Consider the following 72089-nt stretch of genomic DNA (forward strand, 5'->3'; position numbering starts at 1 on the left):
TAATTGAATCTAATACTTACAAGGGAATACTAAAAATGACATTCTTATGAATGCTACTTGTAAAATCATACTGATAACATAATTTAATGCATCTGATGCAAAATTGCTAGCTGTTTCACTGGGAAATCCCTGTACACTGCAGACCACTCATAATTGTCAGCCCATTTACTTCTCATCCCAGCTTTGTCAAGCCAGAAGTACTCTACAAATTGAAATATTCCTTTCACACATCTGATGTAATCAAAGTTTGAAACCCTACATAACCAGTGTTCTCCCCAGAGGGTTTTAGCGTATCGGGGCCGATACGCTTTAATTTTGGCCGATACGCTTTCACACCGGCCGATACGCTATCCGATACCCTATTTGAACCAACCGCCGTGTACAAATGACCTGCTAATGGGTAGCTGATTACCGTGCACCAGCACGTTTTTTTGTCAGTGACGGACAAAAAGTGTACTTCACAAGTTTATTTTTAAATAATTCACAACAAAAAAGGTGTCAAACGTGATTTGATGTTGCATATGGGAAAAAGAGATCGACATTTGGTAATAGACAGACGATCGTCGGTAACTTATCAAGAATGTTGACAGCTGCGTCCAGGCAGCTAGGTTTGAATTACGGTCAACACAAACCATCGACCGTTGACAAGTTAGTTTCCTGTGGCAGACATGCTAAAATAAACTCTAGGGCCTACAGTCACTATTATTTGTAACTGAAGAAGTAAATCAAGGTTGTAGGGCCTCGGAAATTCAGTGGTAAAGCATAACGACATCTCTGAAGTGTCAGTGTCTCTTGTCTGTCAATTACTATGTATTACACGCGTAAGCTTACGCTGTACTCTCAATTGAGCGATACGTGCACACCGTCTTTCCGTCAATTATAATATACAAACCGGCCATTTACAAACCTTTTGTTCAAAGAATTCATCGTTTTTGGTCCAAAACAACATAAAATGGATAATATGGCATTTTAAGTCTCAAAGTTTGACAAGAAATAGCGACGGCATCCAAACAACCACACTGCACCCGACATATTGACAGGCCATTTTGCTGTGTCACAAAGGTAGGCACCCTAAGATGCCGGTTTGTGATTAGACTCCCCAAGTCCTTCGGAATACATACAGTTCAATATGAACACAGAGTAAATGACACTATACAAAATATCATCTCCAGGTTTAAATTTTTTTCATAAATTTGAACGAAAATAATTAATTAAAATATTCATAAATTATTGTTGTGTAAATTTATGCTAATTAGCCGATACTCTATGATTTTTTTCTGGGGAGAACACTGCATAACTAAGCAAACCTAGCACAACATTGTCTCTTTCCATGCTGCAGAATATAACACCTTCAAGAAACAACACAAACTGTTTCCTCCTTTATAGACGAGCACACCTAAACAGGGCTGCTGCTTTGCATCTCGTCCACAGAATGTGAGTTTCCAGCATCCTGCAATATAAAAGATGCAAACATTCAAACTCTGCGGTCCAAGATGAGCTCCTGGTAAAACACTCAGTGCCCAGCTACTTGTACAATGAGGGCAAGGCCTAGAAACTGGTATGTTTCTAGGGAATTTGTACAAGTATATAACAGTCATGTTCTTAAACACATATTTGACTGCAGGAACACAATTTTCAAGTCTTTCTTGGTGCATCAATAATCTGACATGACTGCTCAGGGCAAGTCTCTCAGTATGACAAAGATAGCTCTTACAAGTTACTGTCAATGTCATAGGCTTGCTGCAACAGTGCACTGGCAAAAAGTGTGTGAAACTACGGAGTGAATTTCACGATAATGAATTTCAATTCAAGAATATCAAAATGATTATTACAAGACAAGATATATCAGAGTCACAGTGCAATGTCCTTTTGAGACTTGCAAAGAAGTTAGTAGACCTTTGAGAAAGCATTTTATCACTCTGGCTATGCAACCCTCATCATTGATGATATACTTCACATGTATGTAGTTTGAAATAAGTAAATGAGGCTCCATTAACTGTAACTTTTGTCTACTTCTTCAGTATTTCAGTACATTTTATTGTTACGTGCAGAGAAAACGAACAAAAGGGTGAACTCAGCAGTTAACGTTTAAACAAAATTTATTACGAAAATAAAACTAATTGCTAAGTCAGGGATAGAGTACAAGCTTTAAAAGTGTACAGACTACTTATCTCAGCTGGGACGGCAAAGCTCCAGTCTCAGAGTTGTAACAGTCAGTTGGATGAATGAACAGTCCTTTGGCTTGCAGGCTTGAAGCTGCACAAAGTCCACAGTATAAATCCAGCGTTGGCAGTGAAGGTCTTGAAAAGTCTTGAGAATGACTACTGCTGGAGTTTAGTAACACACAAGAGACACGATCCCAAAAGTCTGACTGGAAGCTGTGCACGTCCCTTTTATAAAGGCATATAAGAACAATCTAGAACTTTTATTGACATGCTAATTACTGTTCTAAAATTATCTCCCTTACACAACTAATCAACTTTCCAGAACATTCCAAACATGACTAATTGAATTCAAGGTTGTGAGGTCATCAAGGGCAGTGACCTTGAGAATGTTCTAGACTAATTGAACTCAGGTCATGATGAGTGTGGGGGAATGACCTACATAACACACCCCCTCTTCAAAAAAGAAAATTTTTCAAAGAAAAATCTTTCTTTTACAAATGTAATCTTGAAAAGGATTTAAGTACTCAAATTTTGTTTTACTCTAAAGTAAAGTTTCTTGAAAGTGAACAACAATAAAATTTCTTGAAAGTGAACAACAATAAACTCTAAATACGAGAGAGACAGTCTGCAATTAAATTGTCTCTGCCTTTGATATGTCTAATGTCAAGATTAAACTCCTGTAACATTAAACTCCATCTTAGCAATCTCTGATTTTTGCCTTTAAATTTCTGCAGAAAAACAAGAGGGTTGTGATCAATATAAACCACTATTGGCTGATTTGAAGAAGTAACATAAACTTCAAAATGCTGTAAAGCTAATATCAAAGATAAACACTCTTTTTCAATTGTAGAGTAGTTTCTCTGGGATTTGTTAAATTTGCGTGAAAAATAGCAAACAGGATGATCTACACCATGACTATCCTCTTGCAATAAAACAGCACCAGCAGCCGTATCACTAGCATCTACAGCTAATTTGAATGGCAAAGTGAAATCTGGTGCAGACAACACTGGGGCACTTTGCAGTATGGCTTTAAGTGTATCAAATGCCTGTTGGCATTGCTCTGACCAAACAAACTTTACTTTCTTTTTAAGTAAGTTAGTCAAAGGCTTAGTAATTGTGGAGAAATTGGACAGAATTTCTGTAGTAACCAGCCATACCGAGAAAGCGCATCAGTTGTCGTTTGCAGTTTGGTATGGGAAAACTTGAAATGGCACTGATTTTGGCATCAACAGGTTTTACCTCACCCTGTCCTACAGTATGTCCGAGGTAAGTTACCCTAGCCCAACCAAACTCAGATTTGGCAAGGTTGACAGTCAACATTGCTTTGCTCAGTCTCTCAAAGAACTTCCGCATGAGCTTGATGTGTTCCTCCCAGGTGTCACTATACAGGACGACGTCGTCAACGTAAGCTACACATCCGTCTAGCCCGGATATGACGTGTTGATCATCCGTTGGAACGTTGCCGGAGAGTTCTTCATTCCGAATGGCATCACCTTGTACTGGAACAATCCGTCTGGTGTAACAAAGGCGGATATTTCACGAGCACGATCCGTCAGAGGGACTTGCCAAAATCCCTTCAGTAGGTCAAATTTCGTCACATACTTGGCTTTTCCCACTCGGTCGATGCAGTCATCAATCCTCGGGATTGGGAAAGTGTCTGTCTTTGTTAAAGTGTTGACCTTCCTAAAGTCCGTGCACATACGATAACTGTGATCTGATTTGGGAACAAGTATGCACGGCGAACTCCAGTTACTTTTACTGGGTTCAATAAAGTCATTGTCCAGCAGGTATTTGACTTCTTCCTGGAGATATTTCGCTTTTGTTGGATTCAGTCTGTATGGATGTTGTTTTACAGGCTTACTGTCCCCAAAATCAACGTCGTGATAGATGACGTTCGTCCTCGTTGGAACATCTTTAAACAGGTGTTTATATTCGTGGAGCAGTTCTTTCACCTGTTGTTGTTGTTCTGGCTGGAGGTGTGCCAACTTTGTAGACTCCAGCTTCTCCAGGATTTCTGAGTTCTGAAGCTTGACCGAGCCCAGCTTTGAGTTTAGAGTATTTTCACTTAAGTCAGTTTCAGTATCACTATCTTCATAATGGTTTAAACTGACTGCACTGACAGGCTTTGTCTTAGTAGGATTATCCCTATCTAAATATGGCTTAAGCATATTTATGTGACATAGCTGTTTTTGTTTTCGCCTGTCAGGTGTTATTATGATGTAATTTAAGTCACTCAATTTCTTATCAATTAGATATGGCCCAAAGTAACGAGCATGGAGTGGTTTGCCAGGAATTGGAAGTAGAACAAGAACCTTTTGACCTGGTTCAAACTTCCGTTTTGAGGTGCTTTTATCATATTTGGTTTTCATTGACTGCTGAGATGACTCAAGATTTTCTCTGGCTAATTCACATGCTTTAGAGAGTTTCGTACGAAAATCTGACACATATTGCAAAATATTCAGACAATCATCATCGTCTGATAGGAATTTCTCTTTAACGAGCTTAAGTGGGCCACGGACTGTATGTCCAAATACAAGCTCAAATGGGCTAAAACCAAGAGACTCCTGAATTGACTCTCTAACAGCAAAGAGCAGAAAATGAATTCCTTCATCCCACTGCTTCTCTGTGTCAAAACAGTAGGTCCTAATCATGTTTTTCAAAGTTTGATGAAATCGCTCAAGAGCACCCTGACTTTCTGGATGATAGGCAGATGACCTATACTGTTTAATGCCTAGCTTATCCATTACTTGTTGAAAAATACCAGACATAAAGTTGGAGCCTTGATCGGACTGGACACATTTAGGGAGGCCAAATAAAGTGAAAAATTTGACTAAAGCTCTCACTATAGTCTTTGCCTTTATATTTCTCAGTGGTATGGCTTCTGGGAACCGAGTAGATGTACACATTATTGTCAACATGTACTCATTTCCTGATCTTGTTTTTGGTAGGGGCCCAACACAGTCTATTAGTATCCTACTAAATAGTTCTTGAAATGCAGGAATTGGCTGTAAAGGGGCCTTTGGAATGGTCTGATTTGGCTTTCCTACCATTTGACATGTGTGACAAGTTTTACAGAAATGTGCTACATCCTGCCTGAGATTAGGCCAATAAAAGTGACTGAGAATTTTATGATAAGTTTTCCTGACTCCTAAGTGACCAGCCCAGGGGGTTTCATGGGCCAGGCGCAATATTTCAGCACGGTAGGGCTTTGGAACCACAATCTGATGTTTTATAGCCCAATCGTCATCAACCAAAACGTCTGGTCTCCATTTACGCATGAGAATACCAGATTTTGTATAATAGGAAACAGAGCTATCTGAAGTTTTACCTTCATCATCTACCCTGTCAAACAAAGACAAAATATCTGGGTCTTTGTGTTGTTCTGCAATGAGATTTGATCTAGAAAATGTCTGACTTCAGTCAGCAGACGTTTTACTTGAAGTTTCAAATCCACGAGGGATAACGGAATGATCCGTGTCAAACACCTGACTGAGAAAGGTGTCATTTAAGTCAACATCTGTGACATTATTTTTGAGAGTATTTTGATTCTCGGAAGTTTTCTTGACATGGCTCGAGTAATAGCACATGAAGGAAATAAATCGGGTATTTGTTGTTCAATTGGCTCTGGATTCTGATCTAAAGTAGGATTATCAGTCACAAGTGGATTAGTAATGACCTTGTCCCCAGCAAGGTCGTTTCCGAGAAGAAGGTGAATCCCTTCAAAAGGCAAAAAAGGCCTAATACCTAAAGCCACAGGTCCAGAAACAAAGTCCGAAGACAAATAGACATTATGGAGAGGAACAGGAATGTAGTCATTACAATCTACCCCCTTAATAAGAACTTTAGAACCTGAAAATGACTTTTCAGAAAACGCCAGAGTATCTGCCAACAAAAGAGACTGGAAGCCCGGTATCTCTTAAAATTTTGACAGGGGTAGCGGAAGAAAAATCACTAGAAAGTGATAAAAACCATCATGAATAAATGGTTCGAAAATACCCATAATGCTATCTTGAGAAGAATTGACCTTGACCTCATTAATTGGGGATAAGAGGGGTTTAACCTCAGAAAATGTGTTGCACACATTATTAGACTCTAATTGAGTTGATGAAGAAATAAAGCCGGTGGGCTTAGATCCACTTTGACCACTTTGACCTTCACGTTTCTTTTCAATTTGAAACAATCTGACATTAAATGGCCGTCTTTCTTACAATAATTACAAGAAAGTGTACCGAACTGTTTGTCAGAAGGAGATTGAGACTTGGAATCTGATGATGTGGGAGTGTTACTTGAACTCTGTGAACTGTTGTCATTTGATTTCTACTGTCCTTTGAAAAATTCTTCGATGAAAAGGACGAGTTAAATTTACCTGCATTGTTTCTGTATGAAAAGGACTGGGATGGTTTGCTGAGAAATGAAGATTTGTGAGTCAATGAATAATCATCGGCCAAACGTGCAGCAACCTCTAATGTATCTGCCTTTTGTTCATTGATAAACGTCTTGATGTCACTCCGGATGCACCTTTTAAATTCCTCAATCTAAACGAGCTGTCGTAATTTGTCATAATTCTGACTGACCTTTTCAGAAGAGCACCAACGGTCAAACAGTTGTTCTTTTGTTCGAGCAAATTCAACATAAGTTTGATCCTTCACCTTCTCACAATCCCTAAATTTCTGACGGTAAGCTTCAGGCACCAACTCATAGCCCTTGAGAATTAATTCCTTCACAGAATCATAATCTGAAGCCTGCTCTACTGACAACTGAATGTAAATTTCTCTGGCTTTACCCACCAAAGCACTCTGCAAAAGCATTAGACCAGGACTCCTTAGGCCAATTCAGACTCTGAGCAATTTTCTCAAAATGAAGGAAATATTTATCAACATCCTTTTCTTGGAAAGGGGGAACTAACCTGAAATGCTTAGTGATGTCAAACTTGTCTGAAGGGAAGAATTTTCCTGACTGTCCAAGCTCTAAACGTTTTATTTCCAACTGTAATCGCTGTTCTTCTAATCGCAATTCTTTTTCTCTCTGTCTTTCTTCCATTTCTAATCTTTCCTGCCTTTCTTTTTCTTTCATTTGTAATTTTTCCTTTTCTAATTCCAATTTCTTAAGCTCCAAATCTGCCTGTATTTCTAATTCTAATTTTTTGAGTTCGAAGGAGGACTCAGGCTCATAATCTTTTAAGGCAGACTCCTCAAAATGGCCAGAATTAACTAAATGTTTTGCAATCTTGAACTGTATTTCTCGCTTGTGCATAGATCTTTTGACATCTACTTTAAGGAAATTTGCCAGTGCTATGAGGTTGTCTTTTCTGAGGGAATTAAATGTGTCCTGATCGAGGTCATCCATAAATTCGTCTGGCTTGAATTCCGCCATGATTGAATTTCGCTGAGTTCACAGTGTAAAGTAGTTTTGAAAAGGTAGGCAAAATGTTGTCAAACGGCTCAAAATATTCGTCTCCCGGACGAGCCCCCAATTTTGTTACGTGCAGAGAAAACGAACAAAAGGGTGAACTCAGCAGTTAACGTTTAAACAAAATTTATTACGAAAATAAAACTAATTGCTAAGTCAGGGATAGAGTACGTAAGCTTTAAAAGTGTACAGACTACTTATCTCAGCTGGGACGGCAAAGCTCCAGTCTCAGAGTTGTAACAGTCAGTTGGATGAATTAACAGTCCTTTGGCTTGCAGGCTTGAAGCTGCACAAAGTCCACAGTATAAATCCAGCGTTGGCAGTGAAGGTCTTGAAAAGTCTTGAGAATGACTACTGCTGGAGTTTAGTAACACACAAGAGACACGATCCCAAAAGTCTGACTGGAAGCTGGTGCACGTCCCTTTTATAAAGGCATATAAGAACAATCTAGAACTTTTATTGACATGCTAATTACTGTTCTAAAATTATCTCCCTTACACAACTAATCAACTTTCCAGAACATTCCAAACATGACTAATTGAATTCAAGGTTGTGAGGTCATCAAGGGCAGTGACCTTGAGAATGTTCTAGACTAATTGAACTCAGGTCATGATGAGTGTGGGGGGAATGACCTACATAACATTATCAACTAAAATTTCTTGGTCTACTTTCCACAGCAACTAAAATGCCAAGTTTTATAGCCTGTACATTTGATCATTTTTATAATTGACTAATGAAGTCTTGTACGGCCCTAAATGAAATTTTCAACAATAACAATGCCACATGTACATACTGTATTGAGTAGCTAAACATTGGGGATTTCATCATGCTTCAATGACTTGAATGGGAAACTGCAGTTGATAAGCAGAACAATTGTACTGGACTGTTTACACACTAGGTACATGGATGTAAATGCAGCTGTGCTAGTTATTTTTCTGACTATGCTATACTGGGGATATTTTTAATAGCTGGTAGTCTCTGTTGCTTCTCAGGGCTGGTACAGCTGTGTGTACATCCCTGAACCAGCCCTCTGAAGGTAACAGGGTTGTATGAATTTTCAAGTGTAGTGTTACACAATGTCCATGCACTGAATCTGACAGTAATCATATCCAGCATGTTGAAAGCTCAATCAGCTGTAACTTTTAGCAATTTCCAAGTAATTTTATTTTGTGCAAAAAAACTGCAGTTTCTTGTTCTGCTTCTTAAGGCATGATGAGTGTCAAACATACATTATCAACCCAGTTCATATGTCATATTTAGCATTGTTACTGTTGAAAATCAAATTTCAGTCTGGAATACACCCTTTGTGCCTGTCCTGAGGGGACATGGAACTATGGGAAAATACTAACCGGACGTGAGGTAAAACATACGACCTATACTTTAACATGGAAAGGTGCAATTTTCGAGTGAAAAAAGTGAAATACGAAGTGAATATTTATGCTACAACAAGAAAACACCTAGTGGTGCATTGGACTAGCTTAGGTAAGTGTTTGTGTGCATTGTTTAGCAAGGTAATATTTTATAACTGTAGATATCGGTGATTTTTGGCACACGAAGCGGGCGAGTTGTAGACTTTAATTTCACTATGTACAATGTATGACGGCGTAACATGGCCAGTATGTCAAAATCTTCAGAATTATGGGTAAAAATTCAAAGTTTTTAACAAATTCATACTTTGTTGACTTATGTTTTCATTGCTGTGTTTTTATTTTTGAAATATTTGAAAAAAATTGAACATTCACGTAAATTGTTTCCGCTAAGCTACTACAGGTCCCTTAGGTTCGGGAAGCGCACAGTCATCATACTGGCGCTACTGTCAGCAGGGCCATGTGACACAGTTTGCGTCACCCACTCTCGTATCGAGTCTACAACTTGGCCGCATCGCAGGCTGAAAATCGCCGATATCTACAGTTATAAAATAATACGGAGCTAAACAATGCACATGAACACTTACCAGAGCTAGTCCCATGCACCATTAGGTGTTTTCTTGTTGTAGCATAAATATGCATTTCATATTTCACTCACTTTTTCCGCTCGAAAATTGCACCATTCTGTGTTAAAGTATAGAAGTCGTCATATGTTTTACCACACTTCCGTTTAGTATTTTCCCATAGTTCCATGCCCCCTGGCGACAGGCGCAAAGGCTATATAGAACTCATTTGTCAACAACAACAATGGTTGTTAAACATGTACACAGCACACTGTCAAGCAGAATATTGGTATTCATGAGACTGTTATATAGCTATCAAAACTGCAGTTTGTACACACAATGAAGATTCAAAATTGCTAAAATTTACAGCCAATGTGCCTTTACTAATTTGCACAGAATTATGGTAACAAATTTTTTCAACAAGCAATACTTACGTCAAAACCATAACCATTTGTCCAACTGCAGTTTTTCCACAAAAGACACTCTTGAGAACCGAGAAGTTTGATGCCTGTTTAACAATCAGGAAAATGGTAAATTATGTCAATTCTATTCTACTTCTATACATCAGACTAAGATTCAATATCATAAACTAGGTGCATGCAAGTGCCTCCCCTCATGTGATTGATTATTATACACCTGCTTCTGTAACCTATTGAGTTTCGTTGTACAGTAAGTTTCAGTATCAGAGGATGCAGAGTCAAATAACTTTGTGGCGCAGTACAATAACATTTGGTGTCATTGGACGATATTTGACATTTGCCCTCAAAAAACCTTTACGTCAGTGCAGGGAAAAAGGAGAGATGATTTTAAATTTTTATCAAAAAGTATACTTCTAACATTCAGTACTTCACAACGTTACTAGTGGTGAATCAAAACCCTGTGAATTAGAGTTAAATTATGATGCTGCCTTACAATTTCTATCATGTACACTGTGCTGAACAGGTTTGAGTTTAGTTGACACGCTGAATGTGTTCTCAGTTTGCTTGCAATCGCCTGGTGAAGTATGTGACGGGCATCCCAAAAACACTTTGACTTTTTTGCGGAAAAATTGGACCAAAAAAGGTGTATAATAATAATGCTATTCACAAAATACCGAGATTTATGTCCTTGTACATCATACGCTTTAGCATTGTCCGAGAGGCGTAGCATCGAGGACAATACCTCCACTGCACTATGTAATCAGACATAAATCCCAGAATTTTGTGAACAACCTTAAATTACAATAATAAGTGTAGTGCTTATCATGTATGTTGTGTGACTACGAAAAGATATGTCACAGATATGTAATAACAGCTGAAATTTGAACAAAACCCACATTGTTAGAGTAATATGTGGAAATATGAGGAACATTCACGCCTAATATGATTATTATCACTGCACACAACGATATTTGATCACCTTTTATATTTCCACTTTCTCAGTTCCACCATATCTGAGGGCAGAAGTCTTCATTCTGTTTCCACATTGTGCTCAGAGAATCCATTGTTAATTTGTGGAGCTGAAGGCATTTTCTGTATCAAGTATATCATGCCCTGGACCATCTGTTGAAAAAGAAACAAATAAGTATCTATTACCAGTAAGTGGAAGTCAATGGTCAACATTTGTACGTGAAGTTATTTGCTGGAAATGAATCACTTTAGTATGTACCTGTCTTGAATGACAAGATGGCTCACAGGATTTGTGTAAACAATCACGTTGAAGGACCCAAGTTAAAATCAAGCTGTGGAAACATAAAGTTGCCTTGAATAAACAGAATCAACCATTACGTCATTTCGGACAAATGATTTGTGAGGTATGTTTGTCTGTATTAAATCATCTAAGTTGCCAGGTCGAGGTTATTATCAACATAACCAAGAAATATCATTCATGAAACAGTCTAGTTTTGTTATTGAAAGAATGGTATGAGGATACCTGCATCTACACCATGGCAAGTCAGTTTGCCGTCATGAAAGCCATACAAACACCGTATAAAAGGGACACACACACATCAGGCCCATTTGTTACATCCTTGGCAATCATCATTGATATGAATATATGCACTAGCTGCAAAATTTGAAGCGCTACGGTGAGGCGGTTGGGGAGTTTTGGTTTTTGCGACCTCACTCACCAGTAGCACTACAATGCCGACGGCCGTGTAGAGTTCCACCACATACATGAAATAAGCACATCCCACTGGACGAGGCGTGTTGATGTGAAATGCTACATATTTGCTGAATTTGGTCGTACCGATTTATCACTACTGAAGACAAACACTACACAACACTAACCTTGTCGTTTATGGGGTTTGGAATTTGTTCAAACATGTCGATCGCGTTCCATAAACCATGGATGTAATTTTTTTTTACATCCATGCATAAACATTGACTGAGCGTAGGGCATCCGTGTTTCACTGAGCCGCCTGTACCAGGACCGGAAGTTGAATGGCGGCTCCCAGAAATGTTTTCGGAACGCGATCGAAGTGTTTGAACAAATTCAAGCCCGGTTTAAATTAATGACTTTGCACATCTTACACGGAATATAACACGGAATAAAGCTTACTTGCCTCAAATTCCAAAGACGTCGGTTCTTTCTTTCTACCTCCATGCACAGATCTAGCGGGACTGTGCTCCATCGAGTGACTCGATGCATGGTTGAACGAATGAACACAAATACATGTAGTTTCGCTGTACATAACATGTTCTTCCAAAGTCATATTTCGTCGGTGATGGAAGCCATTGCTGTCGACTGTTATATGGGAAATTTTGGAGGTAAACTGACGGGGACTGCCGTAGTTCGGAAAGGACTTCGGAAAGGTTGGACGATCGTAGACTGCGTAGAGTACTGTACTGTCTCGGCTGCACTGCATCTCGGCTGTGGCTTGGCGCGCAGACAGAGGAATTCATACGCCACTCCCTTTGAAGTGAAGGGGTGAGGATTCCACTAGCCAGCGGTCACTTTAAGAGTACGATCAATCAGCAAGTACAATAATTCTTACATATGTCACGGTGATATAATATCTATAACGAAGTTCACATTGACTCGGGGAATCATTGTGTAAAATTGAACTATGTTAAAGCGTAATGTTACAAAGGGTGAACCGTGGGTCAAAGGTTACGTAATGACCGCGACCGTTGACTTTATTGAAACACGTCACGCGTGGACACACGTACACGTAACGCTCTAAATTATCATCAGCGGTGATCTGGCTTGCATATTTTTGGCACGTCATGAGCCATAAATTATTGTGGTTTTTACTTTCGTTGTTCTCGCGGGAAATGCAGACAATCCGACCTATAGGCCCAACATTTATTTTTGCATGTTAATGAAAGAAAAATGACGTCATTTGCGATCAACACTATTTCAGTATTGTCAATTAATTCCTTCAAATTATTGTTTTGATATTTATGTACCCGCATACTTGAAGCAAGTTCATATCTTATGTTCAATTGAAAACATCCCAAAATTGTACAGTACGACAAAATTAAAGCTAATCAATCTGTCGCACTGAATGCAGGCATTGATGCGCACCGTCCTCGCTGTTATCAATGTAGTGACGTGATGTACGATTCTGGTTTAGATATTAACCAGTGACTGTCATGACAATGGCTTGAAAACAGGCCGATTAATTTCAAGTGCATGGATGGTTTAAACTTAAACCATGCTCACAAAGTTGCCACTTGTGGTTGGTTTAAAGATGAGCCAATGAATTTGTCGGTATATAAGCAAACCAATGATGCCAGTGGCTCAAATTTAAACCAATGAGAATAGACTATGAAAGGCTTAAAAAGAAGCCATTCGGCTTAAATTTATGCCATGACGGGCTTGATAATAAGCCAACCATGTATTGGTATGAATACATGCCATTCATACTCTTTGTGGTGGCGTGACTGCAAACCAACAAATCTTAGTGGATTGCGGGCAAACCGAAATATTTCAAACTGGTTCACCCGCAAGGTTATATTTCAAGCCAGAGGAATTTGCAGTGTAGCGGACAAGGAAATGAGAATCAACTTACATCTCAATAAAATTGTTTAAAAACCTAGAACTTGCATTTTATCCTTTACTTTTTTCACGTATGACTTTGTTCCTATGTCAACGTGATGGTACGCTAGTTTATATCTTATATCACGGGTGGAGGGACTGTGGTTATATGAGTCCGTACCAGCAAAGTCAACGGTAAATGTTGTAGAAAATTGCAAGTGATTTCATCGGCGAACTGATTTTGCTTATAATTCCGTTTTATTTGTCAGTGAAAAGATCTGACTTGATGTTTCCGAGGTAGCCGAATTGGCACACTATCTTACGGAGGCGCGAAGGCAAAGCTTGTCTGTCCAGTGTCCGTTTTCAAAATTATCTGAGCGCTCACGCATGCACTGTGTTCAGAGAAGTATTACACAGTGGGACTAAACTGGTCACTAAAACGCTGGAGATCCATTCTCTGTGTGGAACAAAAAAACTATATAATTAAATTTAACAACTGACATGTCATTATGTTGAAAAATCCAGTTCCGAAAATGAGCAATATCGCGGAAGTATTGATACCGTCATCAACTGCGCAACCTGTCAGATCGGGCATTTATAGAAGCAAACATGGCTACCACGCTCATCTGATCAGAAGTAAGCTTATCACTTGTGTCTACCGGTATTTCGTTGCCACTACGCAAGACGCCGCAGTGTAAAATACAATTCTGGGCTTCGGCAAATTGAAGCAGGTGTATGATCGTGCTGCCGTAAGGTGACTTTATCCGACCGGGGAAAGATGACGAGATACGACAGTTTTAATATTACAATCGAGGTACACCTCTATTGTATTACGAAGCACCGTTGCGTCTCTCTCCATGAGTTTGTGAAGGGACGGGTTGTCAATGTTAGTTCAAAGTAAAGAAATTCTGGTGTGAGAAAGTCATGTCGATGCGATGTGCAGTGATGTTTTTAAAGACCTATACTGAGCAAGCTCCAGAAAAATAGCGCCCCTGAAGTATGTACGATTGCGTCGTTGTGTGCATTGTTACGTTGTACATGATTTTTGTGTATTCGTTTCGGGAATTATCAAAGTCGGGAATGGAATATGCATGGTCATGAATGTCCGAGGCAGCTCATGAATGTGCACTTATAAAAGTACATGAACATTTGTTCTCCCAATCACATGAAGGCGCGACTTTGCACAAGTTTTAAATATCGGATATTTATAATCTAGTATCAAAGTTTGACATATCGACGTTTTCGGGACTGCGGTGAGATTTCACCACCTCACAGTTCTGGCCAAACCCGACTTCCAAGGACTGACTCTAGTTTCGATATTAGACGACACTAGATTCTGTCAAATCGCAAGTAAATATCCGGTATATATATGAGATTTCACCACCTCACAGTTCTGGCCAAACCCGACTTCCAAGGACTGACTAGTTTTGATATTAGACGATACTAGATTCAGTCACACATTACCAGTAGAATTACGACATTGTCTTCGCGGCACTGTATATAACGTTTGCCGACAGTGACAAGGATAAGTTATCACCGTCCGAGTGTAAGAGCACTATGTCATTGTCACGTACTGTAAAGTGACAATGACATGATACATGTCAAGCAACTGACAAGGCAACCTTTTCAGAATACATTCTTCTACAAAATTCAGAGTATGTTGCGTCACCACTGAAAGCGTTGTTGACAGCCAACACGAGATTACATATCAATCGAAATTGCCTTGGTTAAAACCGAACAGCAAAGTGGCGTAAAGCCTGCCTATGGTTCATTCCGCCAAAGGCAAATTTCACATTACAGTGAAATGCTTCTGTCATGATCTCAAACATGAGAAAAGGAAGAAGATTTAAACCTCTTTTGGTGAGTCCTTTTTAGCGGATTCATTTTAGAAGAAATATTTATCACTGCAGTTATTTTCGAAATTACTTTAATCACGGTCCCTCCACAATTTGTGGAGGGACCGTGCTTTAATCGACAATATTGCCACTTTATGACAACGTTATGTGATCAAGGTCATGCAGAGTCCAAAGGTCATGGCGGCCATGCTTTTGCGATGACGATGCGATCTACACTTCTCGATAATTTCGCGGGTTATTTATCTTACTTTTCGCCAATGTTTTCGACCTAACATGATCCCTCCATGTGGACCTAACCATATGACATGCATTGCATTTACAACTGTCGTGTTATTTTACTCGAATGAGAATGAAATCGTTTGGTTTTTAATAATACCGTAGCTGCTACGTGCTACCTCTCTCCATATGGTGCGGAATAAATATGACTGTGAGACCGTATTTAGTATCGATTCGGCCCCAGCCTTGTCAATCATCTGCTCGACAATTATGCCACGAACGAGTAACAGCTTACAACTGCGTAGACACCGGTTTTATTTCTCATCAACTAATCACTCTGTTTTTATTGTGTAGCCTTTTTTCTAAAAGACGAAAAATACAAGATCTGGGTTTTCGTAATTAATTTATTCCCATGATAGCTGTCATTTCTTGGTCTTTTCATTTTATGCCTGTGTAAAAAGGACGAAAGTGGTTAAAACAATAATACAGTGATCGAATAATAATGTATTTAATAAAAGTTTGTTGCTAGACTTCGAACTCGCATTTGCGACTACATTCAGAATTAACAACGCAACTCTGAAATTGCCGAGCCATTCCCTCTATACTGGAAGTTCCTTTTTAAAACTTTATATTTTTGTTTAGTATTCTGTATTTCGATGGTCTTCATTTCGTTGGATTGCAATCAATGATAAAGAAGACGTAAAATGTCGTTTGCGGACATGACATGCTCATTGAAATTGCAGGAAAGCTGGGTAAAGCCTGCCTATGGTTGATTCCGCCAGAGCAGAGGTAAATTTCGATTGGATTCAAACATGAATTCCATTTACAACTGTCGGGTTATTGTACTCAAATGGGAATTAAATCGTTACGTTTTTAACAATAGCTGATACATGTAACCTCTCCGAACGGTGCGGGATAGATGTGAGACCGTATTTAGTATCGATTCGGCCCCTTTACCATCATCTGCTTGACATCTATGCCACGAACGAGAAACAACTTACAACTGCGTAGACAGGAGTTTTTCGTAACAACGTACTCATCAACTAATCACTCAGTTTTATTGTGTAGCGTTCATCTAACGCATGACGCAACCTCAGAACATCATGAAAAAAGGAAAAGACGAAAAATGCAAGATCTAGGTTTTCGTAATAAATTTTATTTCCTATGCGAGCTGTCGTTTCTTGGTGTTTTTTAATCCTATGCCTATGTAAAAAGGATGCAAGGGTTAAACAGTAATACAGTAATCGGGCAATAATGCATACAGTGTAATAAAACAGATTGTTGCCAAACTGAAAGCTCGCAGACACATGAATGAACAGTGTTTCTGTTCATTTTGTCAACAATACCACGACTGTACATGCTACTTCCGGGTATTAGCAATTACTTGGTGGCACCGGGCCAGACGATTCGATAATGATTTTCTCGTGGACATGCACAGTGAACAACGCATGGTCAACTCGATATCGATAATGCAATGAGTTTAGCTGGGCAGTTTTGGAGCAACAACATATAATCAATCGCTCTTTTCTCCAAATGTTTGCACTATAAAACATTGACTGGGCAAAAAGTTGCTACATTTTATGATAGTAGACGAAAGGAATTGGAGCGTCAAGAACTGTGACAAAAACGCGAGGTAATAGGAATATTGTATGTACATTACGAAGGCCATTTTGACATTCTTTCCATTGTGAGATGAGCTGCAAGGGTCGTGTTTTCGACGCGACTTGGACGCGTCTCGGATGCGTCTAAATGCCATCAAAAACCAGCCGAGTCTGAATGCAAGTTTTGCTGTATACTGTACATTTCCGTACACTTACAAAAAGTACAAAGGAAAAAATGCAAGAAATGCTTTCAGGTACCCAACTTTGCCTAGATCGCTATGGTGAAAACTTGTGACCGTGATTGTAAACTCAGAGGGCGGGGCAAAAGCAAACCTTCACAAAAGGTCTGTGCGGCAACCAACTTGGGGTCATTAACACCTCCTCAATTGCCGCAATACCGCACGTTCTTTTGTTGTACATGTCGCAACTGCTGCGGGAACTATTGTTCACTTACCGCATTTACCGCAATCGAGGACAAAGAAAATCAACAGCTAACAAAAGAGGTGTTACCGCGAAGTTACCGCACCAGCAGGTAGGCCAACAGCGCGGCAAAAGCTACAAGTTATGTGATTCTGGTACTGTATCTTATCATTATTATTTCATTATTTGGTGATTTGGTCACTTTTATGTCATTATTTGGTCTTTCTTATGCAATTATTTGGTCCATGATTACAATATTATCTTGACATACTCTTGGCTTTCAGTTATCTGACCTCCTTTATTATCTGAACTCATTATTTGACCTGAATTTGAACCCTACTCAGAAATCATTGCACATGGAGATTCACAATGGCGCAGTTGATACGGTCTGTTCCCTCGCACAGAGAGAGAAAAACGGCCTTTGCGAAGGTTTTAAAGCGCAGCTCAGCATATCACGTATCAAGAATAGTTGGGCGTGCTCGAAAACTGAGATCGACCACAATTTTGGATTAAAAATCGATTGTTTTCGGCGGCGGAACTGGGCTGTGGTGGGTAGCCGACGGTGGCCTGTAGTATTAGCTATTACACCTAGCCCAGCGTACAGGTCTGTGTACCGTGTGTTCTTGGCGTTATATGGCACAGGCCCACGGAACGTTTCGTAGATCGTCGTCGGATGGGAAGTGACTAAGACCGAGGTTCGGCCTTCGGCCTCACAGTGTCAGTCACTTCCCATCCGACGACGATCTACGAAACGTTCCGTGGGCCTGCTGTGTTATATGGTGGAGGCCGTATAACACCGGAAACACACAAGACCTGTACGTACGCACGGCTAGGTTACACCCAGCCTGCCACACAGAGATCAGTAAAGGTATCGATACCGTGGACGAAAACGACAATCGCCGCGCTGTGTTAAAAAAATCGCCGAGCTGTGTTAAAAGCTCCGTGCTGTGTTAAAAAATGTCCATAAGCTTATGTTACTATACCCCAGTTCCATGGAGCGAAGTGCGACCAAGATTTACTAATAATATGTGTTTATGTTTATTACATTCAATTCAATTCAATTCAATTCAATTCAATTCAAATTACTTTATTGTCCATTAATGAAACACGCACATCCACAAATGGAAAATTTTCTTTCGGCACCACAAAGCTCCTGACTTACAATAAAAACACACACACATATATACACAGTCTTGGGGAAAAAACAATAAATTACGTATAAAATTCTGAGTTTAAAACTGCCACAGCTGAAGGTATAAAAGACTTTTTGTACATCAGTTTTTACGCGCAAAAGGTACCTTAAGTTGTCGACCTGACGGGAGGATTTTAAATTCTGTGCTGAGTGGGTGTGTTTGATCCTGATGGATCTGAATGGCTTTCCTCTTCAAAGATTGGTAATATATTACTGAAAGTTGCCGTTGTTTTATACCAAACAATCTTTCCTGCCAGATTCACAACTTGTGTTAATCTCATTTGTCCTTAACTGAGAGGTTCCCGTACCAGGATACAATATTAAACGTTAAAATGCTCTCAACAAGCGAACGATACACAGTTACTAAAATATTCTCACTGACATTAAAGCCTCTCAGTTTCCTGAGGAGGAATAAGCGCTGCTGTGCTTTTTTAGAAATAAATTCAATGTTGTCTGTAAAATGACGTTTCGAATCTAAAATTGTACCAAGATATTTGAAAAGAGACACTCTTTCAATTTGTTTTCCATCTATATTTATAGGTCGAAGTAATGATTCCGGAACTTGCTTCCGTGCTCCCATGATACAAAGTTCTTTAGTTTTACCGACTTTAATTCAAGAAAGCTTTGGTCAAACCAAGACTTCAAATAATCTATGAATAGAAAATAACGACTGAGAGGGCATTCGTCTTTGAGTCGTGCAACTAAGGCCATGTCATCAGCAAATTTTATGAGAGTGAGAATGACGTTATTACATTTGAATTCATTTGTATAAACAGAGAAAAGAACGGGTGATAGTACACAGCCTTGGGGAGCCCCCGTATTTAGAATCAATTCTCTCGAAAGATGACCTTGTATGCTTACACGTTGTGGCCGATCACACAGAAATGATCTAATCCAAAGAATAAATGTATTGTTGGCTTGCAAATCAACAAGGCGTTTGAGCAGAACATGAGGCTGTATGTGTTAAATGCTGACGAAAAGTCCATAAACAAAATTCGAACGAAATTTCCAGTGGAATCCATATGACTCGTAATTAGATGCGAAAGTTTCTGAAGTCTCTCGCAATTTTGCCAATGCGGATGCAGTGGATGGTGACCGCCCGCGCCCTAAAGCTCCAACACCGTGATCCATGTTGCAACATCCCTGTTTCCGACACCCCTATATATTCTTAAACTTAAGGCTTCTGCAGGAGCTAGTTTTCTGGCTGTTATGTCTTATTTACAATGTAATAAATATAAAACGTTTTTACATGTCACTGTAGATGCAAGACTTCAACGGAGTTCACGCCGAAATCAATTTTTGATTCATTCCTAATGATCTATAGTTTATTATAATACTCTTTCGTAAATATTTTCACCTTGACAAAACGATAACATTGTCGTATTTATTTGCCAAATATAGACCACACTGCATTTGATTGTATTATTAGAATCAAAATTATCTCAACATACTCATGCCATTATTGAAGCTTTCTCATCCAGATGAGTCCAGATGGGAATTGTGAAAAAATGAGAAAGCAATTTTACGGCCAGTTAGAGTTGCATCTGTAAGCTACAGACTGCAAAGCTGGTACTAATAAGTATCAAGGAAATATTCGTTCAACGAAGATGTTTTATCGTAGGTATGCCACATTATATTTTTGGTTGGTCGGGAACTATTCTCGAGCATGGTTTTTTTATTGTAAACTCATAGGGGCACGGTCGCTAACCTAACGACTTTTTATTGCTTTGTTTGTTTGAACGAATATTTCCTTGATACTTATTAGTACCGGTCAAACATATTTACGAAAGAGTATTACAATAAACTATAGATCATTAGGAATGAATCAAAAATTGATTTTGGCGTTAACTCCGGTTGAAGTCTTGCATCTACAGTGACATGTAAAAATGTTTTATATTTATTTCATTGTAAATAAGACATAACTACCAGAAAACTAGCTCCTGCAGAAGCCTTAAGCTTAAGAATATATAGGGTATCGGAAACAGGGATGTTGCAACATGGATCACGGTGTTGGAGCTTTAGGGCGCGGGCGGTCACCATCAATTGCGTCCACATTGGCAAAAACGCTAGAGACTTCAGAAAGTTTCGCATCTAATAAACATAAACACATATTAAATCTTGGTCGCGCTTCGCTCCATGGAACTGGGGTATATAGTAACATAAGCTTATGGACATTTTTCAACACAGCACGGAGCTTTTAACACAGCTCGTCGACTTTTTTAACACAGAGCAGCGATTGTCGTTTCCGTCCATGGTATCGATACCTTTACTTTAGGGTTCAAATGCAGGTCAATAATGAGTTCAGAAAATAAAGGAGGTCAGATAATTGAAAGCCAAGAGAATGTCAAGATAATATTGTAATCATGATCAAATAATCGCATAAGAAAGACCAAATAATGACAAAAATGACCAAATCACCAAATAAGGAATACTAATGATAAGATAAGTTCTAAATCAAGACATCAATGCCAAATAATGGCAAAAGAACCGAATTAACATAATAATGTCAAGATAATATCAAGATAATATCAAGATAATGTCGTAATCATGACCAAATAATCGCATAAGAAAGACCAAATAATGACATAAAAATGACCAAATCACCAAATAATGGAATAATAATGATAAGATAAGTTCTAAATCAAGACATCAATGCTGAATAATGGCAAAAGAACCGAATTAAGAAAATAATGTCAGGATAATGTCGAGATAATATCAAGATAATGTCGTAATCATGACCAAATAATCGCATTAAGAAAGACCAAATAATGACTAAAAAGTGACCAAATCACCAAATAATGAAATGATGATGATAAGATTGGTTCTAAATCAAGATATCAATGCCGAATAATGGCAAAAGAACCGAATTAACATAATAATGTCAAGATAATATCAAGATAATGTCGTAATCATGACCAAATAATCGCATAAGAAAGACCAAATAATGACATAAAAATGACCAAATCACCAAATAATGGCATAATAATGATGAAATAAGTTCCAAATCAAGACATCAATGCCGAATAATGGCAAAAGAACTGAATTAACATAATAAATTCATAATAATGTCAAGATAATATTGTAATCATGACCAAATAATCGCATAATAAAGACCAAATAATGACATAAAAATGACCAAATCACCAAATAATGGCATAATAATGATGAAATAAGTTCCAAATCAAGACATCAATGCTGAATAATGTCAAAACAACCGAATTACCAAATAAGTTCATAATCATGTCAAAATAATATCCATATAATGATCAAATAATTGCAAAATAATGGCCAAATACTGACATAATTATCATTAAATCACCGAACAATGAATAATAATAATGAGATAAGTTTAAATAAAGTTTTCAAGATAATTTTGGCGGTGTTCTCACCCCATCCTTATGTACCCAGCAAACATTTGATAACCTTAATAACGGGCAACATCTTAAGTTAAAACTTGTAATAGCTAATTTTCTAAGTCAAGATCCTTTGAAACATTCTTTGTAGACAATACTCTCTTGTATTCTAAAATATACACTTGTAAATTGAAAACCAAGCACTGCGGCCCAAAAGCATGTCTGAATGTCCAGTACTCCACGAAGCATAATTCCTACCGCACAGCGCTATCGGCCGGTCACTATTGACAACGGCGAACATTGTATCAATTTATTTTCAATAGATTATCAATCGAAATCTGCTTGGGTGCTGCTCGTGTAATTCAGGTCACGCCATGAATATTTCCAAAAAAACCGTATATTTTGACTTATTTACCATGACATCAAGATTTCTGTTGGTTTCTTGTACTTAAATGAAATTGACGACACTTTTTTCAGTTTTTGTGATACTTTCACGTTTTAGTGTATTTTGCCGCGTTTGGCCTAGTTTGCCGCCACTGTGAGCAGGAAACGACCGGCGAGTATGCAACACAACAATGTATCAATTTCGACAAAAGAATATCGATCGATAACGGTCACTGCATGATTGCAGTGGAGACCCTGCGTTTGTTTGCGTCCGTTCTGTGTTATTTTTGCAGTTTACTGGAATTTCCATAGTTCATATTCGCTAAAATTGAGTGTAAATTACGACAACTTTACAGGTATTTGGTCTGTACAACTTAAAAGACGCTTACTGATTACATTGCGCCAATTCGAGACCCTTGTTCTGTGTATGTAAACACCGTCAGATCGCCATTTTATTCCGGGCAAGAGAATATTTGAGTGATTGAAATAAATACAATGCAAATAAAACAAGTTTCGTGAAGAAATTCAAAAATCTAAAACCACAGGAATTTTGTATATCAATCAAAGGATCACCGTGCCGCTTTTCACCATCATTGGTTCAGAATTGAAAAATTTGAACCTGAGAGAAGTGTGCAACCTGTTCGGTACATTAGACGCCATTGTTTTCTAAGGTAAATCAAGCTTATTCGCCACATCGTAAAATGAAAAATACATCTGAAAAACCTGCTGATTTAACTTTTTCATTTCGCTGTTATTTCTTACAATATTTCAGATTACACATCTCTTGAAGGTTAACTAAAAGTCTATGATTTTACTTTTTTGAGTTTCTCTCTTGTTTTTCTGAGATGACAAGTTAACGATCATTTGGCTGTTGACTGTGTTTTCACCTATTTTTGCACATGACTATTATCGCTTGGGTATTTTTGGAATTCCTCCTTCAAATTCTTGCCAAAATACTATAATGGAAAGGGCAACATGTAAGGGAAATGGAATCTGCAATTCTTTCATAAATATTTACCTTTGCAGTGAGGAAATTCGGCGAAGTTTTTAACATGACATGGAAGGTGGATTCGACCCTCTGTACGCGTACTTCGCGTATGTGTGGCGAAAAGTTGGGGACGCTCAGTCAGAAAAATGTAACAACTTAGCCGGCTATTGAACCACTCTTTTTTGGGAGTGGAGATTTAGCCGAGCGGTTCTCTCTGTGGCCTCTCCGCTAGGCGACTGATGCCGTATGTTGTGGGTTCGAACCCGATTGAAAACTAGCCGTATTTTCTACCCTGGGTTGGTAACTCTGCTGGTGGACAGAATTGTCCCCGAGGTTATCGTTCGCCCAGTTAAAGCGATGAATTTGTTTCTTCGCTTCGATAAAGTTTGTATGTGCGATGTGTGATTGTGAGCATGCGTGCGTGAGTGCTTCATGAACTCTACAACGTGTGGAGCGGTCTCAGTCAGAAAAATGTAACAACTTAGCCGGCTATTGAACCACTCTTTTTGGGAGTGGAGATTTAGCTGAGCGGTTCTCTCTGTGGCCTCTCCGCTAGGCGACTGATGCCGTATGTTGTGGGTTCGAACCCGATTGAAAACTAGCCGTATTTTCTACCCTGGGTCGGTAACTCTGCTGGTGGACAGAATTGTCCCCGAGGTTATCGTTCGCCCAGTTAAAGCGATGAATTCGTTTCTTCGCTTCGATAAAGTTTGTATGTGCGATGTGTGATAGTGAGCATGCGTGCGTGAGTGCTTCATGAACTCTACAACGTGTGGAGCGGTCTCAGTCAGAAAAATGTAACAACTTAGCCGGCTATTGAACCACTCTTTATTGGGAGTGGAGATTTAGCCGAGCGTTTTCTCTGTTGGCCTCTCTGCTAGGCGACTGATGCCGTATGTTGTGGGTTCGAACTCGATGAAAACTAGCCATATTTTCTACCCTGGGTTGGTAACTCTGCTGGTGGACAGAATTGTCCCCGAGGTTATCGTTCGCCCAGTTAAAGCGATGAATTCGTTTCTTCGCTTCGATAAAGTTTGTATGTGCGATGTGTGATAGTGAGCATGCGTGCGTGAGTGCTTCACGAACTCTACAACGTGTGGAGCGGTCTCAGTCAGAAAAATGTAACAACTTAGCCGGCTATTGAACCACTCTTTTTTGGGAGTGGAGATTTAGCCGTGCGGTTCTCTCTGTGGCCTCTCCGCTAGGCGACTGATGCCGTATGTTGTGGGTTCGAACCCGATTGAAAACTAACCGTATTTTCTACCCTGGGTTGGTAACTCTGCTGGTGGACAGAATTGTCCCCGAGGTTATCGTTCGCCCAGTTAAAGCGATGAATTCGTTTCTTCGCTTCGATAAAGTTTGTATGTGCGATGTGTGATTGTGAGCATGCGTGCGTGAGTGCTTCATGAACTCTACAACGTGTGGAGCGGTCTCAGTCAGAAAAATGTAACAACTTAGCCGGCTATTGAACCACTCTTTTTGGGAGTGGAGATTTAGCCGAGCGGTTCTCTCTGTGGCCTCTCCGCTAGGCGACTGATGCCATATGTTGTGGATTCGAACCCGATTGAAAACTAGCCGTATTTTCTACCCTGGGTTGGTAACTCTGCTGGTGGACAGAATTGTCCCCGAGGTTATTGTTCGCCCAGTTAAAGCAATGAAATTCGTTTCTTCGCTTCGATAAAGTTTGTATGTGCGATGTGTGATTGTGAGCATGCGTGCGTGAGTGCTTCACGAACTCTACAACGTGTGGAGCGGTCTCAGTCAGAAAAATGTAACAACTTAGCCGGCTATTGAACCACTCTTTTTGGGAGTGGAGATTTAGCCGAGCGGTTCTGTCTGTGGCCTCTCCGCTAGGCGACTGATGCGTATGTTGTGGGTTTGAACCCCTTGAAAACTGGCCGTATTTCATTGGACAAATGAGGCGCTTTTGGGCTGTAGTGAAGCATGAAAGATTTTGAAGAGTGTTATGCATGCTGACATTAGACCTATTGTCTTTGTGGGTGCGTAATGATTCAGCTGACAAACTGTCAAATCAATTTGACAAAATTACCAATTGCTTTGGCTTTCGATTCACTTTTCAAGTCTTGGTTTTCTAGCATTCTGTATTTCATAAATCTTCATAAATATATACAGATTTACAGTTTGAAATTATTTATGATGAAGATCTCTGCAGTTTCCTTGATATTTTGCATAATCAATTTAAAAAGAAGAGTGGCTTTACTAATGATACTTTCATCAGGCAATGTACAATTCTGTTAGAAATGGTAAGCATGTTCTGTCAAAGTCTATATGGAATCCAGGTCATCTGTACATTAGTGGCTACTTTTGCTTCAAACGAGTTTACCCCTGTAAAGAGTGATAAATGTATGGAATCTGGTTCCTAGTGACCACCAATGCACATTATACACAAACATGTGTAAGGATCATAAGCATATGGTGATAGTGTGATCAGGATGGTATATAGAACTTGTAGATGATCTTACTCTGATAATTGTACCAGGTCACCCATTTTCAGGCAAGGAGGGTCATACAGGTTGTAAAGTAATCTGTGCTGCTACGTTGGTCATAAGTTTGTAAAGTGCATAAGGTATTGGTATTGGTAAATGTTATTCTTATGTCAGAGACAGGAACCAACTCAGAATGCTAAATATATGTTTTCATTCAGCAGTATTTAACATACATTTCGTTGTCAGACATATATTGCATATCTCAAAAGCTATGGAGTAATTCATTGCTTTGGATTAAATCATCTTGTCGAGAAAGCATTGTTTTGCTTGGACTGGAGGGCCCCCTCTACTGTAAGAAAATGCCTTTGATACTGCTTCCATAGGTTTTGTTGATAAACAATATACATTATTTCGTCGTGTGTAATTAAAATATTAAGCTTCACAGGAAACTAACCTGGCTCGAGGGTAGTTCTTGCCATGAAATTCCATCTTCAGATGTCATAATTGAATGCAGTCTCGTTGATTGGTTGTTGGTAGCCCAAAATCCGAGAGTTGCCGATCCTCTGAAACTGGTGCTACTTCCAAAAGATATCTCAATAACATCAGATTCAATGTATTCAAAGTCCCCCACTGTTGGCATGGTGATTTCATTCTCGTAGTGTTGGACATAAATGTTATGCACGTATTCAGTAGCATTGCTTGAGATACTTATGCAAAAACGTGCTGGCAACACTTGGACCTTTAAATGCAAGATGTTAAACAGAATAGCTCTTTTTTGAAATTGTCACTATGCAGCAAAATCTTAACCAGTAAGATATAAGTAACAACACAGTAAACTTAATTAATAAAACACTGTTAAAGATTAATGCTGCAGCAATAAACTGTTTTAGTCTTTAAATTGGAATCTTTTACAACACCTATGTAACAGAGAACCATAGTCCTGTTGAGGTTTTGAAAAATATTATGCAAACTGACCTTGTCCTTGACATTTGGTGCTGCATTAATAATGTGACATTTGTCCTGATTGTATATGTTTGAAGAACAAACAGGAATGAGATCCTCCAAAGGCAAATCTATAGGTTCTGTGACTGAAAATACAGAAATAAAACAATTATGAGCTAGAAATGCATCTGATGTATGCAACCAAATTAATCTCACATTACAGGTCCAAATTATTGCAAACTAAGGACTTAGAACATGAGCAAATTTGATGAAATTTAGCTAAAACTGAGTAATTACAAATAATAAAGTTGTGACAGTTTACTGATGAAACTTAATTTGGTGGAGGCAACTGTCATTTAACCTTCAAAACAGACATAAAATGTGAGTGATAGAGACGCTTATAGACTCATTTTTTGATGTGAAGAGATTTATTTTGAATCAATATGCAAAAACAGGTAGTAGAAGTATGTATGTTTTTATGGACAGAATAGCCCTACCATTACTAACTCTAAGAGAGCTTAATATATTCCGAACAATTGATAAGGATACAATCTCTGTTTCAAATGACAATCCTTGTAAAACAGCATATATTCCTTTGAAAGTTAAACAACATTATACTAGCTTCCAGGTAACATAATTTGAAAAACAGCCTGCATTTTTAAATATGATGTATGCTGCTGGTCTCATTATATTGCCTTTGCAAATTCACTGTGAATATTTGTCTTCTTTTTCTATCATCATGTTTGCTTTAGATATTGAGCAGTTTCTTGAATTGAATAGGTCTAATTATCCTGTACGTCTACAGTCCCGTAATATTTGTAAATATTCCAAAATAAGTCCTCGGCCAGAGCACACTGTGAAAGACAAGCTGCTTACGCATACTCTACTATTAACGTCAACTGGGGATCGGAGAGTAATATGGCTATCTGATAGAATGGTTGAGATCTGTCAATTATGCAAACAAAGTGAAATTAAAAGGGCAGAACACTGGATAGAACACTTTGTTAGATATGCAAATTAGTGATCTTTTAAAACATCAACACTGATTTTGGTAATACTGTATCATAGTGTCTCATAGGTAGATAGCAAGTTTCCTGAACTTTGGTTAATCAATCAAGATATATATCCCAAATTAGGAACGTTTGTTAAATTGCAAATTAGATATTAGCTAAAGTAACAGTGCTTTTTGACTTTCAATGTACTAACTTAGTATATTTAATAGTCATTAAATTTTGTCAACTTTTGTTATGTAAATATAGGCATATATCCACAATAAGGAAAGTTCGTTTATATGCAAGTTAGCAATTACCTGAAGTAAAATGCTTAGTGATTTTCAATATTGTTTCAACATAGATGTCCATCACAAGTAATGTCAACTTTGATAAAGTAAATTCAGATAAGGAGGGAGGCACCGTGGGGCAGTGGTTACAGTACCAATACTCGAGTTCTTCAAAGGATGATGAGTTCAAGACCTGGTAAGTCCCAAGTAACGGACACAAGCATGGTTTTGTGCCTTGAGCAAGGCACTTTACTCCTTACTGCTCCATTGGGTAGTGGGTTATGGGAACTTTATCCCCTAAATTGGGCATTTTCGCCTGTTGGATGATGGATTGAATAAAAAGTAGGAAAAACTTTAACTATGAATTGCAAATTAGAGATAAGTTTATCTAAAACTGCTTAAACAACTTGCATTATTGTTATATCAGTGTATCTTAATCTGTCAACTTTGATCATGCTAATCCAGTTATATCCCTAATAGAGAAACTTCATTCAATATCCAAATTTATTAAGTGATCAGCTGAAGTTAAAATGTTTAAAAACGCAAACCAAGAAAATTTCAGGAAATCCGATCAAATTTCGGCCTTTCCTTTGAATTTCAAATTTTCTTACCAGATATAAATGTTACTATCATACTGAGTTTAATTATACCATAACTTTCCCAATAAGATATTTCATATTCCAAAAAATAATGCATTTTCAAAATTCATATCCACTATAAAATTCAGTTGAATCTTTGGATGAAAACGTTATTCAAAACGTTATTCAGGAAAAGGATTTAGCTGGATTTTGGATGAACACCATGTTCAGTAAAAGATTCAGCTGAATTTTCAGAAAAATAGCGTCAATGACACTTTGCTCACAATTGGTTATATGTGGCAAGGCAGAATGAGTCTATACACGGTATTTAAAAAGTTTGTATGTACCTTAGCTTGTGATATTCATAGTCAAGTGCATTAGAACCAATTTTGATACACCCATTGAAGTACGGAATGGTTTGCAACTTGCAATTTTTGATCACATACACTTACACAATACTATGTGTATACACGATATCTAACAAGCTTGTATGTGCCTTAGCTTGTGATATTCATCGTCAAGTGCAGTAGAACCACTTTGATACACCATCCATTGAAGTACGGAATGGTTGCAACTTGCAATTGTTGATCACATACACTTACACAATACTATTAACACGCTTCTATGTACCTTAGCTTGTGATATTCATAGTCAAGTGCATTTGAACAAATTTGATACACCATCCATTGAAGTATGGAATGGTTGGCAACTTGCAACTGTGATCACTTACACAATACCATGCAACTTAGTACATCATAACTAGTGATAAAATCAGCCACATCAAACTAAACGTGTCCCTTATAATAGTATAATGCATAAAATTAATGTAGACAATATTTGGTCTCTCTAGGGTCTATAGTTACACAATCGAAGACTAAGGTAAGATGTAATAATGGGCATCCTCACCTTCCACTGTTATGAAGCTGGCACACCAACATGATAATGGTAGGTCCCAAACTGCCACCAAGTTAAACAAACATTGCAGTGACATAGACAACTATGGAAATTTCCAGACACAAACATATAGCAAGAAGCCTGAAGCATCAGATATTATATCTGCTTTAAGGTAGCTTTCCACCTTTGCGTCGACATCTTTCAAACATGAAGTTTGCCATCAAGTTGTGTATTTCAACCCAAGTATTATATATCACCTGAAAGCTATTTCTATGATTTTTTTTTTTGATCAAGAAAATAAATGGGCTACGATTTTCATGAAGATTTTAGTGAAAGTGTAAAGAAATTGGGTAAACTGATGTAAAAAAGTTTAAGTCAGAGTGGAAGGGGGCTATTGTCTAGGTGTTAACGAGTAATTGAACTTCAGAATACCGGCTAAAAAACCGTGTCTCAGATTTTGGAAAGAAAACTTAGTTTTTCATAGTGCTGAATTAAAGTTTATCAACGGATTAGTCTCACAATGCCGTCTAATCAAGCAGCGATAACCAACTCTAAAGACCTAGATAAAAAAAACTGAGACACTGTTTTAGAACAACCTATCCGACAAACATCTGTGAAAATCTGGTGGACTTCCGTTCACGTGTTCACGAGTTAAACTCTTTGAGTGTGCTGCAAAGTGACAAAATGCTGAACTGAGAAAAAGGGGATTTAGTAAATGGTTCAGTTTTTCCTTAATGAATGGCAATAAACAATTTACTTGACAGATAAAACACCAAACCAAGATAGTGCTATCAATGTTTTAACCCAAACGGTATTTTCAGTCATAGAAAGAGTGTCAGCGGTTAAAATAAGGCTAAAAGAGTGATTTTCGGGAGCGATGTCCCTCTCAGAGCACAATGTACACAGTGACCGATGACTAAATAAACTTGAGGAGTGCCCAGGAAGGGATTATGCATAATTATGACGGATTAGCTGTAAGATGTAGACAGAGTATTAACTGTTCGACCTAACTGTCGGGACTGCTACGGCATATCGAAGCCCTCTGCAAAAGCGTAAATGTAATGTAATTTTGTGTCAGCATTCGGAAAGGGTTTATAGCCGCGGAAGGTTCTGATCCCGATTAATGAGTGACTAGCGAATTGAATATCGGTTGACACCACAACACAAAGAACCTGCATTTATATGTAGATATAGATTGGCAGTGTTTGTGATCATGAGGGTAAAAAAGACCTCCATGCTGTGATTCAGTCAGCTGCTATTTTTTTCGAACTTCACGCGCCTTGAAAACAGATTAACACTCACTGTTCAAATCCGAGCGTTTCCAAGACAATAGTTTGCCTTCGCTATTTATGGCATTTTGAGGTGAAGACCATTTCTGGAGTCATTTTGGCTGACACAGACAAATGCCCGTCAGCGGCAATAAAGTCGAGGGAGAGAATTTGAGAAAACTTGAGTTTTAAGACAAGAACGTCATATTATCTGAGCCGCTGTTCTCGTCGAGGGCTGTCCCAAACTGTGTCATCGGTATCGTTACAAATGCTCTCAATGGACGACAAATAATCGGCCATCGGCGTTAAACTTTGGCTGTAGTATGATCCTTTGTCTGACATTCTCAGGCTATCTTTTACACGGTGTGACTGTTTTGGACTTTCGATGACCCCTTTTTCGTTTTCTTCCTTTCACGATACTGTTTCTGTCTCTGCCTTGGATGCTGAACATGTACGAGTACGTCGCCGTATTCATGTATTCGCCATCGCTATGTTATGTGGCCTCTAGTGGAACGTACCATTTAGGTATACGGGACGGCCGGAGCTTCTCCAACCACTGCTCCGGGTGCTTTTTCAAACGCCAAAAGTGTCTCAAATAAAACATTTGGTATGTGGCAAAGCAACTACAAATACACGGCTTGCCTACACGACTCGTCTGACTTTGATTACACTGCCAAATGTAGGATTCTGATCAAAACTACTGTATGCCCTGATGATCATTGAAACACGATCCCTCCACGTCACAAAACGTCAATGGGCGGGCGATCTCTGACAAGCGAACTTGACCGTGACTTTTTATCACTTTTATTTGATAATGACTACAGGTCCTGCCATTACTCATGCTGTAGATTGTAACACTAGATATATGCTGCTATTTGTGATCCGTACTAACCTGAAATTAAATCGTCAAAAATGTCATGTCTGGCCTCGTTGTGTCGCTAATACTCAGAAGTTGCCATCTTTTGGGAGCGGCCACCCCTATGAGAAAAACGTACGATCCACCGTTCTGCGCCTGATCGCTACGCATACACACGATGCTCTTGGCACACCCAGTTATGGTAGGTGTCAATGGGATTTTCACAGCGGATGTTGGCCAAGAGCATGAGACAATACAATGGCGCTGCCGCTTAGTTTAATCCCTTGCCAATCAAGACTTAGTGGTAGTCTCAAAAGCCAAAAACGTTCGTCTGTTGACTGTTCCTCTTGTAAATTTTCATCGCAAAATTTCAGCTAGAAACAGAAACTTTCAGACCAAGATATACTTCGCACATGAAGATCAATATTACAGAATACTTTTAAGGGAAAAAAACAAATTTCTGTGTTTTCGACATAAAACTACCCTAGTGAATGTGGAAAGCTACCTTAAAGCTATTCTAACCGACTTTCAAAGCATCAACCAGGGATTGTGTAGAAGCCATTACTTATACAGACAAGCAATTCCATAAATATACAATATGACGTCGGAAAAAAACAAAATCCTTTGAAATCAAAGTTGGAACCATTTTTTCACACAAAATTGTCATATTTACATCCACAGTTGTAAGAGTTTGTAACTAATAACCTAACCTTGTTGGATTAAACAGCAAAGTTTACTGACTATACAGATGACACTTATATTGTCCTGCATCTTGAAAATGAAAGACTTGTTGTATACAAGATCTGTACATTATATTCTTTTAGATTCACTCATAGCGACTTCCATGCAACACTTTTTGTACAATGTGGTATGTTAGCTGCCTTGCCAAGATAGCCTGACCAATGTTAATTCACCAAGTTTTCACTTTTGTTGCTTAGTATGCTTTTAGTAACCTGACTTCATTTGAACAAATGCTAATTTACAGTTGAGCATGTACATGTTTCTACCACAAATACACAGGTAAAATTTGCAGCAATTCTCAATATTTTGCAATTAGACCAGGGACGACTTCAAGAATATCTATTTGGCATTTTAAAATCAAGCGACCTAACGGCGATATAGCTCCGCTGTGTTTATGTAGAGAATAACTATTTTTGACACATGTTAAAGAAGAAGGTGGAAATCTTGATAGCTCATTCAATGGCCAGAATAAAAGTGGCTAAAATAGCTGCAATAATTACACAATTGAAGATTTCATCATAATTTAATAAAGCACATTGGATCACGCTGAGAACATGTCAACCACACCTATCTGACCAGTAGTTTTTTGAGAATGAATTTTTCTGACCAAATATGGCAAAAATTATACCAATAACACAAAATTGCAGATTTCATCATAATTTCAATAGATATCATTGAGTTCATCTATAGAACCTGTATACCAAATTTCAAAGCTGTTAGACCAGTACTTTTTGAGAAACACATATTTTGACCAAAAATGGGAAAAATTGCCACAAAATACAAAATTATAGATTTCATCAGAAATTTAATAAATATTACTTAGTTCATCTCTAGAAACCTGTATACCAAATTTCAAAGCTATAGACCAGTACTTTATGAGAATACATTTTTTGACCAAAAATTGAAAAAAATTGCCCCAAAATACAAAATTAAGATTTCATCAGAAATTTATTATATATTACTTAGTTCATCTGTAGAAACCTGTAGTACCAATTTCAAAGGTATTAGATGAATAGTTTAAGAAATACACATTTTTGACCAAAAATGAAAAAATTGCCCCAAAATACAAAATTATAGATTTCATGATGCAATTAATATATATTACTACTTCATCTGTAGAAACATGTATACCAATTTCTAAAGCTATCAGACCAGTAAGTTTTGAGAAAAACATTTTTTGACCAAAAATGGAAAAAATTGCCCCAAAAATTCAAAATTGCAGATTTCAACATAATTTAAATAGATATAATTTAGTTCATCTGTAAACCTGTATACCAAATTTCAAAGCTATCAGATGAGTAGTTTTGGAAATACACATTTTTGACCAAAAATGACAAAAATTGCCCTCAAAATACAAAATTACAGATTTCATCAGAAATTTAATATATATTACTTAGTGTCATCTATAAAAACCTGTATACCAAATTTCAAACTATCAGACCAGTACTTTTGAGAAATACATTTTTTGACCAAAAATTGGTTTCAGAGAAGAAGATTTTTGAACAAAAATGGGAGAAAATTACAAAAAATTCATGAAAAATAGCAGTCCAAGATACTGACCAAAGATGTGCACAATCATTTCAGGTCGCCAAAGTACTTACATGCTAATTTTTCATGTAATCTGCTGAGTGGGTTATGAGTTTTTCAATTTTGACTGTTTTTTACATTTTTTCTCTTAATTGCATATTTTTGGCAATGACAACTTTATTTGAACAAAATCTCATCTACAGCCCTTGTCCATGTACACACCAAATATCAAGATGAAATGTGCAGCGGTTTTGGAGTTTTTTGATGTTGACAGACAGACATACAGACATCAGACACACAGCCGTACAGACACACAGACAGACATACATACAGACAATTCAAGGCCTATAAGAATAGCTTCCATTGCCATATATACATATGGCTATGGGAGCTAAAAATTGCCCCAGAATACAAAATTAAAGATTTCATCAGAAATTAATATATATTACTTAGTTCATCTTTAGAAACCTGTGTACCAAATTTCAAAGCTATTAGATGAGTAGTTTATGAAATACACATATTTTGACCAAAAATGAAAAAAAATTGCCCCAAAATACAAAATTGTAGATTTCATCATAAATTTAATATATATTACTTAGTTCATCTGTAGGAAACTGTATACCAAATTTTAAAGCTATAAGCAGTACTTTTGAGAAAAACATTTTTTAACCAAAATGGAAAAATTGCCTCAAAAATTCAAAATTACAGATTTCATCAGAACTTCAATATTACATATTTAGTTCATCTATAGAAACCTGTATACCAAATTTCAAAGCTATCAAGACCAGTCTTTTTGAGAAACACATTTTTTGGCCAAAAATGGCAAAATTGCCTTAAAAATGCAAATTTGCATATTTCTGCAAAATTTGACAAATCTGAAATAGATCATCAGTAGGGACCTATGTACTAAATATCAAAGCTATCTGACGAGAAGTTTTGAAGAAGAAGATTTTTAAAGATTTTTTTACCAAAAATGACAAAAATTGCCTTAAAAATACAAATATGCAAATTTCACCAAATTTGCACAAATCTGACTGAGGTCACCCTAAGTAAACTACATATCAAATTTCAAACCAATGGACAGGCGGTTTCAGGGAAGATTTTTTTACCAAAAACACTAAAAAATGCCCCAAAATACAAATATGCAAATTTCACCACGATTTGAACAAACTTAAGTGAGGTCACCCTAAGTGAGCTGCACATAAAATTTCAAAGCAATTGGACTTGCGGTTTCAGAGGAGAAGGCAATTGTTGATGGATAGACGACGACAACGGACGACGAACGGATTCGACAGAAAATCAACCTATTTGATAAGCTCCGTATCGCTGACAGCGGAGCTAAATAAAAAACATGCACAACATGGTACCCCAAAACTTCTTTTAAACACAACATATAGATAGCTCCATGCTAATATTTTTTGTAAAACTGTGTCAGCTGCACTGCAAACTTCTGTCTTCCAATTTGCTCATATTTACTTATAAAAATGTCATCAACATTTTGATACATGGTAATCAAATGATCCTTGAACTTAAAATCCAAATTTGATACCTGGTATCTGATATGGACTCTCGAAAACAAGACTTTTGACAAAAGGTCGGTAAAAAACTTCAAAAATACATATATACGAATTTTATGCTTCTCAATCCAACTATCGCATACATTGTTCCTCCTATCATACGTACCAAGTAATAAAGTAATCACCCTCTTATCAATATAAATTGCAGATTATGAAAAATCATGTTTTTTTTTCTTATTCTTTTATCCACGCCTACAAAATTCCAATGGATTATAGATAACCATCAAACATTCTGAAGCTGGCCACATTTAATGTGGAAATTATTCAGTTGTGAGCTCCACAAACTTGGTCTACAGAAAGACTGGTGAATGGATGGACATACAGACAGACTGACTGACATACACAGACTGGCTGTGATGGCATTGGCTTCTTTGTGTGCTTTGGCCCATGAGAGAGTGATAAAGTATATAACCAACAGGTGGATGTATTGATAAAATAGTTATATATACAGGCACTCAGGGTGAATATTATACATCAATTTGATTAGTTTCTTATCCTCTTTCTACTTAGTATGTGATAATGTTTTAGACAATCAACACGCAAGACAGCTATGTGTTGGCAAATACAGGCAAACAGCTACCTTTTCTTGATTTCATGAACAGCAGATAACCTTGTCTGAAATGCTTAACAACATGCAACCAATGTTTACATTTTGCTCATACACAAGATACACAGAGAGATTTCAACATACAACCATTGACTCAAAACGCTACATGGAAAAGTAAACATTGTTTTCTTCCAGTGCAACTGGTGCATCCACTTTTGGAATAACTATAAAACCAATATGTCACAAGGGTGATGGCACTGAGATCAGCTTAAGAATTTAACTGTGGTGAACTTGACTATTCCTTTCAAATCCTGACCTGACTTGGAATCTTCAACTGAGATGCAGTGCATTGTAAAATGTGTGCACAAAGACATGGGGTGGAGCATTTGATATCCTTGGGGGGGGGTGCGAAGATTGATGAGGTAGCACTATTTTCAACCTGATCACTGTACAGTATTTTTTTCCACTCTCCCACCTTTTTTTAGTCAAGCCTTTTCTGGCAGATTCGTTTTTCTTTGACATTTGCTTGGAATCTTTTTTTTCTGAAATCTGTCCAGTTCCCCCCCCCATCAGGATATCAAATGGTCCACCTTTTGGTATCAACAATGTTTATTTTAAGAGATACAATGAAAGGAAGTGTAGGAGCTATTTAAAACCGTGATAGTTCAAACACTGAAAAAAAATTGAAATATATTTGTTGAAAACCAAACCTGCTAAATCACCTTCAGTTGTGCTTTCTAATGATAGTTTTACCACATTTTAACACCAAATACAGTTTACCACATGAAACGCTCACAAGATCACCACATTATGTATTCTTAGTTCCTGTAGGTGTAAGGCCGCGTTCAAAAAAAGTGGTGAGGGGGCTGGAGGAATTCAGGGGGGATTCGAAATTTTTGGTGGTAGTCGAGGGGGGGGGCTTGAAAGTTTTGCTCTGCCTATAGGGGGGGGACTAAAAATATGTTGACTCCAACATTTTGATGTTGTCCAATGGTTCTAATGTTAGTAATAATTAAACAAACATCTAGAACCGTTCTGTCATATTTATGTCGTTAATCTCGAAAAAGTCTAAAAATGTATGAATGCACTAAATTTTCGTAGAACAAGTTGGCCTTGTAATGGGGCAGGAGCTACAACTGTTGATAATTTTTCAATATTTCTATGCAATGTATCAAACAGTTTTCTTGGTGTCTCTCTACAGCATGCTGCTGAAAAAGACAATGTTCAGTTTGTCAACAAAGCCATTTGTCTAAATATTGGTGATAATTGAATGATGCACAACCCGAAAAAGTTATTGAATCAATACTGTGGACTATTTCTGTAAGTTTTTTCGATCAAAAAATTAGGAAGGTCCATAAAAATAGGAAATTAAAGTCGTTTCTCTGAAAATTTAAAACAAGCGACCTGGCAGCTGATAGAGCTCCTTTATGTTATGTAGTGAATAAGCTTTTGCAACACGTGTTGATGAAGGAGGAAATCTTTGACAGCCAACTTCAGGTCAGCCAGACCAAAATAGCAAATATAGATGCAAAATATGTTATTGAAGAAGATATAATTCGAACATATTAAATTAAGATCATACATAGGAAAATTTCTACTCAATATCAAAGCTATTAAAAAGATTTTGTGAAACAAATTTTTGACCAAAATAGCAAAAATTGCCCCAAAAATACAAAATTGCAGATTTCAATATATCATATTAAAATAAAGCCTAGGGCCTTGTATACCAAATATCAAAGATATCAAATGAGCAGTTTGTGAGAAATACAGTTTTTGACCAAAAATGACAAAAATTGCCCAAAAATACAGAATTGCAAATTTCATAAGAATTTGAATACATCACATTTTGATCAACCTTATGAACCTGCGTATCAAATATCAAAGGCATCAGATGAGTAGTTTTTGGAGGAAAAAAATGACTAAAAATGGGGAAAATTGCCAAAAATAACAAATACTAAAAATTCACTACAATTTTACAAACTTGACTGAGGTAATCCCAAGGAACATGGATACCAACTTTCAAAGAAATCGGACAAGGTGTTCAGAAAAAAGTGTTTTTTACTAAAATCTGAAAAAATTACCCAAAATATAAACACGTAAATATCATCCTCAGTTGTACGCACCTTATTTAGAATATATAAAGAAACCTACATACCAAGTTTCAACCAAATCTGACCAACACTTACTGAGTTTTAGCAGTTTGCAGGATTTTTCCTTTTTTTGAATTGAAAACTAGTCGTATTTCCTCATTTGCATATTTTGACACTGACATGTTCATTTGAACAAATTCACATCTCCACCCCTAGGTGCACCTGTACACCAAATACTAAGCTGGTAGCTGCTGCGGTTTAAGAGTTTTTGATCTGGACGGACTAACAGACATACATACATACATACACACAGACGACATGTAAATGAGATGCAAATGAAATGATTCACCTTATACGATTAGCTCTCTTTGTATACCAAATGAGAGCTAAAAACATTTTGTTCTGTAGGAAAAACCAGCTTAATGTTTGAAAATCAGCGGAAATTTTCAGCTGGATGGAATTTTTTAACAATTTCTAAAATTCAGCTAAGTTTTGTCTAAAAACATTATATGCAGTGGATTTTTCAGCTATATATCTCAAATATTCAGCAAATTATTCTGTTATAAAGAAATATTCACCAGAATTATTCAGCCTTCGGAAATCAGCTGAAAAAAATCAGCTGAATTTTTGACAGATCACTGTGGCCTCAAGAAAATTCAGCTGAATTTACGCTGATCACATACTTTAAGAATGGTTTGGCATAAGTTCTAAGATTACAAATTTAAATGTAGGGTCACATTTGTAAATCTTCTACCAACGCACATTCCTGACATAATATTGATTCAAGTAGAGTGGTATTATTTTTCGGACTTGGAATTCTGAAATTAGTTCGATTGTGTTTAAATGACTTTCAACATTTAGTATTATCAATTTACATAGTATGTTTTGCCCAATTTGATCAAGTTCATCTAGGTATCTATCCAGGACAGTTCATCAAATATGCAAATTAAGGATTTGTTTAGGCAAAATTACTAATTACTGTCAATAACTTGAAATCATATTAACTTCCATGTACACGGAAAGCTTCTTCAACTTTGGTCAAGCCAATCAAGATATATAACCCTAATCAGGCAAGTTCTGTAAATATGCAAATTAGAAACAGCTGGTGTAAAATAAACGTTATGATCTTCATTTATGGTAAATCATGCTATTCAATATAAATACCAAGTTTTGTTAAGTTTGATCAATTCCGGTATAGATCCTTAGGAAAGCTAAGGTAATCAAAAATTAAAATTAGCAAGTAGATTTTGTGTCAAACCTTTTATGTTTTTCATGGCCATATAAGTCATTGTGAGATCAACATTTGTGGCAAGTCTCATTCCATTCTATGCAGCCATTCTCAATGTATGTCTGTTTTTCTATAATCATTTTATTATGCAAATGATCATGAAATATGAAAGCCACAGCAAACAAAACATACCGTCAATGACCCTTGGCTCACATTTGGTTTGATTTAGCAGGCCAGAGTGAATTTATTTCGACTAAGTTTACCCATGGGAACAGTGCCAAACAAAGTTACAAAGCAATAGGATGATAGATTTTAGAGAAAATGATTTTTTACCAGCATTTGGGAAAAAATTGTCCCAACAATACAAATATTAAAAGTTCACCGCAATTTGAAGACATCAAACTCAATTTGACCCTAGGTACATGCATACACAGTTTCAAAACAATTAGATTAATTTATTTAGAGAAAAGGATTTATTTACAAAATATACAAAAAAATACCCAAAAATATAAAATAGGAAAATTTCACAACTATTTCAAGAAATCTAACAGAAGATGGCCCTAGTATCTAGAGTATCAAGTTTCAAAGCAATCCAAAAAGAACTTATGGAGAAAATGCTTTTTTGACCAAATTGAGAAAAAATTGCCTGGAAATAAATATGAAAAATCTCACCACAATTTGAACAAATCTGACAGAGATTAACCCTTGGATCATGTATACCAAGTTAAAGGCAATGGGACTTAGGAGCGCTTTAAGAGAAGATGATTTTTTGAACCAAAAACAGGAAAAGTTGCCAAAAAAGTTTCATCACAAATTGAACAAATCTAAGTAAAATCAATATAAAGAACCTGCATACCAAGTTTCAAACAAATCTTGCCAGTGGTTTCAGAGTTTTAGCAATTTGCTGGATTTTTCCATGTTTCACCTCATTTGCCTATGTTTGACACTGACATGTTCATTTTAACAAATTCACATCTACACCACTGAGTGCACTCAAACACCAAATACTAACTTAAAGATAGTAGATGCTGCAGTTTTGGAGTTTTTGATGTAGACGGACATACATCCACACCTACTAACATACATACATACATACATACATACATACATACATACATACATACATACATACATACATCATACATACATACATACATACATACATACATACATACATACATACATACATACATACATACATACATACATACACATACACAGACAGACAGACAGACACACAGACAGACACACAGAAATCGCTGACCTACCATAAAATCTCTCTTTGCTTCATATACATATACCATAAACACTAATCAGTTCTTGCTATTATCAAATATTATCTATGTATGAAATTTTATTCTGATCTGATCAGTTGTCTTGAGATACTGCGCAGACAGACAGACAGACACACACAGACATACAGACATTTCTGCAACATTACCTCTCATGTTTGAACTCATGAGCTTACAGCAATTAATCAAATATAAACTGAAAATGCTGCCGTGTTTAAGATTTATATTGCAGTTGTTCGTAAAATGAAACTCTTGCCATAAGCTCACAACTTCACCGAATCTGTTATGATCAATATAATGAACAATATTTATCATAGAAATATTCCAAAGTTAATTATGTGTACAGATATGTAATTTTCTGAAATAAAAACCCTAAATTACTTTGACTACTTAACTTTATCACCACAATACAAGTGTAATTGTCTTTCGTCAAGTTGTTCGTTTCATTTGCCACATCGTGAAGGCTCATTAGATTTGCAAATTATAAATTAGCTGACGTGAAAATGCAAAATATCTTTCATTAATACAATATAATTGTCTCATCAATATACACAGTAAGTTTCCTTCCAGTCTTTTGTCTCTAATTAGGAAATGTTGTTACATATACATCTGTAACTTACTGGTTTAAAATTCGAAAATGACTTGTAATAATATTCTATCATGGTATCTTTAATGTACATAGCATGCTTTGCCAACTTTGATTACCTATTTAGATGTATATCGCTAATTACAGCCTAATTAGTATAATTCATTGTATAGTAATTGGTTTATCTAAAGACACTAACACAACTTTTATGAATGTCATATTTTATGGATGTCTTGATCAAGTCAATCCTGATATATCCTTAGATAGGAAAATTCGCTGAAAATGCAAATTCACCTATAAATTAGAATCAGTCATTATGAAAAGTTATTACAACAAAGTTTACTTCATTATCGATCAGCAAATAAGACTTACCTTCTGGCCGTGTACACTGTTGGCTGAAGTCAAAATGCAGATCAGGAGCACTATGGTCCACTGATTTTAGAAAATAGCCTAGTTGAAAACATATAATACCTAAGATGACCGCTACAATTGTCATAAGGGTAGGTAGTCCTTTTGGCTTCCTTAATGTATCTGAAATAAATACAGTTAACTTACAATGTGTCAGTCTGACATGTGCTAGGTAATTATAGCTTACTGTGTCTCAATGTAGATCTATAATGTGGTTGTCATAAGTGATAACACAAATGAAACTTGTGTAATAATTTTATAAAAAACAAACTCATGACTTGAGTACATGACATAGGTTTATCTAATAACAAGATTTATTTTGTCTTTTTTCACACCACCTCAAAACAATACATTCCCCCCCAATTTGGTCATTGACATCATATCATGTACATTCTCCAATTCAGCCACGTGGAATCTTACATGTATAGATCTCCGACTACCAATATTTCCTCGGTAATTGTAGTCTCTTAGTTTTGTTTGTTATAAAAGAAAACCAAAACAACTTTGGGTTATTGTCACTTCTAGCCCACTAAAAGCATTTCACAAATATTGCTGTGCAGGTCTGGGTCGATCTTAATGTTTACAAAAATGTCATGTCTCCTTTATCTGGCTACCTCCATCTAATTGTAGACACAAGCTAGTAAACATGTTAAATGTCACTGCTGTCACATGAAAAGCGTAACACTACTTTCTAGGATATTAACCAGATTTAAACTGTTAGGCAGAAAGGGTTCTTCATTGGATTATTTCTACTTAACCTGTGACAGGTTTAACCAGAGGGAAATGTACTTCTAGGATAGTTTTCCATACAAGAACACAGTAGTTTTTCAGAAAGCAGTTTTCAGGTACCATCCAGATCACCATGCAGATACATTGTCAAAACAAAGGTGAAAGAATGGTGGGCCAGGCATTGATATCTGCAGAAGTTGTAAGTGTATGAAGCATTTGTCAAAGCTTGTATATTCCCAGTTAGTGATACTTCAGTTTTGCTACCACCAGGGCCAGCCATGACCTGACAGGATGTTGATGTCAATGGGCAGTTTTCAGAGACTGCGTCAGATGGCAGGTGGACAATGCTGAGAGGCCTGTTGACCAAAACGGAATGACTGTAAGGCTACTTATGATGCTTGCTCAGCGGACGTTGTGGGAATAGCATTAATGAATTTATGCAACTGTGACAATAACGATGAATAGAATGAATGATGATGAAATGTATCCATTTCCTAATGTATTATTGAAGTGAAACTATTTTAAGATGAATAGGCCAATAGAATCCATATCAAGATAAATGATTGAAGGGCAAGAATTAGTGAACCAATGATGAAGATGAGAGCATGAATGATTTAACACCTAGAATCATTTATGATGATGATAATAATGATGAGCAGGGTTCGAAATTTGTTTGTTTGGTGGCCATGTTTGACCATCAGATTAAATATTGGCAAAAATTTTGGTGGCCCAAAAATAAATTAGTCAATATCAGAGTGTAATTCTTAAGGCGGTTGAAGTTCATAAGGGCTTGATAGCTGGCTGATGTTTTGTTCTAGCGCCATCCACCTCTCCGCTATGCTGAGATATGTGTTAAGTTGGTTTATGTTTGATGCTTTGTAGAAAATTGAAAGTATTTCCACAACAGATAAATTTGACCTGTTATTGACCTCTGACTGACTGACTGACTGGTTGTATGCTAATGACTTGAGTTACAAAATTTTAAGTTTTTACAGAATTACAAACTGAGTAATCGAGAAATGGCAATTACTGTGATGACTTGATAATTATTGCATGCTCCCCGGTGAAAGTGTCGCTGGTCTACCATGGACTACCATGTTAGTTCATGGTCATATGACCATGGTCAACCTTGGTAGTTCATGGTCGACCATGTTTGTTAAATGGCACAAATTACCATGGTTGTCCATGTTCACCAACTATTGACAACCATGGTAAACCAAGGTTTTTAACTGTGGTTAACCATGGTTAACCATGGTTGACCATGGGCAAACGTTGTTAACGTTATTAACCTTTGTCAACCATGATCACCGAACAATGGTATTTGATGGTTTTGAAACAACACCTTTGGTTGAACATTGCCAGAACTGAAAAAATGTTGGTATAAACCTCGCCAAAACTCTGCAAAACATCAGTGATCCCTGTCTGGTGTCATTATAACTTGACAGACTCACTTCAGGATCAGCAAACTTAGCCTCCATTATAGTATCCACTACACTAACAGCCAGGTCCTTCAGCTTCTATCAACAATCATACTCCAACATCTTCTGAGTGTTTCCCTGAATGTTTGATAAGCAAAATAATCCAAACTTTCTCCTAAAATCGATGTTAAATACACTGCTACTTTTCTAGTTGTTCATCAAACAGACAATCCGTTTTAAGTGAATTTTGAAGATGGCTGCTTCAAATGAGCCAATCACATGCATTGCTTTATGACATGTGACATCATGGTAAAGGGTCAAAGGTCCAATGACAATGGACCTATGACCTTGCCTATGTTGATATCATGTTTCGAGGCAACATTGAGTGAGACTGAGATAGTCTTAACTTCCTGCCACTGCAGCATTGCTTTTATGCCCTCCATGTCAATAATGCCAAGAAATTCAGCTCCATATGCTTCCACAGTCTTCTTACATGACAAGAATACAGCAAATTGGTCTAAGCTTCCCGGGCAACGACATAAATTCTCTCTTACAACTGTGAATGATGTCAAGAGACTCAACTATGTAAATATAAAAGTGTATACATACAGCCTATTATCAGTATGATCATCAAGAAAATTGGGCATCAAAATTAAACTACCATGAGTCATCAAATACCACGGTCAACCATGGTTGACCATCGTAACCATGGTCATAAAAACAATCAGTCATCAAATACCACGGTCAACCATGGCAGCCGATATCCATAAAAAGGTCGGCCATGTTGGACAATGGTTAACTGTGGTAGACCATAGTATCAGAATGCCTACTGTTGTCTTATATCATGGCCAACCATGATAGTTCATGGTCAACATCAAAAACCATCAAATACCTTGTTGACCATGGTACACCATAGTTGACATTTCGCCGGGCTTGTGGACTTTTATGAAGTTGTGTGGCTTGTACTTTGATCTGTCTCAGACGTAATTTGCAAGTAAATGTTATGCAACGTTGGCAGATTTAATCATGACAATCATTGCAGTAAACACTAAAACAAACAGTAATATTGTCTATAGATTGAAACAATCAGTTGAGGAGAATGGAGTGATGTTGTTGAAGGACTGACATTGAATCAAATTAGAGGGAGTGTGATTGCACAGACAAGATGTGTACTTCATAATTGCCAATGTATATATCTCTGGGGAAAAACTAATGTGTGTCTGAATACTGCCAGCAATAAAACCTGTGTGAGGCATGTATAATTTACAGCTCTACAGTTTACTACCATGACCGACAAAAACTTGGTGGTCAAGATGGTCCACCAAAGATGTGGTGGTCGAAAGAAGAGAATTGGTCGTCTTTTGACGACAAATGGTTATTTTGAAATTGACAGACTTCTACTGCAGCAAGACCAATTAACAGTTTTGCTATGTAAAATGTCACACCTAGATTGACAAGTCTCTTGTTAAACATTTATGCTCTTACAGCCTTTTGATATATACTGTTAAATCCTAATGGAAGCCGCGGTTGTATTAGAAACATTTTTGATGGACCCCTGGGATCACGTGCTGAAGTCTGGGTGCGGCTTTAATAACGTACATTTCCTGTGTTTCAATTTTTTCTCCGTGCTCACCAAGCATTACAATTGCTATTGTTATGCAAATGAGCACCACTGAAGTCTATAGACCAGCTTGCATTGCACTGTCGGGTTTCTACAGTATGCAGTACTTCTTTCTTCAACTCAATTTTTTTTCCAGGCTTTGTTTATAGGATCAAGGTCGGTACATCTTTCAACTTTCTCTCCGAAATAAATCTCTTTGATTTTTAAAACTTTTCTGATCTTTCGACAACATAAATAAATAAATAAAGATTATAAAACAAATGAAATATTTTGTTATTTCAGTAATGTGGTGAGCTATTCGGCCAGAGAAATGAAAGGGTAAAATGGAAAACTTTATTAAAGCTATATTTATTAATTGTAATAATAAAATTGATAAAAAAAAGAAATTAATAACGGCAGTTCTCTTTCGGAGAATGTAATTATGGCCCTGAAAAGGGCCGTTTGGTTTGGTTTGTTTTTGGTACATGTGGCCTCCCTCCTAGAAGCCAAGGAACTCTTCATCTTCGTCGTCACTGCAGAATATATCTGCAATCTGCTCACCGATCTCTTCACTGTTTTCTTCGTCGTCAGTCTCCAAATCTTCGTACAGCATGTCGTCTTCTGTTCCATCTAGCGCGTTGGTGATTCCGGTCTTCTTGAACGACCTGCTGATCGTGGACTCACTCACCTTCTGCCATGATGAAATCACCCATTGTTTCATGATGGGCTCAAAGAAGGGGGCGGCTTCTATTACGGTACAATTCAAAAACCCCAAATTGGGGAACAATGAGCCAAGACAATGTTTCAAAGTCGGGGTGCGGCTTCAATTAGAGATGCGGCCTCAATTGGGAATTTTACGGTAGTGATGATGTTTACAGAGAGCTGAGCATAATTCTTACAAAATTTGGCAGATTAAATGAACACAAACAATCAAGACACATTACCTTTTTCTTCTAATTTGTCTAGCTTATCCTGAAAATCCTTAATCGAAGCCTTCCTTTCTGTAACATCTACAAAACAAAGGTAGAAAGAATTGTTGTGATTAAAATCTCTGACATATCTGTGTAATAATAGCCAGCACACAGCCCTGCCATGCGTAAGCTGAATCGGATCTCTACATAAAGGTAAAACCATGGACGGTAAGGAAGACATCCATGGTAAAACTTACCTAGTACATTTACCTCAATAATCTCCATGCAAGACTTATAGACTCCGGCCGGCCGGCGCGGCCTCGCTACGTTGCAACCACTGAACCTAACCCAGCTTCCATGTGCAGCGATCACAGTACGTACCACAGGCAAAATGAAAAACTTTATCCGTATGCATCGAGCTGGCAAGCCCAAAAGCAAACTCACCTCTTGGTTGGATTTCGCTGTTTACCTAATTTTTGTGTTAAATTAACGATGCATTAATTATCGGACTTGAACAATTGAAGACGTAGACGATTAGGCTGATCATACAGCTTAGAGGCCTCCAATTTGCATCGACAGTACGTCCAGGACGATAAGAAAGTAATCATATGTTTTACTAGTCATAGAAAACGTAATAAATGAAGTGATCAAGACATAAACTTTACTTTTAAACATGGCGACTGATGAGTTTTATGCAGCGATGTACGGTCCCGTGTTTTGTGCTCGAGGCCCGCTGCTCCTGCACTAGCACTGCAGGTAACTACAGCCCTGGCTACGATGCTGTAGCTGTATGTTCCCGGCGTTGTTAAACAATTTGTTTATTTTACAACTTGGATACTTTGTTGTCCTCTCGAAAGTGTTCAGTTTTGTACTCGTCCAATTTCGGAATGTAAAAAAGACACAGAGTACGCAGGGCAAGTAAACTGCCCTGTCTGTTTTGACCAAAGTATACTGGTGTCATGGTTGTGGTCACCTCGACCAAGCCCCGGTACAAGATTCACTTGGACCTTGTCACCTTTCACAATATTAAATATATAATACAACTTGCTTGGGAGGGTTGATGTAGACTTGAACCAAGTCTAGCACCATGACAGAGTCTGTGCGTGATCAGCGTGGACATGGAGCGAGAGTCTCCGACCCTCGGAACTTCTTGCTGCTGGAGCCTGACGCTTATGACAATAATTTATTTTGTGTTGAGGACGACGAAAACAATATACCTGCACCAAAAGATTGTGATTTACATGTGTTTTAAAGGACGAGGGTCGAAGTAACCTGCACCCATGGAGCGGTCAGTTTCTGTGGACGGCTCTATACGTGCTTTCTCAGAGGTCCACAATACTGTACCCCTGAACTTTAACAGCGGCTACTTATATTGCACTGAGGCGAAGGAGGCATGGGTTGTGTCATCACCGTCCCTCCAGGGACGGTGGGGTTTCATATATCAACTTGAACATGGCTCATCAAAGAGATTACTTAATATTGAAAAACAAAAAAACTTAATTACTAGTTTGAAAAGTTGAACAAATTTATCACAGATTTACAGATAAGAACAGAAAAAATCAAATAAATTTGTGATGACTTCTCTGACATCCATTTTGACACGATGTAGTTTGTGTGTTGAGTTTCTTTTCTCTCAAGTGCGCCTTAATGCTCATTTTAACCTTTGGAACTTCATGATAATAATCAAAGCAACGAATTGCCACAGTTATATCGAGGGCGAGTAATTTTCCCTGGGCATTTGAAATTGAAAAGTCACACGACAAGTCCTTGAGTTTTAAAATATATTTTAACGAGCTAACTTGCGTAGGTGACCGAAAAATATTCAAAGAGCACTAAGCTGCTTACTCTTGCCGTCTGATTGTCTTTGGGTGAACTTTTCGATAACCTAACCTTTAATTTTTGAGGTGAAAAAGTCCCGACTTACACAGATCTTTTGAGTTTGTCAGTGTCTTGCTATTTTTTTTGTAATAGGAATACATTGTAAGACATGCTTGTCGACGTTTTTACGGGTAAGTACATGCCATTGGTTTTTATTATTACTTTTCTATGTCGGGACACTGCCGTTATCATTTACGTATGTTTTGTTAGGAAATGATCAACTGAACGAATTTCTGTTTTTCAGACGGTAAATGTATGATGTCGATGAAGAGCCATGGACTTTACGTCCCAGTGTTGATGTCGCCTTGTATGCTATTAAAGTCACTTTCTTCTTTAAATGTTACATCGTCGTATCGTATCGGGCTAAAGCTATTTTGGTGGTGAATGTACCGATACTTACACGGTGATTTTTCCCCGTTATCAAAACAGTCGTATTATCCGACCATTGTTGGATACTTTGTCACAAAATATGTATCCAGTTCATTTAATTCCCGAGGGGAATAAATATAAAGTTTTAACACCTAAATTTCACTTGTTTAAAATTCTTTAACATTACAAGCATAGTCGTACTATCTGCGTGCTGCGATTGGAGGTGTGCACTGAATAAATCTATGTTTTGCTGATTATCCCTTGCTCGTTCTGCTAGTTTTCCATGAAACTTAGGGGCAAAGAGAGTTTGCTTCGGGTAGCTTTCTTGCTTTGGTGTATAAAATTTGCCCCACTAACGTTTGATATTCCTCAAAAATCCCCTCGACTTCGCGATTGCACGGACCCCCTGACATACTTAATATGCTTTTTTGCTGTTTTATAGTGAGGTGGCCAAACCTATCATCGCGAGAACTGTACTATCAACAACCGTGCCTAGAATGGACTGAGGGAGGATATAATATAAGCTATGTAAGGCAACGATACGCTTAGAAAAAGTGACGAACTACGAGTATTATTTGTGGGAAATCAACTGACCATGACTACAAAAATAGCAACTTCATAGTTTTATACCCTATTGCAGAACTACCAGGTTTCGCTGATTTATCCATAGACCCTCGAGGGTCTATGATTTATCAAAGCTATCTTCGATCTGTCTTGTTTTCGCGACAACATTCAAAGTTTATACCGCAACTCGTATGGGAGAAGGGTCAGTTTTTTTTAGCCTTTGGGTAAATTTATCAGTGACTCGATTCTTCATGTTTTTTGGGGTTTTTTGTTTGTTTCGGGGGGAGGTGTGGTTGTGTGTTTTGTTTGGCGAAAACTGTGTTCTGACCGGCACTTGCATGAGCGAATGGTATACGTGTTTGCAGTGTTTTATACTTGAGGTTTTTTACCCCCTTAAAATTAGCGAAAGTTAAGACCATTTCCGTTTGTGATTGGAGTAAATTATAAGACATGCTTGTCGACACCTTTTTGTATTTGCGAGTTCATAGTTTCTGTTATTTTTATGTCGGGATAACTTGGCCGTTACTGTTCATTTATAAACTTAATTTGCTTTGAATTTTTTTACTGAACGATTTCTTTTACTTTGAGCGATCAGACGATATGTGTGAATCCAAGGACAATATTTTGAAATCTCAGCTTAGATTTCTCCTTCACATGTTGATCAATTTTTTTCGAGTGGATCCTTCAACATAATGGGACTCTACAAACAGGCAATTTAGTAGACTGGGTTATGAATTTCAAATCAGTAATCTCTTGTATAAAGTAGTGAATTCTATGTGAAAAATGACACGAATTCCGCATGTTTCATAGAAAAAACCCAAAACCTGAGAAATCTTCCAAAATTCACAACTAAACCAAAAAGAGTGTTACAGAGTTCATTGACTCTGACGTCAATTCTGCATAAAGGTAATTATCAGGTTCAGACAGGTTCAGACTTTGTTAATATGTGCGATGATTATACCTTAAGTGAGAAATCTAACAATTACATATTGTTCTGGTGTTTATGGTCTTGGAATCTAACAATTACATATTGTTCTGGTGTTTATGGTCTTGGCGATTGATACATGTAGTACCTTGGCACCAAATACGTCAGGGAAAGACGTTACATTTTATTGTATGTAGATAGGATTGTATGCATTGAATTGTATATACACGGTGTCTTTACGAACACCAGCTCAGACGAAGGGACAACATCTTGAGAGAAGGAACTATCTGGCCATATGTAACATCCATTTATAAGAAATAAACGGTGTTATCTTTGAAGACTTGGAATCTCTACGCTGTTTCTGTATCCCGATATCCTATCTTTCATCTGTCAACGTCTGTTTTATCATCTCTGTTGTTGCTCTGTAATTTCCTGGTTGTTTTGAGGTTTGTCATGTTTACTAATAAACATCGAGCTATGCCAAGTGTCATCATCGATACATACATCTAACTGTACATTGCAAGTTGTCAATTATAAAGAGGAACTAGCCTACCTTTTCTTACTCTGCGCTGCGTGGGGCTGGATTACTTTGAAGGCACGGGTCGGACTTCCAGTTGCTCAACTGGTGGCTGAATTTCTTCACTGTTGCTGTGGTCGTAGCCGCCATTTTGATCTACTGCGGTGTCCCGTTGGTCGTATGTGCGATCTACACTTTCTGAGCTGCTTTCTTACTTGGCTTCGGTCAAAAAAATCCCCCAAAACATCCCGTCTTATAACGGATCAAAGCGTAGCTGTCGTCGGCCGCCATTTTTAATTCCTGTCAAATTTCGCTAACGATCGCCGCTTAGATATCACAAACTTGACGAAGCTGTTCGTATGTGAAACAGTATGTGATTGTTTAGAAGGTCGTTATTAGGTTCCCCTAGCTTTCTGACTCAGTGTTGTATGGCTGGCATTGCAATTCAGGCCGGGAAAGGAGACCTGACGTCAACGTATTGCAAAATCAGGGGTCAAAAGGTCATCTTGCGGCACTTTAGTGCCGAACGGGGTTCAGAGGGTTAAATGTTACATCGTCGTATCGTTTTTTTATCGGGCTAAAGCTATTTTGGTGGTGAATGTACCGATACTTACACGGCGATTTTCCCTGTTCTCAAAACAGTCGTATTATCCGACCATCGTTGATACTTTGTCACAAAATGTGTATCCAGTTCATTTAATGCCGAGGGGAATAAATATAAAGTTTTAACACCCAAATTTCACTTCTTTAAAAATCTTTAACATTACGAGCATAGTCGTACTATCTGCATGCTGCGATTGGAGGTGTGCACTGAATAAATCTATGTTTTGCTGATTATCCCTTGCTCGTTCTGCTAGTTTTCCATGAAACTTAGGGGCAAAGAGAGTTTGCTTCGGGTAGCTTTCTTGCTTTGGTGTATAAAATTTGCCCCACTAACGTTTGATATTCCTCAAAAATCCCCTCGACTTCGCGATTGCACGGACCCCCTGACATACTTAATATGCCTTTTCGCTGTTTTATAGTGAGGTGGCCAAATCTATCATCGCGAGAACTGTACTATCAACAAACGTAACCAGAATGGACTGAGGGAGGATATAATATAAGCTATGTAAGGCAACGATACGCTTAGAAAAAGTGACGAACTACGAGTATTACTTGTGTGAAATCAACTGACCATGACTACAAAAATAGCAACTTCATAGTTTTATACCCTATTGCAGAACTACCAGGTTTCGCTGATTTATCCATAGACCCTCGAGGGTCTATGATTTATCAAAGCTAACTTCGATCTGTCTTGTTTTCGCGACAACATTTATACCACAACTCGTATGGTCAGTTTTTTTAGTCTTTGGGTTAATTAATCAGTGACTCGATTCTTCATGTTTTTGGGGTTTTTTTTGGTTTGTTTCGAGGGGAGGTGTGGTTGTGTGTTTTGTTTGGCGAAAACTGTATTCTGACCGGCACTTGCATGAGCGAAGGGTATACGTGTTTGCAGTGTTTTATACTTGAGGTCTTTTACCCCCCTAAAATTAGCGAATGTTATGACTATTTCCTTTTGTGATTGGAGTAAATTATAAGACATGCTTGTCGACACCTTTTAGTATTTGCGAGTTCATAGTTTCTGTTATTTTTATGTCGGGATAACTTGGCCGTTACTGTTCATTTATAATTGAATTTTTTTACTGAACGATTTCTTTTACTTTGAGCGATCAGACGATATGTGTGAATCCAAGGACAATATTTTGAAATCTCAGCTTAGATTTCTCCTTCACATGTTGATCAATTTTTTCGAGTGGATCCTTCAACATAATGGGACTCTACAAACAGGCAATTTAGTAGACTGGGTTATGAATTTCAAATCAGTAATCTCTTGTATAAAGTAGTGAATTCTATGTGAAAAATGACACGAATTCCGCATGTTTCATAGAAAAAACCCAAAACCTGGAGAAATCTTCCAAAATTCACAACTAAACCAAAAAGAGTGTTACAGAGTTCATTGACTCTGACGTCAATTCTGCATAAAGGTTAATTATCAGGTTCAGACAGGTTCGGACTTTGTTAATATGTGCGATGATTATACCTTATGTGAGAAATCTAGCAAGTAAATACTGTTATCTTATGTGAGAAATCTAACAAGTACATATTGTTCTGGTGTTTATGGTCTTGGCGATTGATACATGTAGGTACCTTGGCACCAAATACGTCAGGGAAAGATTGCATTTTATTTGTATGTAGATAAGGATTGTATGCATTGAATTGTATATACACGGTGTCTTTACGAACACCAGCTCAGACGAAGGGACAACATCTTGAGAGAAGGAACTATCTGGCCATATGTAGCATCCATCTATAAGAAATAAACGGTGTTATCTTTGAAGACTTGGAATCTCTACGCTGTTTCTGTATCCCAATATCCTCTCGCATGGCGATTCCCGAGGGAGATAATTGTTTATGGCAACACATGGTGGCAGAATCCGAACATACAGAGCAAGCTCCAGTTGGAAAAGTTAACACCGAACGAAAAATACGTACAGCACGATGGATGCAGCCGAGAACGAAGGTATAAATGTGGCTGAATGGCAGCGCGATGTCACGGCCAGGTTGGCAGAGTTACAGGACATCGTCTCTGGAAACGGCGATTGTTTAGGACCGGGCATTTTCCACGGTCTCGAAAATGAGAACGCGCTTCGATGGTGGCAGCGATACACTAACTTTGCGGACTTTCGATGCTGGTCAGATGAAAAAAGACTCAAAGGCTTTGGCCTTTACTTATCAGATGAAGCCGAGAGGTGGTTTCGGAATTTACCTGGCGATCGACGGGCTGACATGGAAATCTTAGGAGAGACTTTCCTTGAGCGATTTGATAAGTGTGGTCCTACATGGTTGTACGATAAAATGCTTTTCAAATTGAAACAGCAGTCTAACCAGACAGTCGACCAATACGCATCACTGTTACAGCTGAAGGCAGAGAAAGCCAGGAAAACCGACAAGGAAATTTTGTCGTACTTTATGAATGGACTGAAACCTCCACTACAAGCATTTGTCGCAGGAATGAATCCAGCCGATTTTACAAGCGCCTATGAACACGCGAAGACGGCCGAAGTTGTCAACAAACTGCAACAGGAGCCAGAGGAGGAGCCAGCAGAGTTAACGGAGGAGATCAAAGAAAGAATCGGACAATTGAAAGAACTTGTGAAAGAAATGTCGGACATTGAATCGAACTTGCATGAACAATCGCGTCAAAATGACTCACAGCAGACAGGCAAGAGACGACGGAAAGTACAGAAATACGGAAGAAGAAAGGCTGACAACAAAGCAATACGGTCTAATCGCCGTCAAGGTATTTTACATAATATTTCGAAATGTTTTAGAAATTCAAGAGACTATTTCGATAGTAGAATATGTTATAATTGTGGGAAACCAGGGCATATAGCCCGTCAATGTGTTAAGAAGTTTGTAGGGTTTCACCAGAGCAAATTTACTAAGCCAGCTGTTTGTGGGATGTCATTTACTGAAGGTGAAACTCGTAAAATTTTCCATACAGATTGTTCCTCTGGGAAAGATAATACTTTTGAAGAAAATTTAATTCCTGTGTCTATCTGTAACAGAAAGGTAAATTCTTTGATTGATACAGGGGCTAGTATTACAGTGGCTCCCATGCGATTATTAGATTTAATTCCTGAGTTACGGAAATATCCAATTTTGAAATCAAAATATAGTTGTGTACAAACAGCGGGGAAGGGAAAATTGAATGTTGTTGGGTTTATGAAGATACCTGCTTATGTTGGAAATAAGCGTGTAATGTTGAATGTTAACTTAGTTGATATTCTCACTCATGATTTAATTTTGGGACTTGATTTTTTGAAGCGTTATAGAGCTGTCATTGATTTTACTGCAAATAGTGTTAAGTTACAATCTGATGTACCATTGAGAACTACTGTCGATATGATAATTCCTCAAGGGCGTGAAATGATAATTCCCGTTAAGGTGCCGTATAAGTATGCAAATGGAGTGTTAGGGTGTTTCTGTGATAAACGAACCCAATTAACACCTGGTGTTTTAGTAGCTAGTGGTTTGGTGCATTCGAATACGAAATCGATGCCAATGAGAATTTTGAATACATTAGATACAGATGTTAAGATCAAGAAAAATAGTATTGTCGGAGCATTTTCACCACTTCATTTCTCAAGTGAAATTATTCCACTGGTTGAACCCATGATTAATAACGTTGCTAGCAGTCACAGTCAATCACAATATGAGAGAGATTACTTGCTTGGTCAATTGAAACTTGATGAGTTAGACATAACTGATAATCAACGTAATCAACTTAAAGATATTTTACTGCGTAATGCCGATGCTTTTGTTGATTCTAGTGGTAAACTGGGTCACTGTGATTTGATTAAGCATAAGATTCAATTGCAAGAGGGTTCTGTTCCGTTTCGTCGCGCCCCTTACAGAGTGACCCCTGATAAAAGGCAGGAAATAGAACGACAAATTGACAAGTTATTAGAACAAGGTATTATCGAACCATCTACTTCTCCTTTTTCAAGTCCGGTGGTTTTAGTTGCGAAAGTCAGATCATTCTTTCAGATTCTGCACAACTTTTGGCTTTTGAACGGATTAACTATACCTGATTCCTTTCCCTTGCCGAGAACAGATGAATCTTTAGAAATGCTTGGTAAAAACAATCCCAAGTATTTCTCGACTTTAGATTTGCAATCTGGCTTTTTTCAGTTAGATTGGATGAAGAAAGTAGGCCAAAGACAGCTTTTGTCACACATCAAGGGTTATATCAATATCGGAGGCTGGCTCAAGGGTGAGAAATAGCCCAGTTGTTTTCAACGCACCATGCAATATGTCCTACGTAACATCAATTGGCAGTATGTTTTGTGTTATATTGACGACATCATTATTTTTAGTAACACCTTCGAAGACCACCTACAACACATTGACACCGTTTTGACAAGATTACGTGAAGCAGGATTAAAATTGAAGCCTAGCAAGTGTCAATTTATGAAGCGTAGTGTTAAATTTTTAGGACATATCATAAGTCAAGATGGAATTTCGGTTGATCAAAGTAAAGTGGAAGCTGTAAAGAATTATCCCCGCCCTCACACAGTCACACAATTGAAGTCATTTTTGGGAATGGCAAATTACTATCGGAAGTTTATTAAGAATTTTTCAATAATAGCAAGGCCTTTACACAAATTATTGGGAAAGGATGTCAAATTTGAGTGGACTGATAAATGCGAGGAGGCATTTGAGAAATTGAAACAGATACTATGCGAAGCACCAATTTTGGGGTACCCTGATATGAGTAAAGAATTTATTATGTATACTGATTGTTCGACTTATGCTCTTGGATTTGTTTTGGCACAACAGCAAGATGGCGTCGAGCGTGTTATTTTGTATGGAGGACGGAGTTTAAACTGTCATGAACGGAATTATTCTATCACAGAGTTAGAGGCCCTGGCCGTTATACATGCTATAAGATATTGCGATCCGTATGTAAGGAGCAATCACATTGTTATTGTAACTGATCATTCCAATCTAACTTTCATGTTTAAACAAAAGATACCAAAAGGTCGAATTGGTCGTTGGATAATGACATTGCAACAATATGATTATGAGATTATTTACAGGCCTGGAAAGAAACACATGAACGCTGACGGGTTGTCAAGGCGACCATATCATCAGTGTGAAGGTTTTCCTTCCGACGTCACTGATCTTGAGAATGCTCCTGAAATAAATTATCGACCTGATCACAGTCCAAAGCTGGTTGATAAAGCAGTCAATACAGACTTAGTTCAGCCTCCTACCATTTCTAGTTTGACTGTTGATAGCAAGGAAAGCTTAACCAAAGGTTACGCCACAGGCCAAGACACTTTCTCAGATCAGGAAACCTATACCGACAAGGCAGACAATGAAATTGACAAAGAAGTTATAGAAAACTTACGAAAGGAACAGAGAAATGATTCGTATTTGATTAACCTTTTAAATTATATGGAGAGTAACGAACTACCTGAGAATGAACAGTTAGCTAAGAAATTAGTAAATATGGCTCCTAATTATGATATTGTTGAGGAGTTCTATATCACTATTGGAAACCCACTGGGAAAGCTACGACGAAAACTGATTGTATTAGGCAGGTAGTTATCCCCAAATCTATGAGGAATTATGTGTTGAAGAGGGCCCACGATTGTGTCCTAGTGGACATCTTGGTTACACTAAAACACTGGGAGTTTTGAGACAAAGGTACTTTTGGGAGCGAATGCCTCGAGATGTTAATATGTATGTTAAAACGTGCGCCCATGTCATACTAGGAAACGTGCTGTGCCCCCGTCCAGTGCTAAATTACTGCGATTCCAGTTTCTGGACCATGGGATCGACTAGGAATGGATATCGTTGGACCATTACCCGAACTTATGATGGTCATAAATACATTTTAGTGCTTACCGATTATTTTCCAAATTTCCCTTAGCCTTCCCTCTGAGAAATGCCAGAGCAGAAACTGTGGCCAGAATATTGTTTGATGAAGTAATTGCTACATATGGAAGTCCTAGAGTTTTGTTGAGTGATCAAGGATCAAATTTCTTATCTCAGGTAGTAAAAGAAACATGTAAATATTTTAATATAGAACGCAAAATGTCAACTCCTTACAGGCCCCAGACAAGCGGATTAACAGAACGTTTTAACTGTGTGTTAGTTGACATGTTATCAATGTTTGTAGATAGCAAACAGAAAGATTGGGACCGATATATAACTTCTGTGTTATTTGCTTATCGAGTTAGTCCACAAGAAGCAACAGGGCTATCTCCCTTTTTCATGTTATACGGAAGGGAGGCTACCCTCCCTATGGATGTAGAATTTCAACCAGTTGAGGGTAGAACACGAAATATAGACACCCATTTGAAATTCTTGGCAAGTAAAAGAAACATAGCCAATCAGTTAGCAAGAAAGAATATTGAGAAATATCAGTGTGAAATGAAAGAGCGTTATGATCGCCGTATTAAGAAATCTCAAGAGTTTAAGATAGGAGATGCGGTGTATTTGTAAAACCGTCAATTAAGCCAGGAGTAAATAAGAAATTTGTTCACAAGTGGACGGGCCCCTATATAATTGCGGAACAGGTATCTCCTGTTAATTATAAGTTACGACTTTTGAATAGCAATAAGAATTATCGTAAGGTGATCCACGTAAATAGGTTGAAGAAAGCTTATTTGCGTCCATCAGAGTTTAATTCGTCGACTTCCGATGAGTCTGAAGATGAATTACAAGTTCCGTTTCAATCGTCAGTAGTTGATGAGATCAGGAATTCTCCTGGTGACGATGTTAGTTCAGCTTCCAGTCAGAGTGTGCCTTCTCACAATGATGATGACAATGAACACTCAGTGCATGGATATTTAACAATTGGTGGTGACAATGACAATAACGCTCCACGATCAGTGGGCTCAGAAAGTGAACAGACACCTTATTATGAAGTTGAGAAAGTTTTAAAGGGTCGATATAGAAACGGCAAATTACAATATTTAGTCAAGTGGAAGGACTATTCACACAAACATAATACGTGGGAAGATGAAAATAATTTGAATGATGCCGCACGAGAGTATTTACGAGAGCACCCTGTGAAAATTACAGGCAAGGCATTGTTGTCTTTTTTACGAATTTGTTGATTGGTCACATATAAAGGTGAAACGGATGTGTGGTCACAAGTTAGTCTGAGATGTATGATTGGTGTGTATGCAAGGCCGGCCTAAGTATGTTAGAACTTTGTGAGTGGCGTGACTCGATTCGTTTGCCCCTGAGTGTGATCAAATTCACGAAAATATGAATTTGTAGTGTTGTATTTATCTTCTGAAATTATCGAGATTTAGTCCTTCCATCTAAAGAAAGAAAAAGCAAGACGTAACTGAGACTATTTAAATTTAATACGCCCCCAAAAGGGAGCTACACGAGGTGAAAAGGACTGGAATAGTTTAAGCCGCCATTCTCTGAAATTTGAATTGAGAAATCGGTGATAAAATCCACTCTGCCTCCAATAATGGTGAATTTTGTGTGACTGAAGCCGTACAAGATATGAAATAGAAGTGCAAGTTTCGAATAAGATAGATATTAATGATGGTTCCGTAATACCTAGTGATACAAAGAAAAAAAGATGAAACAAAGGAAAGATTTACTTTTCAGAATGAAGGGATATAACCCTTCCAATTTGGGTTTGTAACAAATAATGAATATATTCTGTGTAAATTGTAGTTCGAACCCTTATTACCCCTTATTTATGTATATTTATGACGAAGTATGTTAACTGTTGTGTAGAACTATTTAATACACTTTCTTGAGTTATGTAATTTTTCTTCTTTTCTTAATTTCATTAGTGGTTGTATGCTTTTCATTTTACCGTTTATTTCTAATTGAAAATTCATGCGGGACGCATTCATAGAAAGAAGGGGAATGTTACAGAGTTCATTGACTCTGACGTCAATTCTGCATAAAGGTTAATTATCAGGTTCAGACAGGTTCAGACTTTGTTAATATGTGCGATGATTATACCTTAAGTGAGAAATCTAACAATTACATATTGTTCTGGTTTTTATGGTCTTGTCGATTGATACATGTAGGTACCTTGGCACCAAATACGTCAGGAAAGACGTTGCTTTTATTTGTATGTAGATAAGGATTGTATGCATTGAATTGTATATACACGGTGTCTTTACGAACACCAGCTCAGACGAAGGGACAACATCTTGAGAGAAGGAACTATCTGGCCATATGTAGCATCCATTTATTAGAAATAAACGGTGTTATCTTTGAAGACTTGGAGTCTCTACGCTGTTTCTGTATCCCGATATCCTCTCGCATGGCGATTCCCCGAGGAAGATAATTGTCAATGGCAACAAGAGTCATACTTGGTAAGATTACACTGTCCCCCCATACAGTGGATTATGCTCGACCACTGCCCTGTCCTCAGATAATGCTTAATTGCGTGAACATAACCCGCATACGCGTGGGCAGAAGTGCTGAGTGCATGCAAGCCGTCCTTTCTTGCAGCCAACGCCGATGCGATGTACCTTTCGCTTACCCTGGCGTAAAGCGAACGGAATGCGTATTTTGTATGTCCTTAGACAACCACATACACCAAGACAATGCATGTCCGCTATTACTGGTGTACAACCCGGCACAGAAAACTTAGATTTTGTTGTGGATAGCCGAAGGTCATCTTGTATCATCTATTTTTTACATCCATGTGTACCGTACATCAACAGTGGAACGCGCGGGATTACTCACAAACATGCGAGGTCGTGTCCCTGGAGAATCAACGCCAGGTCTGTGAATCGCCGATATTTCTCGGCCATTTCGGGACTCTAATATTGATACTATACGGTACTAGAATGACTTGCCTTGTGCATCTGCCTGCAAGGTCTGTGAAATCGCTGATATTAAATCGATATTTATCGGCAATTATGGGACTCTAATATCCATACTATAGACGATACTAAAATAACTTGTCTTTGTATCGGCACGTCGGGTCTGTGAAATCGCCGATGTTTATCGATATTTAGACGATACTAAATTATGTAAAATCGTGGGTAAATATCCGATATATCAGAGATTTCACCGCTCAACAGATCTTGTCAAACCCGACTTTCAAGGACTGATTTTAGCTTCAATACTAGACGATACTAGATTTTGTCAAATCGCAGGTAAATAACTGATATATCAGGGATTTCACCACCCTACAGATCTTGTCAAACCCGACTTCCAAGGACTGATTTAGCTTCAATACTAGACGATACTAGATTTTGTCAAATCGCAGGTAAATGTCCGATATATATCGGGGATTTCACCACCCTACGGATCTTGTCAAAGCCGACTTCAAAGGACTGATTCTAACTCGATACCAGACGATACTAGATTTTGTCAAATCGTGGATAAAAATCTTATATCCAGAAGCCGTAAATATCGGATATCATATAAAAGTCCAATGTCGCGGTGTCCTCCAGATCTCAGCATTACAGGTGCATAACATTTCTGACTTGTTTTTGTCATGTCGGGAGCTAGTCCTTATGAAGTAAAAGAATAACAAAACAAAAGAGAAACCGCTCTGCATTACTTTTGTGGGAGACCAAGGATGACAAATTATCTAACTTATAGTTGCTTGGCCACAGCGTTTCCTTTGCCCAGATTCAGACATATGGACAAGTCCTACGGGCAAGTGTTTTTAATTTCAGGTAAATTAAAAAGAACAAAATACGTTTGTTACATATTTGCAAGTCGCAAAAGCCTGGCGCAAGAGGCAAGCAAGCCCTTGCCTAGCCCTACGAACAGGTCTGTGTGTTCCCGGCGTTATGTGGTGGAGGCCGTATAACGCCGGGAACACACAGACCTGTACGTAGGGCTAGCCCTTGCCCGATTTAGACCCAGCGTGCCGGGACGCAAGACAAGTCATTCTGGCATCGTCTACCCGGTAGTAATCGATGTAGCTTCCCAAAATCGCCTGTAAAATCGATTGGTATGTATAACAGAAATATTCGGGACGTCAAACTTCGACTGAGTCAGTGAATATCTGCTAGTCAAAATTGTGCAAAGTCACACCTTGCTTCACTGAGTTGTTTGAGCCTAGCCTGGCATGCACTTGGTCGATGAGGCAAATAGTAAATTGCGCATGCGCAATCTCTCTTGATGTTTCACGATATATATTGCGAAACAAAAATAACAATCGCGATCACTCATCTATACATAGCATTCACCAAATAAGCTTTTAATCATAGGCGGTAGCTTCTACTGTCTATGTTTTTATTCATACTCGTAACAAGTCAAGCCCTTCTTGTGTATGCTCTACGCATTACTGATTAGCACTCATCATTGATAGAAAATGTACTGACATTGACCTTTGGAAATCGTAATCTCAAGTCTTGATCTCTGTCTGAATGTACGGATTATGTAACCTGCGATTAAGAAGACACAGAGTGTATGCAACTCGAGCATGCCCCGGGTGCCTGTAAACTCGATTCGTGGACGAACAGTAGCCCTGCGTACAATGCTGTGTGTTTCGCTACAGCTAATCGCCCCGCTCACCACAGCCCTGCAAAGACCCGTACGTAGGGTCGGTGACTTCAAATCCATTTTGGGACTTGACGTAAAAAGCCAAATTACTGCCAAAATTCAGCGTTCTTGGGCCCAAGTTGTATCCCTGCCTACCTCAGCTACTCGATCGCTTCCAAAAATGCCAGTCTTTTATTCACTTCTCGTAAATAACTGTCGATGTCGGCAACTCTCTCGCTAGCCCTGCGTACGATGCTGTGTGTTGGCCGCTACAGCTAACACACAGAAGTGAGAAGTGAATAAAGACTGGCATTTTGGAAGCGATCGATGGCTGAGGTAGGCAGGGATACGACTTGGGCCCAAGAACGCTGAATTTCGGCAGTAATTTGGCTTTTTACGTCAAGTCCCAAAATGGATTTGAAGTCACCGACCCTACGTACGGGTCTTTGCAGGGCTGTGGTGAGCGGGGCGATTAGCTGTAGCGGAACATACAGCATCGTACGCAGGGCTAGACGAACAGTTGAACGATGGACTGTAATATAATAAAGTGTGTCATCATATACCGGGGTACGTCAGTCCATGAAGGAGGTATAAATAGACGGGTTTACCGCCGTGGTCAGTCTTACTTGGTTTTTCTATTCGCCTTTCCTGAACGAATTTTTTAAAAACCGCTCTTGAAAGATGCTGATATTTCATAGAATGTTGTGGCAAGGATGCAGGTAAACTTTTTGATATCGGTCAATTTTGATGTCGACTTCAAGTTGCTGCTCTGTGAGCGCCAGGGATAATACTTAGCTCTCGTGATATGAATTTAAGGGTCACGTCGCGGCAACGTAACACATAAATACGGCCAAAGGAGGTGGAAAGAGAGTGTAGAAAACGTTTTAAAGCTTTGTCCAAAGCTGGTCACAAGGGAAAATTGCAAAGACAACGTGACCATTGCAATAAATGCAGACGTACCGGTACGGTACCGATATAGATACCTATCAACATGCAGTTTCAACACTGACCTCACCGCCGTCGCTATGCATTCTAGAGTTCATTCATTAAAGACAGACGACCACATTTATACGTACAAAAAGCATTCTGGAGTACGCAAGCGGTCAATTGATTAAAATCAGATATAGAGTACGGCGACCTGTTTACTTACGAGAGCTCGGGGGAAATGCGCTGACAGATTACATCACGGTCATAGCAGCAGCGTGTGCAATCACTTACAGAATGACAGCTCTTGAAACGTAAGCAGCTGCTACTAAATTTACGAAAGGGTAAAAACCTGCGGTACCCAATTGTTACATGCCGACCCTAACCTTTTCAAAGCCAAACACGGGAATGAAAAATTATAAAAAAAAATGAAATTCGGCGAAAATTCATGTAACATTCTGCAAGCAAGCATACTTAAATACATTTTGGAACTCATTATGAAGATTTGTAGAGGTATTTGGTAGAGACAACCGAAAAAACAGAGTCTTTCCTAATGAAAACCTCAAAAAACTTAAGCACGCAAGAACAAAAATAATATCTTCGACCGAAAGTGAGTGTGGCTGCCCCATCCGAAACACACAACAGTAATGCTGGCCCGCGAGTATTACTCGCAGTACGAACCTTACAACGATACACATACTCCGGTATACCGTTACCAATAATGTAACCAGTACCGTGCATGGTATGTCTTTGCTCAGTCCAAATGATGAGAGGTCAGTGTCGGGCACGGGAGTTTACAGTAATTCCGAGTACAGTGATTTTTACAGCGGACAGTTCGGTACTTTAGTTATCGCTATGATGGTGTTAACGTTCGCCCCAGCCAGCATAGACAGCGAAACAGATGAGGTTCGAGATACCGGTATAGGTCGGGAATTTGCTTTGTACGCTGTTAGGGTGCAACCGCAAAGTCGTCAGGATTTTGCTCAACCATCTGTACAAGGGGATTAGATAAATGTCGGCGCAATTTTTATCAGTAGGCCGTGAATTTCGAAGTGTCTTTCTGTGACATTGTTTAATACACATTACAGATCGATAGATGTATGTGTGCGTCTGGCAGACCAGAGTGACTGTAGTCACAGACGTTACCTGGCGTCAATGAGATCAGGAACTCGTGAAAATTGGTGTCGGGCGAGATAGAGTATCGGGCGAGTTGGTATCGGGCGAGTTAGTATCATTGGTTCTGGGTGGGTTAAATGGTACCCATGTCGAACTCCGCTGGAACTTTTATGTGGATCTGGCATCCCCGTTATTCTTTTTTTTGTTTTTATGGTCATCGATATTGGAAAAATAAAAGTATCCATCATTTTTGTCGGTTTGAATGGTGAAAAATATTGTGATAAATGTATAATATATCTCTCGACGTCCATGCCTTCCCCTGGAATGCTTTGTCCGATGTACGTAATGCAATGACCTTGAACTCATGCAGTGACCTATATTTTACACTTCAATGAATACCGAAGGGGCATTTTACAAGAACTGCTTAAAGTGTATATTTTACGTCTACAATATTGTTATCGCTATCATTTTTTGCTTTGCTTGATTATTTGATGATTACATCTATCTTTTACACTTCACTACCACTGAGATGGAGACCATATTACTATTTGTCATGATAGTGCAAAAGACCCACCCATCTCAACCTTGGAATTAATCACACTGTAGAATTAAAGGACTTTTACTCTTTCTTTTATCATGTTCGAATACGTTATAACGTTGCCGGGTTTAATATAGTGTGAGCACAAGTCTTTTACTGTGCATAACAGGTAAGTGAGAGTGCCATGCACTGAGAACAAACTTTGGAACACTGGCTTGTGGTTTGATATACAGCGAAGTCCCATTAAACATGAGGAACAATTTCGTTAAGACTGGGCAAAGATATTGTTCTAGGTATGAAGAGAATGAGGAACAGATCTAAGGAAACTTACAATTACCCTGAAATTTATATAACCCGCGCGTATTACTCGCCAGAAATGGACCCGGACAATAACATTTTGGAGTAGCGGTACTTCGCGTGAATTATACGGTGAAGAGACCTTGCTCCTGTGTAATCTTCTGTGGTCGCGTATTTATTCATGACGTCCGTTCAATGATGACAATCAACGTAACACGTACAAAAGTTATGCAAATCAAATACGTCACAGAGTTCACGAACTCGACGGCGTCATCGCATAGAGCATCCCACGCACGTTCAAAAAATTGATCATCGCATGGAGTCTCACGCATGCACGTTCAAGTAAACGATTTTACGAACTTTAATAGTTTCACCCTTTTGGGGACAATGTTTTTATTTAGGCAACGTCTAATACGTCTAAATTGAACTTTCAATACCGTGGATCTTTGGATAACGAGTTTGATTTATGTTGAACGTACGGGAGTTGTACGTCAACCAAGTCTAGACCCTCTAGCCATGGATGTAAACATCCATGCTCTAGCCAAGCTGATGGGACTTCAAACAAATAAAGTTCACGTAATTTGCAGTGCTAGGGCTTACGTACGTACCGCCATGGATGTAGGCCTACAAAAATAGCACCGCTATAAAACGGCGTTGCTTGACAAAACGTCGGTATTTTATGGCGATCAGCGCATAAATGATCTGAGAATTTTACTGTACAGCTGCAATAGTCCATATACACATTAATTCCAAATGCAGGGCGATTTTCCGTAGCGGCACACGTCGCGTCGCGGCTATGGTTATCGGTGCGTGCAGAGCTGTAAAATCCGTCGGTATGTCGGTCAAATTATAGTTTTCCTGATTATTTCATGGTGAATTCGCCAATTGGATTCGCAGTATCGCTATCACTCTGTAAAAACTACATTGCTAACAACACAAGACATAACTTGATGTCGTGTGATAAACGCATAAATATTTCTAGTTTATTCTGTGCTTACACCCACCTTTTTGTTTGCTCAAAGTTCAATACCTACCATGTTCTGTAATCTTGAATGTAGAGCTAGCTTCGGACTTCAAACAATTATATCAGCAGAGTATTTTATTGAACTGAGCTATGTAACATAATGCTTTCTTTATTGAACGTGTTCATGGAGTTTATTAACATAAATATCTTATCGTAGACTTGCTTCAAGCATGGAGGAAGGTACCTAAATGCTTCAGGCTGTTGGCGTATACTATACATATCAAAACATAGTAAATTTAAGGCAATAAACTTCGCCTGCCCGGTTCGCATGTCGGGTTAGTGGTAAGCTGTTATCGTTGGGGTGAACGATTTGCCTCATGTGCTGTTGACTAAACGTCGTAACCATCGATATTGTGACTGAGTACTAGTATGAACAGAAGGTGCGTCAAAGCATGGATGTAATACATCCATGGTCATAGTCACTGTTAGGAAATATATTCTTGTATTACGTCATTATTTACAGTGTCTTACTATAGATACTCTGATAGCATTCATGCAGCTGTCGACATCAGCTTGAACGATTGTTTACAAAACTTCTTAGAATCACTACGTGATAGAAAGGCAACAACATTTCGCAAGCAAATCACTTTTGTTTTGAATTTGCGTTTGGCGATCGTAATATTCTGATCACGTCGCCGTCGAGTGTAGAGTACAGAGGTCACGGGACAGGTCACGAGACTTCAAGGACACTGCAGTTGATGATCATACGAACACCAAACATCCAAGCACAAATTAAGAAATTCATCAAAGAAATTTATTATTTATGCCCTTGAAAAGACGTTTTTACTTCTCAGTTTTTACATTCAACTCTGTGACCTGACCTCATGTGTATTTCCATCTTAAAGGATGACAATGTTTACTTGTTTTCAACGTTCTATCGGCATAGACCTGTCAAATATTCGAGTTCATGCCCCGTCCTTGTGATCGAAAGTGTCCAATGATCAGTCGATGACTCTATTTTTAGTTGAATTATTGTTTCAGAAGTATCCGTATTTGCTACGATTTGTAGGCGCAAACGACAATATAATCGGGATGTCAACTGTTTGCCGGACTGATCGCATAGCTTAGTAAACTCTGTCTATTACCCCCGTGCTGCACCAAGCATAGCACCATGTTCAGTTCAGTTCAGTATGGTTGTTCCAGCCGTTGTATGTCGGCTCTATAAAAGAATTAACGAAACGCGTACAAAACATAAATGCAAACATAAATAAAAGAATCTATATTCCCCAGTCACTGGATTGTTTTCACGATGAAACAGATGATCCACGTAGTTTGACCCCTGTTTAGAAAGGTTTTTTTTTTTGTTCAAACTACACAGAAATGCGTCGGTGGTAGTTCCGTAATTTCAGTGCTTTCTTTGTCGAGTGCAAGGACATTCAAGCTGCTATCAAATGCAGACGAAAAATAGACAACAAATTTTCCCCAATGCGATGTCGATATTTACTATGGAATGGCTCTGCCGATGTGCGACCAGTTTTACTTACCGATCTCGCACAAATCGAACAAATTTTGGGTATCGTAATTAATTTGAACTTTACATTTGATAAATCATCGACTATTTTTGTGGCATCGATTACACTTCAGACATGTTTGGGGATGTTCATGAAAGGCACTTTTTTGTTGCAATATTTTACAGACGGAAGTGAACATAGGCAACAGTGACAAAGCACTCTCTTTATTTGACTAAGACGTACTCTCTCTCTCAAATAAACTGGTTTTAGTAGAGCCGTTCTTGCAATTTACCGCTGCACCCGCGGTATTACCGCGATCGCTACTAGTAATGAGAATCAATAGAGGTGTGAATGTTTCACCCCAGTCCGCGGTAACGACTTTATCAGGAATATTCACGGAACCCTGAGCGGCGGCAATCCATGGAGACTGAACTACAATACATCGTTTGATGTTTTGATTCGTACATTCCATGGCATACACGTCACCATAGCAGAATGACAGGCGATATTTTCTCTTTTCCGAGGGAGTATTATGACTAGAAACATCAGCAAATTCACAGGTTGCTACACTGTGCGCTCGCACCCTCATAATATATGGACGTTTTTGCTTGCATTGTGTTTCATATGCGATTTACCCGCTTTCGGTAAGTTTTCAGGGCAGACAATGGTTCGAAATGCGTAGTTTGCGCAGTTGAGAGAACATACTAACGCCCTACCCTGAATGAAAATTAAGATTACAATGATAAAAGACAGGTGCATGGAGAAACGCAAGTCAATGGCACTGCTGAGGCTCGACAGTGAACGCCGCGCTGCGGTCATGTAGTGACCGTTCGTGTACCGTGTCTGACTCTGCTCCATGTATAATCAACAAGATAAAGTAATGATCAATGACGTAAAGAAATGTAAAATATTCACACATACTCAAAAAGAAGTAGTAGTTTGTGCACTCAATCGGGACTCAAAACACAAGTACAGTGAATCACTTTGTAGGGCAACAGAGTGTAAGGTCAACACAGATTATGGTAGCAGACAATAGATGGCGCATAACTCAACTTGACAGACAAACAACATGTCCTTCTCAACACTCGCTCCACGTGTATAGATTTAAATACGCGTTGTGTGGAACGTGTCGGTTTCTTTGAACTCGAGGTAAGATTCCCGCGCACACGCTATTTCCACGAGATGAGCACGATAATTTCCCTCGCGTTTACCGCGGTAATGGTTAAGTTTTCGATTCCGGTAGGGTACAAACCGACTTTTTTCAAAGCAATATTTCTTTTTTAAGATGACAAGAACAAATACACCCTAATGCATACTGTTTCCTAAAAGTTTAGTACTGTGGCAATACTTTAGTAGGAGGATTAAGAGGGTATGTATTTTGAGTGGAAACCCTCAATTTTGTATTTATGATAGATATTATAGCAAAAAGTATGATATTCCTTTATGCAAATTAACATCTCATTTTGAACTGGAGTATCTTAGAAAAAGGGACAATATTCTATTGCATTATCTATCTTCATTTCAAAACAGCAGGTGTTAAAAGACTGGCATTTAACCCCTTCACTACCAAGGCCAATGTATTCCTATATACCAGGCCCCTTATGTAAATATTGATAAAATCTTGGGTGTGGTCATTGCATGAACACTGCTTAGAGTAAAAATTAAGTAAGTACCAATAAACCATATATTTTCTGAATCAGCATGAAATTTCCCACTTTTTCAAACATAAATTTTGTATTTCAGGGTCACGTGACTGATCACATGACACATCATGTGACCAGAGTTGGCAAAGAATATGAATATTTGAGGCATCAGGACGTGTTTTGAATCCATAAAACGACGCAAATTGGAATACAGTTGCAATTTCCATGGCATTGTCTTAACATACCGGTATATGTAATAATAACTACCCTTTACTTTATTTATAGATGTACCGATTTAAGATTTTTCTCACAAAAGGCAGAGTAAATGAACCACAAACATCAGCATCTGACATGATTCTGTATTTGAAAATCAACACATTTTGTAATTGTAAACACCTGCTTTATGTCTTCCTTGCAGAAACATGCACCTAAAATGGTTATGATTTATCACAAAATAATTCACAATATTTAAAAATACATTTTAGGGAACAACATATCACATGAGCAAATACATGACCAGTCATGTGACCAGTCATATTGATAATATGGCTGCTATAAAATTTCACTGGCTTATAGTAAAATATTGTATTTTCTCTAGTTTCATTCACGAATATTGCTGTTAATAGAACATATTTACATATAAATCCTTTGTTTTCAATAAATAAACATTTCATTTCATTAAAAAAATAAACCATAAACATCTTCACGATCGTCCGTACTTCAGAAAACTGTAAACAATCAGCGCGACGCTTCTGTGATCAGCCTGACCTTTCAGGGTCGAGGTCATGGGTCACGACATTAGCTTCCGGATTTTGGCCATACTCGGACGTACGGGGGCGCAATCACATTCAGGCCAGATCGGAATATATCAATCTTAGTCGTGCTGCGTGCCGACGCCAAAATTACGGGATTTTTAGTGACAAAAACGAAGCAAATACGCCTATTTAACTGTGCCGGATATTTCCGGCACTCAAGGTATATGGTAATTCAATATGGCGCCGGATATATCCGGCGCCATAGGTAGTCAAGGGGTTAAATGACTGAAATAATGAAAAACAAACATTAACATGACTCTCATTCAAAATAATATCTTATTTCCAAACATTCATTTTTGTTTTGCGATATAGTTTTTAAAGAAAATAATGTGATGATTTCACCAAATTTGATCTGGCCAGAATAGTGTTGATATTGTTTGGAATGATGAATATGAGTCTTTGTTTGCGTAGGATTTTCTGCAGTTACTGTGTTAATAAGTGAGATATATTTACATAACGGCATTGTGTTGCACATTTTAGTACCGGTACATGTTGTAACTTAGTTATCGATGTTAGCTGTTAATTCTCTCTCCACTTCCCATGCTGAGTTCACAAACACTCTTCCCACAAGGCCTGCAGGTGGTCAGGTACAGGTGTGGTTAGTTTACCAGTCTCAGGTTGAATGGTAGCAGTTGTTCGCAGGCCAGGCTTGACATCACTGTCCACACCACTAGCAATTGCTAGCAATTGCTACATCATGTTGGTTGTTTCGCCTATGTTCATAACAGAGACAGGAACTGTATTATTGGTGATTCGGTTGACAGTGGGTTGTGCCTGGTTAGTTCAACCTAAGCCATTGGGTTCATGTCAATAGGTCGAGATAGATGTCCAGGTATGACCATCTTGATATCATCACAGGTATCTGTGCTGCTGGTATCAAGTTTGAGACACCTGGAGAGAGGAGGGTCAACTCTGATCCTTGGTCAACAACGAACAAGCATCTACACTATGGATTTCAGCAAAAACATGAATATGCGGTCGTCTTTTCTTCACCTTCCCATCATTCAACTGCAATACATGCTTGGCTTCCATGCCATCAGATTTTTGGTCATTCTCTAGTTTGTCATTTTTGGTTGGGAACGGTTGTCTGTTGTGGACGGAGCGTTAATCCCCGCACTTGGTCACAGCACTTTTCCCGAGATTTTGGCCTTTTGGCAGTTTTGTCTTATATGCCTACTTCCCCACATCCAAAACATTTCATTGTTCGTTTATTCTTTGGTCACTCAGCTTTATCTCTTTTCATCTCCTCTTTGATCGCATTTACGGCAGCCATGAGTTCAGTGAACGCTGACTTGGTTACACCTGCTGTGCTGGTCATAGGAGTCTGCAATCTGTACAGCTTCATTGTACAGATCGTCATCAATGGAAACCTGCCTGATAATGTTGGCGTGTCCATTCGTCCAGATTCAGAATGTAGGAACAACTCAGTTTGGATAGCAATTCGAATTGCCGCATCGAATATTTTGGGCTGCTCTCTGAATAGGTCTGCACAAATTTCTGAATCAGGAATTGCATCAGAAAAATACTGCCAAGCCAGTTTGTCAATAGCTATTGGGCTAAGCTCAGAGAATTCTTGCTCCATCAAGTCTAGGATAGCTAGTTCTAGATCTGAAAACATTTCATCTTTCATCCTTGTTCTTCATTTCAGTTGGGTTAGAGGTAACTCAGCTTTGTCCAAAGAACCAAAGCCTGCTTCAATTATGGCCACTAATTCATCATACCGCATCTCCTCATGTACGCCATAAATACGGGAGGCACGTTCTGGGCAAAGCCACTCAGGGAAGCTGCCGGCAGGTATGTAAGGGTCCCAAATTCGACAAAGTGAGCGTCGAACTGAGCGTGGCAAAAGACAAAGTGAGCGTCAAACTGAGCGTGGAAAATGACAAAGTGAGCGTCCAACTGAGCGTTGGAAATGACAAAGTGAGCGTCGAACTGAGCGTTGGAAACTGACAAAGTGAGTGTCAAACAGCGTTGAATACGAAGTAAGCATCAAACTGGGCGAAAAAAAGAAGAACTGAGCGTTGAACTTAGTAAGAGTGCTAAAACGTAGCGAATATGCGAAATATAGCTTGCATGGGTGCTCAGTTAGCGCGTACTGGATAGTACACGATTTGCCAGTTGGCTAATAAAAACGTGTTTACAATGATGCGCGCAATATTGGTGTCATAATTACAGTTAATTACAGTTTACTCTTCGTAGTCAAAAAGAATAAGAGATAGGAGTCAAGGTCCTGCAGTTGACGGACCTCGATGGAGCAATGTCAATCACTATCTGTAGTGTGCATGTACGTGAGTTGACAAATGGCAGGCAGAGCGAGGTCAAATATACGTCATATTCTATGTGACTGAGACTGAAAAGTTTTGAGCCAATCATAAGCTTACGCCTGAAGCCGAAAAAATTACTGTAACTTTCATTTTTTGGGTGAAAGATGCTCTTTCACATTGCTTTAATTCTGAAACATTTGTCATGATAAGACATTGTTCGGCAATCGTGATGTCAAATGGATAGAAAATCACGGTCATCACATGCACAGAATCCCACGTCCAAAAAACGATCATCGCATAGAGTGTCACATTCAGCAAACGATTTCCAG

This window comes from Ptychodera flava, unplaced genomic scaffold (genome assembly GCF_041260155.1).
Source record: "Ptychodera flava strain L36383 unplaced genomic scaffold, AS_Pfla_20210202 Scaffold_68__1_contigs__length_638736_pilon, whole genome shotgun sequence".
Classification (NCBI taxonomy): domain Eukaryota; kingdom Metazoa; phylum Hemichordata; class Enteropneusta; family Ptychoderidae; genus Ptychodera; species Ptychodera flava.